We start from the raw sequence: 68,265 nt of genomic DNA, 5'->3' as shown, positions 1-68,265 counted from the left end.
AATCTAAGTTAGTACATAATCACTGGTGATAGTTTTTATTCATTTGCCGATATCTAATACCAGTCAGCTCAAGACTTGGCTCTCGGCTCTCGTATCAATGAGTTCCCTTAGGATGCAAACAAAGCCTTCATAAATCGCCTTTAGCCAGACCACAATAAACTTGAAACCTACGTTTGGAAATTTGAATACAAACATTGACAATTGACAGAGTCCGTCGATGACATTGGGTAGCAACAAATCAATTGCAGCAGCAGCAACATTCTCGTGCATATGGCAGCACACACTTGAAAAAATGTTTTATTCCCAAAGAATAACTCACACATTAAAGTCCCTTCATAATACTCTTTATAACTTTATAAGCATAGGTAAATTGGTTTTGATTCCTGACTTTTGTGTGGTGCTGTTTGCATTTGATAGAACATTTGCAGCATTTGAAAGCCCTTCTTGTTTCTGCGAGTGCCTTTGGTATTCAGATTCCTCAGTGGCTAGGCTACGATCATTGTTTTCCATTCTCCATTCTGGCTGGTGACTACGCATGCATAAATGCCTTTATAATCATTTCGTTGAACAAAATTTAGACGTCACTTGGCTGTCAGTTTGAGCTTGATCGCCTGACGAGCTGGACATGTGGAAGATTTTGCAGGAGCAACAATATGGTTGAAGGAGAGCCAGGGCACCAGATCATGTCCATATTTGCATTTTTGAAATGACACATGGAAATTTTCGATGTTTTGCCTTTTGAAAGCGAGCGGCCAACAGATTGACAGCAGCTGCAACTGATGACAACAGCAACATGAGACACACAGCACAGCAGCAACGCAGCAGCAGCCACAATGGCCTGGAATGGCAAGCGAAAGTCGTGCGCAAATCCGACCAGGCGACAGCATATGGATATGCTGCATATATGCTGGATATATGTGCTGTATGGGTATAGCCGGAGATAATTGCTGTCGCATATTTTCCACGTCCACTTGTTGTCGCCGTCTTAGCTGCAGCAGCAGCAGCAGCAGCAGCAACAGCAACAGCAGCAACATGTGTTGCTCTCGACTTTTGGCCGGCTGCCTTTTTGGGTTACGGCGTCGGCAACATGTTGCAACATGGCCAACCGTCGAGCGTCCGGCTGTGCAAATATTTGGAACTTCCCCCGATAGGAAGCTACTTTGCGGGCCATCATTATCATCATGGCCAGCACATGTGCGTCAAATAGCTCGTGTTTTCAACGCATTTCGCCCCACTGTGCGACCAAGTTCAATGTCTGGCACGGCAGCAGCACCAACAACTACAGCAACATCAGCAATAACAACCCGCGAGAACAAACAGCAAATATGTAAGCGCAAAAGGCGAGTGAAAAGCGTTCCAGAGAGATTTTATAATTATACGGTATAGGCACTTTCTAAATGCTCTGTAAATAACAAAAGTTGTTAAAAAAGTCCCTTTCCTAAAATGAAATGATAAAAAAGGGATATCATGAAATGGAAAGTAAAATCCATATTTTTATAATACAACTTTTACCCATATGGAACATTGTATGCAAATTTTGCAATTCCTAACTGAAAAGCAAGTGCAGTAAACAAAGCCGTTTGGCGGTAATCGGCGTTGAGTACACTGCACCTTTCTCCGAGTTCTCTGAGAGAATTCCAGTCGAGAGCGGCAATTGCATTGAGAGAGAGATAGCACTCACTTCTCTCCTGCGCCAAGGCAGTTTAGAACCGCTTTTTGCTCAGTTCGCCAATAAAGACGCTGCCACATGGACATGCACAGGCTGATCTTCGAGGTGCAGCAGCGGCCGGCTCTCTGGGACTCGAGGCATCCGGACCACGCCAACCGCCCGGAGACGCAGCGCCTCTGGAACGCGGTGGCGGAGGCCGTCGGAATCGATGGTGAGTGCACTGCGCGGAATCGGGGTGTAGCTCGTAGCCATTTCGTTTTAAGGTAGCAGGAACTAACTTGGATTCAGTTAAATATAATGGCCAACATAAGTATTTTATGAATTACCATTTTAGGATCAGCATAATATTATTTAAAAATATTTTTGGATTGCTTATTCCAATGTCAGTATTATTTTAAAGTAATATAATTTTAAGTCATTGTAAAATATACATTTTGTAACTCTAGCATTAACTTTTTTCGGTGTACCTTATAATGAGTGCATTGTTTACGTTCTCTTTTTCGCATTCGCACATTGGCTCTCTGGCATTTCAGTTGAGGTTTGTCGCACCAAGTGGAAAAATCTGCGTTGCAGTTATCGCCGCAGTAACCGGCGAAGTGGCCTCTTGAAGCACCAGCAGACGCCCTCCCAGGGTCACCAGTGGTCATATGCGGAGGCCATGAGTTTCCTGGACGGCCAGCGATTGCTGGGGGAGGAACGTGATAACAGCAACAACGAGGAGGAGGAGATGGAGGGTGCGCTGAAGACTGAAGTTGAGCCCATGCTGTCGACCTTTAAGAGCGAGCAAGTCTCGGCTGCGGATGAAATGGAGGCGGACAACGATGCGCTGATGCGCGAATTCCAGAACGTGTCGACTCCGCAGGCGTTGCGCAGGCTCTCCGAGAACATCTCCTTGGCCAGTGCGGCGGCGGAGGAGCAGGTGCCTCCCACTGCCTCCCAGATGAGTCCGAATTTAAATCAGGGAAGTGCCATTGCGGCCGCAGCAGCCAGCAGTTGCCATTGCGCGAAGAGGGTGGACGAACAGGTCAACTTCCTGGAGAGTCTGGAACGCGAGGAGCAGCAGCTGATGCAGTCCACCAGCCAGGATCTGGCCAGGTGCAAGAGTGTCCTCCATGTGGGCGACTCCGACTACAACTACCTGATCAGCTTTCTGCCGCTGATGAAGCAAATGACGCCCTACCAGAATGTCTACTTCAGGGCCAAAATGGGGGAGCTACTGCTGAAGACAATGCAGCAGCCGCCGGTGCAACAGCAGTCGCAGCAGCGACAGCCGCAGCAGCAGCAGCCGCAGCAGCAGCAGCCCTCGCAAATGTTGTTGAACCAACAGCAAATGGCCTTGGATCAGGCGCAAGTGAGCACAAGCTCCACAAATTGGAGCTGAATCGGGGGATTGGAGCCGAACAAATGAGATATACAATGCCCTTAATGTTAAGTGTTGGAACTGGACAAGAGCGCGAGCCCCACTGTGCGCATGTCCAGTGCACAGTGGTGCAAGTTCGCTGAGATTGAGATTACTTTCGAATTTCATCAATGCACATAAAGAAAATTAATAAAAAATATATTTTTTTTTAAGTTCTCAAATCGAGGGGCTTCTTTGATTTCGTCTTTGCAAACTAAAATCGATTACCTTGTGGTTTACCAGGGCTCCCTTCTTTTTATTATTCTTCTTCTAAGTGGGCTGCTTTTTTGAGTGCCACACTATTGGTTTGACATTTGCTGAACTCAGTCGAAGCGGAAAATTAACTTGACGAGTAAGTAAAAGAAATTGCCGTGTAGGTAAAAAACGAAATACAGCTAATTCCGTTTTGTGTGCTCCCCAATCCAAGGAAAACTTTATTAAGAGATGGCCAAAAAAATTTGGTCAGCGGCAGCCAAAGTAGATGATGTGCAAATCAGTACAGCGATGCAGACCATATGTAGCCTTAGCGTGAATAATCCATCCGCATTCTTAACGCAAATGGTATTGCACCCGCTTCTGATCGCCCTGACAACCCAAGACGAGCAGGCCAAGGCGGAGAAGTTGAATCAGATACTTCAGATGCTGATGGAGGTGAACAATAACTTGAAGAGTCAGCTGCCTGCAGAAGATCAAGCAATGTTCTAAATGATTAAATACAGCGATGTTATATTTATACGATTGTTGCAATTTCGATGTTTCATCCGGAATGCTATGCCACGGATGCATGGCACTATTTTAGTACAATTATTGAGCCCTCTGCCCGCGTGCGTTCAATGCACTTCTGGATCGCTTCCAGCTGCAAAGCAAGCCCAAGATGATAGTGACAATCGTGTGGGCGTCCGAGTGGATTCTGTGGCTTCAACTTCAGCTTTTCAGCTTTGCAGCCAGCTGCAGATGCAAGGGCATCCGACGTAATCTCGCCTCCGGCTGCCCACACATGTCCGCATTGAAGAGGGGAAGGGGAAAGTGGAAAGGGGGGGAACCAGGGATCGCCCCGTCGCCTCAATAAATTACTGCACACTAGAATGAACCCCATCAACGACGGTGGTCCTGCTTTTTCCGTCCGTCTGTGTGTTAAAAGCCAAGTCCAAACTTAACATGACCATAAAAAAGAACGCGGCTTGAAAAGCAAACAGAGGAGGGGAATAGGTCGCTCGAGAAATCAACGCAGCTGCGGATGACGAATCGAAATTGACATTGAACCGAGGCTGGAGCCTCCAGAGGATCGGGGTTACAAAGGGGGAAATCCAGGGGAGAGGCCACGACAATCGACTAGGTTGCTTTGCTTTTGCTTTTGCTTTTGCCTCGGCGACGTCATGTGTTTGAACTTGTTGCAGCCAACTTGGCAGTTGGGGCATGGGCATGGCTATTGGATTCGACTCTTGTAGGTTGCCGTTTGCTGGTTGTTGGCCGTTGGTGCTTGGTGGTTGGCTCTTGGCCTGCCCCATGAATTCCAATTTCAATAGCAGCGATCCACAGAGGTTACCAGTGCACGGTAGAAAAATATTGTAACCTCTTAACCTGCTACTTTATTATCTCAAATGAAGTTACGAATCATTTTTGTTATAGTACAAAGGTTGTAATATGTAAATATTGTTTAATATTTCTTTCTGGATTTATTAGTCATACCTTTATTGTGCTTAATTTTTTGCAGTGAGCATAGCGTTCTGAAAAACAGTTTAAGGTGTGTTCTTGAGCTTGAAAGCCGTCGAGCCCACAGTGGCAGTTACCGATTCCGATTCCGATTTCGATTCCAGTGATTGGAAACAGTTGGGAGCCGGGCAGAAAAGGAGGTGTGGGGGCGCAATTAACGGCGGCCAAAAGAAACATTTGCAAATCGAATGCAAATTGACATTTGTCACTCGAACGTGCCCATGGCCAATGCAATGCATTAAATTCCACGCCGCCGAACATTCCAAATTTAGTTTCCATTCGCTCTTGGCCTCACTGTTAACCGGGCCAGAAAACTGAGCGAAGATAAAGGAAACAATAAAGATACCCGAAAGATCGGTGATTGATTTCGCACGTCTTCTTCGACGTGTTAATGATGCGGATGGCCAAGAAGTGCATTTACCTGTTGGCTTTGTTCTTCGCCGCCGTTACGGCAAATGCAAATTTCCCTCTATTCAGCTTGCGTCAAATATTTGTACAGATTTCCATGAGAGAGTGCATTCTGGCACACAGGTGCTAAGTCTCGCAGGCCATTGTTAATGGCTCATCCTCAGCCTCATCCTCATCCTCATTCCCATTTTCAAGAGCCACCGCTAGCATGTTGCGGAATTTCCAGAATTTGCTTAATTCATCATTCGGAGGTATGAAAGGGTTTCGCATTCCAACTAAAAATCCCAACTCTAACACCTTTTCTGCCTAGTTTCGCATGGCCAACAGGTGCAAAAGCCATTAATGTTGCAGATGTTTCACGGTCTGGTGTGGTAAAAGGGTGGCAAACAAAGGAATTGAGCAATATTTAACCAGAAATTGGTTATGGCCAGGCTGGTCAGCATATTTGCATTCTGTTATCCAGTTCAGGAAGCCAGTTGTTCATTTCCGACCTTGTTTCTAGGAATATTATATTTTGGGATAGTGGGATTAATTCATATCCATTTTTCTCATTCCTTATGCAACTAAGGTATTTAGAAGTATTTTATTTCCATTTATTCCCACATTGCGTGCATTCCCAAGAACCTAACAGTCAGATTGGAAACTCCTATATATAGCCTCATCATTTATTTGGCTTTTGTGCCTGGTCCGAACGTACTGTTACCTTAACCATAATAAATGCCTGTGACACCTCTTAAGAAGATTATGCACATAAGGTTGCACATTATCCTCGCTGGCCAGATGATTTCAATCCCCTGGATGGAGCTGCTTCTTTCGCAGTTGGCTTCTACATTCAATGGGCCGTAATCTCGATCCGTTTGGGCCGCCACAAACCAATCAAAACATGCACTTAACTTTTGGCTGAACCCCGGCCAGGCATACGAGCATCGTTAACACACAAAAAATAAGTGTGTAGATGCTGAGTCACTGGTACCTGGTCCAAAAATGTACCGCCCTCATGAGAGGCCCCCTCTTCAGGTCCCTCGCCGTTCCCCATATGATTTCTATACGTTTTCCACTGTCGGCCGACAAGGCAAGCAATCAAGCGGAGTCAGTGGGGCCTTTGTATTGCCATTGCCTCGGAGCAATCAATGCTGTATGACAGCTAGGTTAACTGCCACCTCCAGCCCCGTCTACGAACCCCTCCACATCTGCGATCCTACGCGCTTCCTCTTGATTTCGTTAAGTAAATCTCCAACTTGGCCAAGCGGCTGGGCAACCTTCACGTGCTCGTCGTCGCTGGCGTCTCACAGCTTGGGTCGCACTAATAGTTTGAGGTAAATAACTAAAGGCTAACTGAAGGCTAACTGATGGCTAAGGAGTTTAAGTGACCCATATTGTTATAAATATGTTTTTTTAAATACTTAACACCCAAAACTATACAGTTATAAGTGATGATTATTTATATAATATTAATTTTTTATATTCAAGTAATTGCAATTCACTACATGTTATGATTTTTAATTTAATTTCAGATTTCATGTCAACTACACCTTGTCATACTTCGAACCTGCTGGCAAAGGTAAGTACCCTTTTTTGGTTATACCATGATTCTTTAAACGAAACCTCTGCGGATGCTTCAAATACCAAGTCTGCAACACTGTGAAGTTCCTAGGCACTTGATCTATTATTTCGCCCCACATTGTAGGTGTTGTTGGCGTCGCCAGCTGTCCGTCCGCGGTTTCCATGGCTCGCAAGTCGCGAGATCATGATCATGGCTTTAACTGGCTCTTGAATCTTGGCGGTTGGCTCTTGGCTCTTGGCATAGTACCAGTACGAGTTCGAGTATTTTTAACTCTCCTATGGACTTGGACGCGGCTGCGTTTATTGTTGTCTCGTTGGGATGCTCGTCCCTCTGCCTTCACCTCGCCACAGCGTCTGTTTTCTTTTTAAACGCTTTTAAACACCTGAGAAACTTGCTTTTTAATGTGCGCACATGTGTGCGGTGCTCGCCACGATGTGGAGATGATGATGATGATGAAGATCGCCTCGCTCCTTCGGGCTCCCCATCCCCATCCCTATACCCATACCCATACCGAACCATTTCCACTTCTACATACTTCCAACTGCGGCTTCAACTGCCTCGTTTGTGGCGCGATGATGAAGCAAATATAACAAATCTCAGAGTTATCAACCGACGAAGAAGACGACCGTCGCACAGCTGAGTAAATCAATTGACGCGCACAATTCTTGGAATTTTTTGTCGCCGCTCTTTGAGAGCTCTTTCTCGGCCCTGATCTTCTATCTGTGCTCCATGGAGCTCCGTGGAGTTCCGCGGAGCTTTTCGGAATTGGATGCATTTACCTTATTTGCATGAAATGGGGGGATAGCTAAACACTATGTTCTGGATCTTACGATATATTTTTAATTATTAGTTACACAATAATAAGTTAAATTTAAATTCAGTTACAGTGTTTATTTAATGTAGAGTCATTTTGTTGGAACTCAATGCTTTGAATTGCTGGAACCTGAAGAGTAATAATATTTGGAGAACAATTAGCGGAACAATTGCCAGCTCCCTGATCTTTCCTCACCAGTGTAAAATTACCGACCGACAAGGACGTTAATGGTCTACTATACGCTGGTGCGAGGGTTACTAGATGGTTTCTGGACTGCGGCCCCACGGGCAAAGCCAGACAAAGACGCGATCGAGATTTATACCTAAATGATTAACCATTTTCCCGCAATCCCCCTGCGCTTGGCCTGCGGATGCATCTGATTCCTCTGCGGCCGTGGCTGTGGGTGCCACTTGGTGTGAATTTGTAATGCGTCTGCCTGCGCTCGGTTTTCTTTTCTTTTCCCGATGGTTTTTATATATCTTCAGTACTTTTCTGAGTTCAGTTCTGTTTTTTTTTTTTTAATGTTGCTGCACTGTGCTGCTGACCATTCTTCGGCCGGCGATTGACACCTGCATGCATTTCTCGTTTCTCAGGTGTGCAGAGCCCCGGAGCTCAGGTGTGTGTGTTCGTTCGGTTCGGTTCGGTTGTTTGGATGTGAGCTGGGCTGTTTCTTTACTTTATTTCACCTCTTCATTGCTGTCTTCTTCGAGGTTGAGTCATCGGCCATTAAAAACACGATATTGCTGGCTGTGATTGTGTGATTGGAAAGGATTTTCATTTCGTCCCAGGTAGTTTGTTGTGATTGTCCCAAAAGGCATGACGTGTCCGGTTGTATGAGTAACCTTAGACCTCAAACCCTAATGCATTTTAATTAGGCAAAATGCTGGAATGCATTTGTTTAGCTGTCGAAGATTAATTGCATAGGCAGGAAGATAGATTGTACACAGCATTTCGAAGCCCCAAACAGTTTTTATCATATTTCTGAGGGCCTTACATTGTTGGCGGGAATCAAGAATCCTGACTTTTGAAATAAATAAATATATAAATAAATCAGAGAACGCTGCTGCAATTTCGCAGCCCAACAGGTATTTCGAAACCACCAGAGACTGTCGCAAAAATTTCGCCAGCTGACAATCTCCACCTTTTTGGCCCAGAAACAAGGTTACGGGCACATAACTGTTACTGCGCCTGTGCGCAGGTGTGCGAAAGCATAAAAATTCCACTTGAAGCCAAGCGAAACAACAAAAAGCCCACAAAAACTCTGCTAAATGGTCGAAAAATTTCACAAAAGCCCACAGCCAGCACATTAAAATGTTGGCCATCATTGCCGCGCAGCTCAGCTCTCTTTCTTGAAGTGGGGGAAAAATTAAGTGACTGCACAAAGTTCAGTCTTCGACTCAGTGCCAAAAAGTCCAGGCATTTGCAGCCTTCTTTGCTTATAAAAAGTTGAACAAAAAAATTCGCACGACACTCAAATCACGACTAAGAGCCGAATCGAAGTCTGCAGTTGCAGAAAATATAGATCTATTACAATTTAAACTTCAAAATATTATTATAAACATATTTTCCAAGAAATAAACAGATTTCAAAGTAAAGAACACTTTTTAGGACTTACGAATTTTATTGTTATCTTAATCTCAAAAAGCTCTTTAGCTATGGATATGAATGTTGCAGACATTACTTCCTCATACTTTCAAAAACCGAAATTATATTTTTGAGTGTGATAAAAATATATGTTTCCTCTTCGTTAAGTTGGCAATTCAGCTTCAAGTTCAGTGAAGTTCAACGCGAAAAACGTGCGGGAGCAAAAGAGCGCCTTGCAAGGAATCGGCTAAGAGGAGGCTAGGACCGCTTCCAATCATTATAACCAGCCAATCAAATTAGTAGGCATCGTTATTGTTGTTGTTTCCCCCGATTCTCCCGATCCCTGCAAAACCTCTGTCATTAATAAGGCAGCCATATCGTGCGGAAGCTGAGGTTCGGATCGAAAATCAGAAATCAGCCATCAGCCATCAGCCGTCAGCCATTGATCTTGCAGGTGTTCGCTCTGCCAAAAAGCTGCGTCATTGATTAGCCACAAAAATCGGACTAGAGCGCAGATATTGTATATATATTGTATATATATAGCAAGCAAAGGAAAGCGTAGGGAGCAACAACACGCGGCTACAAGTTGCTGGACAGTTGTATCGGTTCGTTTTGCAGCTGCCAAAAACATAAGTCACGATTTTCCTTTTTGTTAATTCATCAACGAACAATTTGCATTTTTTCCCAACTCATTTTTTCGGAATACACTTCGGATTTATGGGTACATGCCAACCAATATTTACACCCACTACCTATTGTGTCTTTATCGAGTGCTTTAATAAGATTTATTTTAATATAATACAATTATGTTGTCTTTTGGATATAGAAGTATATGAACATTATATATTAATTGGTTTATAATCATGTAAATATTTAGACATTGTATTAGGGTATTCTTGGGTCAGCTTTTTCAATCACAGATGTGATCAGTTGCTGGTTTCATTTCTTTAACGATTTCTTTGGCTCGTTAATCTTTACTTTGCCTCTTTCTGGACAACCCTTGGCTGTCTTAGCCAAGATGCAGTTGCAGCTCCCACTGACAACAAACCAACTTTAATTAGCATTTTTACGCCAACAACGGCGGCAGCAACAACTGACTGCAATTATCCAACTAGACTGCGGTTGCGGGTGGCTTAGTGCAGCTGGAAAAAGCAGCTGCAACTGGAAATTGCAAGTTAGTTGGCCAAGTCTTAGCATTTCCCATTCCCGTTCCCAGGCTGCAGTGCCAGCCTTCCGTTTGTTGCCCCTCTTCTCGCCAAATGCTTAACGAATTTCAATTAAACGGCCCGTCAAGCGCGATAAGAGCCAAGAAAGAGATCCAACATCCCAAGATCTATCCCATTCGATCCCAACCGTCCGGTAGCCACAGTGACAGCAATGTGTTAACAATTTTCGCGCCACAGCAGCTGCTCCGCATCTGCGGATCGGATCGGATGAGATGGCATGGGATGGGATCGGATCGGATCGGCTCCCCAGTGCCACTCCAAGTAGCCTAATTACGAGTCAAGCTCTGACATAGATTGCACTCGGTGGCAGCAGACGGTAGCCAAGTAGCCAAGAAGCCAGGAAGCCAAAGTGGTCAAAGAGCCAAGTGGCTGGCCAAGTGGCTTCTGCTTCTAGCTCCCAAAAAAAATCATGCCTGGCCTTGACTGCCTGATCGTCAGGGTAAGGCGTTAACCCACCACGGGAAGACATATATATTGAATCGCATTAAAATTCAAAGCCGTATTTACCTGTACGTAGCTCTAATTCCCAAGGAGTTCTAGCTGTGGAGGGGTAATTAAATGTGTAGATCTAATTTCAAATCGATTTAGGCTTTTAAACTTCGTCTACCAATACTTTTTACTCACACCTGTTCCCTTCTGCTCTTCTTATACAAAGTAATTGATGCACCTTTTAATCCTTCACATAATCGTTGGCGTACCTCTTAAGCTGCCTGAATGGGTTAACTGCTGGCTGCCCTGCTATTAGTGGGCTTCGTGTTTAATCCTCATCAGCCACTTTTGGCCACTGAAAGAACACAAAAGTCGGAAAGCCGAAAGACCAAAAGACCAAAAGACCGAAACGACAACAGCAGCCCAAAATGTTAAACACAAATCAAATTAAGCTCTTGTTACAGTCAGCCCCAGTATCGCGGACCATTAAAAGTTTCACCACATGATTCCCGTTAATGTTGCACACACAAAGAGAACATGCAACCCACCAAATCAGCAGAAACACCCATTTATGCACTGCAAGAAAATCTAGGATGCAGATCGCTTTTTCAGGAGTTCTTATATATACTGCTATATAATTTATGACTATATTAAACTATCCAAAGCCCAGAGCGGTCTCAGTTTTACTACATTCAAAGCAATCAACTGGGTGGCACATAGCATATTCCATTTTTTCCAGTGTTGCTGATCCTGCTGAGAAAGCTCGAGTGTCCGTGGCTTAAGATTTCGGTTAAGTGCTTGATCAGGGGCCGCGGGCCACAACACAGCGACATCGATGAGCAGTCAACTCGGCCTGCAACTTCCCTGAATCCCTCGAAGTCCCCCTGAAAAGAAGTTCACGATGTGGCAAAAGAGGTCGCACAGTGCCTGCGATCGAGATTCGCCGCGTAATTACACTTAAGTACCGACAACAAGCAGCAACAACGGAGCCGAATTCAAGCCACAAATTAAATGCCCGAAAGGCGCTTTCGTCCTGGCGCAAAGTGAATTGTAATTGCGATTGGGCCAGAGCTCGGGTTTATTTTTGGGCTGGGGATGCTGGAGCAGACAGCTGCGGATTGAAAACGGAACCGATCGGAACGGAGCTGCAACACTCGAAGCGCGACTAAATGCGCAAAAATGTGGCCAAGACGGTAATTTACAATTGCAGCCAGTTGTTGCATGCCACACCGCGTTGCATGCTCAGCAATTTGGTCACTCGGTTGAGGATGTGGATGTGGATGTGGATGTGGCTGTGCATGTAGCTCTGGCTATAGATACCCTACCCGCAGGGCAGAGATTCTGGATTCGGTATTCTTGTTTCTATAGAATCCTCAGATAATCAAACGTTATCAGCTATAATACTTAAATGAGTATATTATAATTTCCAAGAACACCTATCAATTTTCTAGTAAACCAAAATGACTTGATCATAAGTCTGGCTCCTATTGGAATTTGAATCGTAACAATAAAACTTGTTTTGATAGTCACAAAATATAATATACTACGCTCCCCTCATATTATTTCTTAGTAATTTTCTTAGATAGAATATTCTTTAGCCCTGAAGCCCAACTAAATTAGTTGAACTAATTCGTAGCCCTTCCGAAAACAATCTGCCAAAAGCTACTGTGAGCCCGGCTGACTGGGCTCCTGTTCAATGGCGAAATCGAAAAAGTGTTCTGGACAGGAAATGTGCCCCGTCCCCTCGAAGCGAAAAGAACAAGAGGCGCGACAGAAGCCCAAGAAGAATGCAAACATGAAACACGATAATTGAGCAGCGTGGAAAAATTGCCAAAGACGCGAAATGGACAAATACGAATTACAGTATCCAAATCAGTGTCTTCCTGCCCAGCGGCATTGTGCACACAGTTCCTCCTCAGTCCTCAGTCCTCAAACCCCAAACCTCAGACCCATCCTCAATCGCGAGGCCCCAGCTCCAGTTCCTCTCCTCCGCGAAGCAGGGTGTTTTGTATGGAAGGAGGGGAGCATGGAACCTCTTCCCTGAGCCCGGCCATTTAGTATGTTGCGGCAGCTGCAAAATTCATTTGACAAAAGCACCGAGTGAAATCAAAACAAAAGGGTAGGCACACTTGCAGAAAAATTTCCAAGCTTTACAAAGCAATTAAATAAAGCAGATCGTACTAGGACCACAGAAGTCTTTAAGAAAGAGAACACTGTATTTCGACAGAGATTTTATGCTTGTTGAGCTAGCTGTATGTATTTGGCAATGGAAGTTTTACCATCAAATACTGCAGTTTCAAATGTATTTTAAAAAACTGAAACTTAAAGTTTTGCAACCAAATTTTCTTCAGTGAAGAGTAAAGAGTTGGGGGAGATGCAAAGATCCAGGCAGGAGCAAAACCCAATCTCCGCCTGTCCTGAGCAGTGAAGGGAATTCAAATAACTTGGCGTTTAATTTATGGGAATGCGCGGTAGCCAAAGGAACTGAAGCAGCTCCTGGAGGAGGTGCCAGTGGTGGAGGACCGAGAAGTTGGACAGCAGGAGGCGATAAAAATATTTTGGCCCAAATTGAACTTTCCGTTTGGCGGCACGGCTCCTACTGCATTTTTATTAATCATGCGCGTAATTTATTTGGTCAGACATTGGCAATTTCACCCAAAAATGGAAACTTCCTTTCGGTCCACGATCCGTTGCATCCTCGGATCTTTGAAGTGCCCAATGGATGCCCGAGGGCATCATCAGGGTGCACATAATTTACATATTTTTACCACTCGCCGGCGCGCTAAATTGTCACAGGTGAAACGCATGCCGCAGATGGTGATGCATTTTATAAAGTGCAAGAAATGGAAGTAACATACAGTGCAGCCTCCGTAAGTCATACAATGTGCTGATTTCGTACATCAAATTGGATATGTAACTTACAAATGCGGATTACAAATCCAATAAATGTAATTTACTATTTCTGGAAATACCAAAACTATCTCAGGTTCCTATATTTCCTCTCTTAATCTCCGCTTCGAGTTATGGGAGTCCATCTGTATCTTTCTCCGCTGGCAATTGGGTAGATTGCTAACTGCACTGTCACTCGTCGACGGTCCGTGTAATTTGTCTGCACTCGCTTATCAGGAGACCAAAAGACAGGCCGAAAGGCAAACCCAGCCAACCCAAACTCCGAAAAAGCAAACCAAAACCGAGCCGAAAGCGGGCCCTGTCCAAAGATAATTTCAGCTCGCTATCAAAGTCCCGGCAAACAAACATTTGTCTCTGCCTGGTCAGCAGCAGAGATCCGAGTGGAAGCCAGGAGAAGGTCCCAAGCCCAAGGACCACCGCCGCAGCGGCTTTATCTTATCGGTTGCATTCCCAATTGCAATGCCCCTTCGTCGATGATGACTTGAACGATTGCTCATGGGACACTTGTTCCCAGGGTCTACACATAGTGAGGAGGCCCGAGATAATGGAAGAGGAATGACTGTTAGCTAATTGTCTAGTTACCTCAACGAGGGGAGATCTAAATGTACTAAATGTAAACAGCACAGGACTTTATTTCACTTATAAACATACGTAATTATATTATACTTGAAATTTCCTTACTCCAATAACAATGTCTAGTTCGTTAAATCACCGTTTATTATGAATATATCTTGCATTTCTAAAATACGTCTGCCTAGGCGACCAAAACTATTGAATCCACCCCCGCACTTGTTCCACTATCCGTGCTGCATATGTCTCACATTTGCCAGTGGATTTCTGTATGTGTGCCTCATAATTTCCACTTTGCGTTTTCCTGTTTGCTGCTGGTGTGAAGCATTATCGCAGGTACTGAGAACCCGAAGATTCTGGTACCCCCCCCACTCTCTCCTCAGTGCACCTCCATGTGAGCACAAATGCATCCGTGAGGTTCATGAAGCCCAAAATCCACTTGAGACCATGCCTTTGCACGTGTGCATCGTGTGGAAATCTCTGTTGACATTCCAGGAACCCCGTGACCTTTTGATATTCTGCCGACACAACCAACCGGGATTCGGTTTCGCATTACCCACATATATATACATATGTATATATATATTCGTGGGCAGAACCAAAATCACGTCGGTTCGTTTCCCTTCTTGAGGGATGTATTTTTGTTTGGCTTTAATAAGCGTTAAGTTGCCGGGATCACACAAAACTGATTAAGGACAAATTGTATGCACAAGGCGACTCAATTTTCCCTTTCCCACACAGACGGACAAAGGATGCGGCTCCTGATCCTTGGCTCCCGATTTTACTGCATACATAATGGTGGTGTCTTGATCCCGCCCCGAGGCTCTCGATCGGTTGCAACAAGTGTTCAAATTAATGAGCCACAGATTTGTTAATTTTCGTGGCTCATTTCGGAAAGCGGTGGAATGCACGCACGAGCACTGAAAGAAAGTGGAGTATTTTTACAATTGCTGATATAATAAGATGATTATAGTAGAATATATCCTTTATTTTCTAACTGGTGAGATGAAACAACCTAGCATATGTTTGCTCAAAATGCAAACTAAGCGAAAGGAATTACCTACTTCAGTTGTTCTATTGACTTTTGGTGGGCGGTGGGTTTCCAGTGATTACAAAATCATATAGTGAGTGTAATTTCTCTGAGTGCAACCACGGCTATGGGCGTGCCATGCACGCATCACATTAATCGCCGGGCAGGGCAAACAAACCGCATAATGCCATCGCATCCCGGCTCCATTGCTCATCCTCATCCACACATCAGCCAGGAGGGGCAAATGGACAAGCCTTTGCCTGCGAGCATATTAATGAGTTTTGAGTTTAGATTGAGGAATGCCACGCATATAGCATCCAGGGAGGGGGATCCCAAAACCGGGGCTAGAGGTCGCGGACAAGTGCGGACTGCGCCTGAGATATGGAACTGGAAACTGAAAAGAGGAGATCCCGGCATGTGGTATTTCCCCGGGAATCGGGAATCGGGCATCGGGAATTTGAAATCGGGGATCGCTGGATTGGAGGATTGGTGGTGGGTTTCAGGTTTATCGACGCACCGGAGGGGGCAGATTATCTCGCCACCGATGAGGCATTTAATTATTCCAATTTGGCGTGGCAGGCACTTGTCGATTGTTTGGTATTTCTCCACCTCCATTCCGATATTTTCCTCGAATTCCATTTACATGTTTCTTTGTTGCTGTGGCTCTGGTTCTGGTTCTGGTTGTGGTTCCTTGCAGCCCTTTCAGTTCCTTTCATATCTTTATGTTCTTATGTAACCTGATTAAAAAACGCTGATCGCATGCCCGTTTCAGGGAAATCGCCTTTCCCATTACTTATTATCAGGAGCTGGGGCTTTGGGTTCGCCTCGGAGTTCAGGGCAGTTCACGTTGATGTAATCGCGATGCACTCATCACCTAACCATTTAAAATCGGGGCAAATATTTGGCCTGCATTTGGTCATCGTGGGCTGATAAAAAACATGAAGCAAAAGCAAGCACAAATATTGGGTTCCCAACTTTTGACTCAAGTGCAGCGCGTGAGTTGAGCAAACATGCACTCAAGCCGAACGAAAGTCGAACCTCAAGTCAGTTTATTCAAAGACCAAGACGTTTCGGTTGTCACAGGAAATGGGAATGCATTCATGCCATAAGTCTGGGGTCGTCGTATTTTAGTACAGCGAAAGTCACTGATAAGAAATGTAATTCATGGTAATAGCTGTGGCAGCAAATATTCCAAGGAGTGGCACAGTGGGATCAGAAGGTTGCTTTTAAAGAGGAACAAAGGAATCTGCTCTTCGGCTCACTTAAAATTCCTTTAAAGCTGCGAAGACTTGAATTTTTATATAAACGCGAATTCTCCAGCTTCCCAAACTTCTGACTACGATTCGCTAAAGAAGTGGATTTATTACATTTTATAATTCAAAAGAATAATCGTATTTTTCATAAAGTAAATGCAGTGTGCCTGCGCACTCCACACTGATTCAACATCAACAAGTGGATCCACGCACAGAGTTTAAGTTGGACAAAGGTACATACTGGTATATGGTATATATAAATTGAAACTGCTGTTTGTACACTAGTCTGTTTGCCTTCGGTCGGGCGAATTATGAAGTGTCATGTTTGTCAAGACCGAATCCATGTCCATGGCAATATGAAGTATCGTATTACGTCCACAAGACTGTGCACTGTCTTTGGGTCTTTAAGGTTTCGGAATCGCCTCGGCTTGTTTCTTTTTCCCAGGCCGCAGAACTTTCGAGTGAAAGAAACGAAAGATAGATTGTGGTGGACCCGGAGAAGTCACGTCGTGACCCCCAGTCGGGTAGCATTATGTTTTATGAACCTGAACCCGATGTCTGTGACAGTTTTATGGTGCATTTCGATTGGGATTCCGATACCGATTCCGATTCCGTCGGGCTCCATTTTAACACTTTACGAAATTCAATACAAGCCACATTCATATGCATAATGTAATTCGAGATTTATTGTACGAGTATTGAGAACAGAACACCGCACTCCGAATTTAAATGCTGCTGAGCCCACATAAATGCCAACGGTTCGGTGTGTCCAATTTTCGGTGCGATTAACGCTCCAAAACCCCCGAACTTCGCCCCTCCATTCGTCCATCCAAGAAATTCAGAGCTTAATTGGATCGGCTTTGCTGGTATTATGTTGAGTGTGAGCGAGTGCGTATAATAGACTGGAAATTATGTTTTTATTGAAATAAATTAAGTGCACGTGCGCCTATGTGGGCCGTCTGTAAAAGACCAGCTGTTCTGTTCACTCGATCAATTGGCCATTCGCAAGACCCGGCGATGATAAGATGACAATTGCCATTGCTGGAGGGACAGGGAGGCTGGTAGAAGCGGAAATGAATACTTCTTCATGCCCCTATGGCAGTGCAAATGTTAATCTAATCAAGTCTATTCCTCTATTCCTCCCTCAACAAAGAGCTCTGAAATTCATAGAAAGACTCCTAAACGATGAGTCAAATTCAAAAGATAACACTGCAGGCGCCTGAGAAAATAAATAAATTACCTTACAACAAATAAACTGCAATAATGCAGAAAATAAAGGTACGCAAATAAAACTGTTTGCTCATAGATATGTTTCAGTACTCTTTAGCTTTAGCTGTCTTGCCAAGAAAACTTAATCTAATTTAAAAATAAATCAATTTTAACTCAAGATCAAACTGCATTCAACTTCAGATTGAAAGTACAAAGGCAATATATCAATCTTCAACCAATTTCAAATCCATGCTAATGTATGCCATGTATGCCTCATGTTTCGCATTCGCAATCGCTCTTTCAAAATATTATTACCAACCCACATGTAAAACAGATCGGGTCAGCACAGCACAGCACAGCACACCTTCCCCACAGGCGAAATGGCAGGAAAAAATGTCCGACACGAAATTTATTAAATAATATAAACAAAATGTGCGCCAAATTGCGTAGCCAAGCAGCCGTGTTGTTGCGGTGGGTGTCTTGTGTGTTGTCTGTGAGCAATAGTAATGCCAATATCCCACCTTAACGGTGGCCAAAATGGCAAAACGGCCAATGCAGTTTGCCTAGTTGGACATTAACAGGTCGTAAACCTTTTGGCACGACCAAACAAAAGACAGGCGCTGAAACCACTTGGCACCACTTCGTACTCACCCACTCCTCGGGGATCCGAAATCCCAGAGCAACGATACCCAATCCGAATCCCGAAATCTGAGCCAAGCTCACCATGGCCATAACAATAACCAAACGCCGGCTCTGTCAAATAAGTCCCAAAATAGCAACGCAAATTTGACCAGAGACATAAATAAGTTTTATTGTTGCCACTCGGCCACCGAAGTCATTTTGTCTTTTTCTTCATTTTTGCCAGTTGGGTGCGGGAGGTGGCCAAAACACATGGCCAACGGGCGCCAACGAAGTAGCAGGGGAGTAGTGTTTCACTTCTTTAAAGGGGGTAGTGTACTATTCTATCGGAAATACTAAACTGGAGTTCCTTTCGGAACCCCTTTTTTCTTTCTTGGCCTAAGCCTAAAATGTACCCCCTTTTTACCCCCCTCTGTTTGGAGTTGGTCTGCAGCTTAGTTGCTGGACCAAGTCGGCCGCGTGCTTTATTATTATTAAATATTACGTACGTTTGCTGTCCGTACATTTGTTTATTGGCTTGCTGCGGCGATCGCGCCTAAAAGCAATCGTCATAATTGAATTCCAGCGGCGGGCGTTACTCCAGCCAGTTACCGCTAGTCGATCGCCCAGCCCTCTTTACGATATATATAAATATGCATCCATATACACTCATATATATTGATCTTCGGCGGTTGCGTGTTGCGGCGGCGCTGAGAATTTGATCGATTCGTTCGATTAGTTTGCGGAACATGCAATCGACACGCAGCATTCTCCTTCAATTGCTCGCCTCGGTTTCGGTTTCGATATCAAAAGCACAGAAAAAAAAATGGGCTTGATATCAATTTAAAACTCTGTCAGCAATATACTTAAAGTTCTTGTATGGCTTTGGCATAAAAATATTACTTAATGTTGGCCAAATAAGCTGCTAAAAGAAAAAATTAAGTTCAAATCCCATATAGATTTCGTTTTCTTTAAACTTTTTTGCTTAGTGTGCCTGGGCTGTGGCTGAGCTGGGATCGTAATAGATAGATCGATCGCTGCTCCGGGTGCTGCTGATTCAATTTACTCCATTGCAGTTGGGCAATTGAAAATTGTCTTATTCGAACGCCGGACAGCTCGGCTTGGGTCAAATGACAACTCGTAATGTCGGACAATTAATATCGCCGCATGTACAGAGCAAGGTGTGACCAGTTAGGGTCAGGCTGCTTGATTACTAGGAAATGCTTAGTGTCGCAAAGTAAAGTGATGTTATGACATCAGCAATACAAGAAATAAATAGTATAAATATTATTTTAACATAGCTCTGAGATGGTCGTGAACTTGCCACAGCAAAGAGTGATCGCAACTAAGTTCAAGTCCCGCTTTCTTCTTTTGAGTGACTTACAATCCAACATAAGAAGAAGTCAGACCCCTTTTCTCCTCCGGAACCCAGTGCCAAACAATGGAGGAGCCTAAATTACAATACCCCAGGCTGAATCTGCAGCCCACACACACGACACAAGTCACAAGACGACCTCTTTGAGACCGGCAACTGGAGCAACTGCAGCAGCCCATCAGCTTTTCCGCCTGACACCGACATGCACAGAGCTCGAGCTGGGGGTCACTGCCTCGTTTTACAAGGCATTCAAAAGGAGATTTGAATATTTTAGGAGGCACACGGCGACATTTCAATGGACAACAAGTGCCACGCAGCCGCATGACGACAAATGGCAGAGAACCAAGATGCTACACCAGGCGAAACAAATGGAACTGGGTTTAAAAAGGGAATAAGTTAACTTTAATCAACACAAGGGAAACTATTATATTACTCCACATAACATCAGTGATAGTACTATCTATATTATCGATATTTTACGAGCTATTTAAATTGTATTTCAAACACTTTATTCTTGGTGTAATCCCGATCCCCGGGCTCTAACGCTGAATCTCCAGTTGGGGGTCTCTTGGTGGGGCGACCCGGTCTGCAGGTGGTCGTCGTACAACTCTATTTTTTATTTTGTCGCGCTCGCCGAAGTCGCTTTGCAGCGGTGGTCGCTCGTTTATTAGGCTGGCTCTCTTTGGCTGCTGACTTTCTGGCTTGCTGGCTTACTGGCTGACTGGCCAGTGGCTACCAGGCGTCCAAGACCTGGACCTCCTAACTCCGAAGCGAGGCACCGGCGTCTCGGCTTTGCATCGACATCGTGCATAGAATGCATCGCATACTTGCAGATACAGATGGCAGGCGGCGTATTGTATCTGTATCTGGATCGGAGATCGTCTGCCGGTTGGCTGGTGGCTGCATTTTATGCACCTTTTGGTATGTTCATTGTGAATTTATTGGACTCGATTTTATCGCCCAAACAAATGTTGCATTTTACAAGTGGTTCAAGTGCCTGCCAACGTTAGCCTAAAGACGGCGCTTATTAATGAGCCAGGAGTTGGGAGTTGGAAGTTGGGAGTTGAGCTGCTAGTGTATCTGGTATCTGGAACTTGGGGAGCGTGCCCGAGATCTGCAAACTGAAAACTGGCGCTCGTTGCCAGCGGGAGTTTTTTTGTTGGAAAAGAACGGGTTAAGAGGGGAGTGCCGCGGTATCGCTTATTCCCGATAAGTCGGGCCCACATTCGTGGGCTTTTGGCCAAGTTGCGCCAAACAAATTGCGGCCATCAGTCAGGGGTAGTCAGTCAGTCAGGCCGCACAATTAATATCGAATTAGGCCGCCGGGCAAAAAAATTAGGCAAATCGCCGTTGAGCCGCAAAAGCAGGAAATCCAACCAGATTCGCCAACAAATATAGTATAAAGTGTTTTAGAAATTAAAGCAATCACTATAATATCAATTAAATTAGGTAATCACCAAATCAAATTGCCTCGTAAATTATTAGACGTTTGAAGCGCATGTGGGATATAAAATTTTACAATTTTGTTCAATCTTTTTTCCCAATTACCTCAACACTGGCTGTATAACAGGAAAAGTAACTAAAATACCTAAAGCCCATCAAATTGCCTTAAGTGCTCGTTAGATTTCTCGTTAGACCTTTGCTTTCTGCTACCAAATTACACCTATCAATCAATTTGAACATGGCATTACTATCGAATTAACCCGCAATCGAAAGAAAATCAATAGCGATTCGATTCTCGCTTTTCCATTTCGGTGCACTCACGCAATGAACCATTGAACCAGGACACAATAAGGAGCACCTGCGATGATTAGGGGCAATCACAAGTGTTTAACACAAAAACCGCGACTACACTGGCCAAAATGAATCATCAAATAATACGGTTTGGGGATAATTCTAAAAGCAAGATCAATCTAAAGTTTTTTTATTCACAAAATGTATTACTTGATCTTTAGGCATATATTTCCTTAAAACTTGTGTGTAGTTTTTCCATTGATAAACCTAGCCCTAAGCTTTGTTTAGTGCTTCCAATCGATATTCGTAATAAGTTTCCTGTGTTTGCGGACCCAAAACATCAATCAAGTCAAATCGATTGGTCAATGGGTCATCATACGACGCACTCGAGGCGGGTTCACTTGTCACTCGCAAGTGCCTCGAATGTCACCTAAAAAGGGGCGGTATGCCCCACGAATACACATTGGGGGCGTGGTGCGGTGCAGGCAAATTGCTGTCACAAGCGCCAAATTATGTGTACTCGCCCAGTTGCTTGGACTTAATCGAAGACGAACATCTAATTGACATAAAGCCGACATGCTAAACGACATCGACATCGGCCTCCGCTGGAGCTTATGTATGTAGCTAATGATGACTCTGTTGGTGCTGCTGCTGCAATGTTGCTGCTGTTGCTGCTGCTTTTGCTGTTGCTGCTGTTGCGTACCAAGACGACGACGTCGCGTATCTCACATCTTTTGCCGATATTTATGGGCCCGGGTCGAAAGTTCAAATGCTGCCAACAACGAGCTGGAAGGAAAGAGGAAGACAGAGAGCTCGGTTTAATCAAGGCCCCTGCAAAGTCGATTAATTAGCGGCTCACGAGGTACGGAGGTGCATCCAACTGGCATCCAAAAACGTACACAGGTGCGAACCTGCGGATTCTCTGGACTCGAGTGAAAGGTGCCTAGAAGCTTTGGAGTCGGCTTCGGCCTTTTTGGCCCTCGGCCATGTCAAACCGGACAGACACCCATCAAGCGAACTGAAAAGAGGAAAAAGGAGAAGGAAAATAGCACCTGACAGCCAAGCCGCAGCCGTCAACAATATCCATCTGAAAGAGGTCATAAAGCAAACAGTTTAAGGTGAAAGGTGCTCCGCGAACATGCAACATGCAACTCTGCCAGGTTACCAAAAAAAATGCAGAGGATAAAGGTTAATTTCCGACATCGAAGGTGGAAATACCCTTGCATTTACATTTACAAGAATCCTAGAAAAAGTCAATGCCATCGCCAACCTCAGCCTGACTTAATGAAATTGTAATTTGCTATTATCACACCATTATTTATTACTCTTTTTCGCAGAGTTGACCAATAAGAGTATCTTACGCAGAAGTGCTTCCATCTAAGAAGTTTGAACCCTTCTGCAAAACTGCCATACCCTCTGAGGGGCTATAAAAATCGCCGCGAAAGAAATACGTCTGAAAATGGCTTGGCTATAATTAATTTGCTGAGCTGGCTGTGTTGGTGTATTGCTGTTATTGCTGCTGGCAGACAAAATCAAAAAAGTCACTTATGACTGACACTTTGCATATGAGGCGGTAAAGTTACCCCTCCCACCCCCCTGCACACTCTCCCACGCCCCTCAACCACCTGTGGAGCGGACTGCAGATGAAGATGACTACCCAGACATGCAGTGACTTATGATTTTTCAGTGGAATCTTCGCTCTTTTTTCGCCAGCCCCTTCGATGATTTACAGAAAAAGTTACGAGCGTTTGATTTACGATCGAGGGAGAGGCTCCGCCGCAGCTCCAAGAGTTTCGGGGCGTACGGCCGCTGATGGATTTGTCAAGTTTGTGGGTCAAGAGTTGCTACTTTGCTGCCGGGGCGCTGCATTGTGGATTTCCGCCAGCCGATGATTACTCAAAATCGCAGCTCTGGCGAAAATTCGCAGCCGCCGTGAACAGAGGCGGCAACTAATTGCGACAACTGCCGCAGCCAGCAGCTGACAAAGCTGGAAAAAAAGGTTTAGCATTCTTGGCGAAGGAAAAACCAGTTGTATGGCTGCAAAAGCCAGACGCAGCCGCTGATTGACTGTCAGATGACCTAATGACCCCCGCTGTAAAATAAATTCACGGGTGTGACAAGGTGTCGATTCGGTGAAATAGGTGCAGAAGCCATATGTCTTGAAAGTGATTGGAGTGACTAGACTAGTTTGGTAATCGAACTACGATCGATCAAGAAGTATCACATAACAGCAACAAGACACAATTTATTCATACAGACTGTGTCTATGCAGGCATTTTGATATTTTATAAGGTCCTATAAACTTTCTAAATAAAAACATCAACTGTCTTGGGCATTTAGAAAAAGTTGTCTACACGTTGCCGTGTAAACTGTTTGGCAACGACATCATTCATGCAGCTTGAATGTCACCGGCAGGCAATTAAAATATTTCAACATTGTTTTCCATTTGTTTATCTGTGTCGCCCTATGACCGAAGACAAGAATGTTGCCCGCATGTTGGCCAGAGTTGCGAGCCAACAACACCCCACCTGTGTGTTTTCCATTTAAGCGTTTTGTTTTCCTACATACATATGTATGTATTTTCTGCACTTTGCTGGCTGCCTTTTGGCATGCGACCTGATGCCGAGAAGCTGGCTCTCTAGAGAGCCCGTAAATCATTCGCCGGCCACAACGGACAACAACTTGTCATCGGCTTATGGAGTATGGAATACGGGGAGTATGGTACTGGGACTGCGATTCGGATTCGGATTCGGATTCAGATTCGGATTTGGAGTGGGGTCTCGAGTGGATCGAGTGGCGATCGGGAGTTCGAGAGGCGGCTGCATTCGCGATTTTGGACCAGTTATGGCTCAGGTTGCATATAAATGGAGCTTAATGAGCTCGTGCCAAATAGAATTGTCAGCGGGCTAACTCCAAGCAGAGAGAAAAATATTGCCATCAGTCTGTCAATAAAACTATTAATAAATAAAACGTTATCTAGAAATGCTATTAAAGTGACATCCTGTACAGTCTCCCATTTCATTAAATAGGTCTTGTGCCCTTACTCCTTGCCTCAAAAACACTTCTATTTAAACTGGCACTTTTTTTCCTTGTGCATGTTCGTGTTGCACTCGAATTGCTGTTAGAATTCCGCAATTTAGCGGTTTTATGGCCGCGCTTTTGATTCGATCACGAACCCATAAAGTAAATACATATTTTTGCCGAAACCAAACATGGTGAAACGCAGATTTCTTCTAAAAAAGGGGCGCGGCAGGTGGAGATTTTTATTTTGGCTTTCCCACGCGCCTAGAGGCGATTTTTGCCAATGAGGAGGAATATCGGAGGGGCTATTGTTTTGTGTGCAATCTGCCATCTTGGCAGTTGGTCCACACTAACAAGCTGCCGAACGGTCCGCAGTTGCACCTTTATTATTTTTAATTGGACTGATTTCCTGCTACAGATACATTTGTATCTGCGCGTGCGCAGCGTTGACATATGGCATCCACTCCGCAGTCCATCCAGCTCCCATCCAATCATCCTAGGCCATCACCCATCGACGTTCGCCAAACAAGACGCGACTGTACGGCTGCAACTGGCGGCAGCTGGGATCACAGAGCCCAGGATCAGGATCGAAGTCATCTTGACCAGCTGTGTGGCTCCTTGCGTCGCGACCAGGAGGCCAAGGGTTGTCGTTTGCGATCTGGGTTGTCAGGGTTGTGCCGCGAACTTTTCCCACGATTGCGTCAGCATCAGCTGCACTTTTGCGCTCTGTTTTCATCGACTACAGTGAGGGAAATATTTCTTAGAAATATGTTTAACCAAAATAAAAATTTAAGGGAATTGAGAAATGAATATTCCACTGGAGTCACTTGTAATCATCACCCCAAAAAATTTAACAGAGCTAAAAATTAAACATATTTTGTTGCATACTTATATACCTTTACAATTGCTTTCAAAATAAATTCCCGTTTGCTCTGGAAACACTTGGATTTAAATGTGTTGTTTATACATTAAATTGTTCCATTTTTGCCAGTGTACGCTATTTGATTTCTTTTTTTTCGCGATTGTTTTTTGCGCCGCCCGTCGAGTCCTGGCTAGCGTCCTTGGGGTAGAAGAAGATGGAGAGCCGTCGACAGGGACTGTGGCAAGAGCGGCGACCTCAATTAGGGGTTGTCATCTGGCCGGATCAGGATAAAGCAGCCGCTGACATACTGCGACATTGTGACGTCACAATGTGAATCACCGCATTGTTATTCCCAGATATTTGCATTCACCCGAGGCCCAGGTGTTTAGAGGCAGGACTCGACGCCTTCCAGTCAGCGAACGCCTTTGTCCTCCGCTTGACTTCCCATGAAGGATCCCTGCTCATCGACGGGAAACGCCCCGAAATGGGTGTGCTATTTTACCCTGTGGGTAAAAGCCATGGTTTAGACCTCGATTATGTGGGCTTATTGTTATTATTGACTGCTGGCGGGGATCGCCAAAAAATAAAATAATATATGAAACGATTAAGCTTATTAAGATCCATGGGAATCCGCTTCTAAATAATGTGCTTCTATAAAAGGGCAGTCAGATATACATATAACGTAAATGTTTTATATTAGGTTTAAAAGATTATTAAATGTATTTTATAAATAATTCAGCTTAAGTTCAAACTTTAAACGAAAAATCCCCAGTAGCTTTCTTACTGCCATCAATCAGCGTTAAATTTCTAATGCAATTTTAATTTCACATATCATCTGCATTATTCAATGGCTGCAATGGCTTTGGTAAATAGATTAATTTATGGCCATCCGTCAGGCCGAAGATCAGCCAAAACTGTCATCGATCTTTCTCCGATTTTCTCCGCGAAAAAAACTGTCAAACGGCAGCTCCACTGCCGAGTTGTTAATCAGCCGAATCAAAAGTGTGCCAGCCATTTAAACATTGTAGTCGGCTCAAGGATTTTGACAGCTAAGCTGACATGCAGAAAAGCGAGGGGCCAGCAAGAAACAAATCCATAAGTCAGCCGTAGATGGAGATGGAGATGGAGATGGAGATGGAGATGCAGGGAACACATGTCGGGTGTCTAGGAGTTCCACGAGTTTCTCGAGTATTTTGTATGACTGACTGGCAACCAGGTGAATATGGCAAGCTCAAGCCCAGTGCTCAAAATGCAATGAAACAATCAATCAAAGCGCTGAAAGAGGCTTGTCGAGCAGATCGGAGCACGGAGTATATGACTATGGGAGCCGGAGCCGGAGCCACGAGATCCATGTGAGCTATAGCAATGGGCCTGGCCGACCGTCTAACGGTGGAACTGCGCACAAAAGGCACAAAATCAAATTACCGGCAATGATTAATCAATCAGCACGGGCACTGTGCTTTTCTGCGATACAGCACACGAATATCAATCTCAAACATCCCATTCCAATGTATGCACATATGCTGGCTATACACTTTTGTCAAACATTTATTGGATACCCTTGAATATTACTCTTATACAACGCTCTTATTATTTAAATAGGTTTCCTTGCCCATTGGGGAAATGTCCATTAATCAATGATTTTGAAACGGGTCACAGCAAACTCAGCATTTGTATACCCCCTATTTTCTCGGTGTGGTCATAAAGCCACCGCATGAACACGATCTTTGCCGCTGGCCTCGTCTGGACCCGCTGATTGTGGGTGTGTGTGTGCGGGTGAGTGTGCGAGTGTGTGTGCTGGCCAAGTGGGTGCGTTCTCGCAGCTGGATACCCAACGTCCAAGTCCAAATCCAAATCCAAGTCAGAGCCGAACTGCCAGCAATCACGATCCAAGCCAAGCCACAGATACAGCAGCACACACCTGCGAACTCTCACTGCCCGCGTTCCCCTTGCCACTCCCCCCAACACATGCCACAGCTCCAGCACCATCCCATGCTCCATAGAGTATGGTACATACCCATACTCATTCCGTATCCACGTGTGCGTTCTGGTCCCCTTCTGGCAATTGGCAGTACCAATACCCAATACCCAATACCCAATACCCAATACCCAATACCGAATACCCAATAACCAATAACCAATACCAAAAGCAAATGCAACTCCAAATCAATGCTCCTTGTGGCGGCGGCTTCTTCCCAAAAAGGTTTGAGCTCAGCGATCGTGCCAAAAATGGGTTTGCAACTGGAATTCGCTTTTAGCCAAGCAACATACTCGAACGTGTGGGGACCAGGTCCAGCATCTCAGATCCTGCTCCGGCACCAACTGATGCACTCACAGAAAATATGACATTCTTAGCTCTAATATTACTATAATGCAGAGCAAGTGAAGCCACATGGGTACTCTCTGATTCTTCGAGTGTAAGACCTCTGGCAGATCTGCCAAACTCCCAAGTGCAGGTGGCGATTGGCCAAGACCAAAACGTAGATCGAGAGACCAGCTGGTGTGAACAGCTAGAAAGTTTTAGTGCCTTACCCCTCATCTATCTATAATCCAATCATTTGCTCCTGAGATCGTGAGAATCGGTGCGGCACCGCAAAATTTATTTGTGTGCTGACCAAAAACAAATGCGGCGTGATTTCAATTTATAGCCATCTAATGAAAATTTGACAAATAGCAAATGGGTAGGCCGGGATTTGGGGCCAATAACATACATCATGATCGTTTCGCTGGCGAAAAAGGCACTTCCGTCAATTGATTGAAATGCCCGAGTCCAGATGCATACACTCCTGATCTCGATCCGGGTCCCAATCTAAATCCAAAGGAAATCGCAGATCTCGAACAGTCTGTCAAAGTCCCCGCATCAAGTTGTTGGCTGCTCCGATTTATGTCTGCTCGATGGAGGCAAAGTCGTGACCCGCGAGCATTGAACTCCCAGTGAACCGATCTCGCCTACTGTGGACCTCAGATAATTTGGAATTCGCCCAGGTCTTCCACACAGAAAAAATAATACCCTGAAAGTAGTTCATATTCCACAGCAATATCGGCCCTTTTCCCTCTATTCCGATTGTTGTAGGAACAATTTTCAGTGCTTGGGTGAGCCATAAAAGAACAGCTCACTAGTCAATTGTTTAACGATCTCACCTTGGCTTCCACGGTGCAACTAACTGCGGGACTGGGCGACTTTGGGCCCAAAGGCAGCGCCACACATTTAAGCGAAATGAATTTGAAGTCCGCCTGCACGAAGTGCAATTTTCAAGCAGTCAGCCCGAAACTGTGGGCCTTATTACTGTGGGAGCTGTTCAACATAATGAAGCCATTGCCATGGGCAGACCGTCAAAAAAATATATAATATATAGAGTCCTAAAAGAGGCCCCGAAACATTGTCAATCATATTCGAGAGTCTATTTTCCCACATTGTTTGCTCCAGTGGTCGCGTTTTGGTCCAACTCCTCATGGGAAAATCAGTGAGTTGGCTTCGCCTAGTTGCGCAACAATTATTTGGCTCTGGTTTCGGGCCCTTTATTTGTGAGGGCCTGTAGGGTCCACACACCTTTTACAAGGTTGCGCTTCGCTGAACCCCCTACCAAAATATTATTGAAAGTCACATTCTGGGGTTGCAACTACTGACTGGCTGCTTTACGTACTACTGAGTTAGCCCTTCACGGTTATTATCTAGGCCCAAACGGAAGTGCGCTTCTTGAGATATTCTAACCAAGTTTTTCACACATTCACCTCGCTGCGCAGGTGTTTCTAGGAAAATGTGCCAAAACATTCTGACCCATTATGCATACGTAAATTTCCATTTTATTTGTAGCGGAAATTAAATTTAGGATACGCTCCATTGGGTTGATATGGGAAAATGGGCATAAATTCCACCAAAGACTTATAGATTAGTTTATAATAGTGTAATAAAAAGGGTGATGAAATGACATTTAGTTCAAACGTTTAAAGTATCTAGGAAAAATAGCTTTCGAAATTTACTAATGTGAAATTTAAGATACTTTACTTTAAGATACTTTTGTATGTATGTATACTCAAGTGATATCCACTTATTTTACATGTTTGCAACAGCGAGCTGTTTTTATGCGACACCTAGCGTCTGCAAATGGAAGTGACGTTGCCGATAGATGGCAGCACAGTTATAGTTTATGTGTTCATTTGTAGGGTATTCCACGCCCATACCAATATATATCCTCTATAATTAGGTAGTAGAAGGCCTAAAGCTGAAACTACGTTCCCAGTGAATCCTTACTGGGAGATTTTTAAATTAAAAAGAACATTATTTTCGAAAAAAACTTGCCAGGAACCCGCTTTAAAAGGTGTGAAGGTTATTTATCAAGTAAATATAAAATAGAGAGTACTTATCTCCGGAAGTGTGTATAAGCCAAATATAACTTAAATGCATCTTCAAAAAACAAAATTACCGTTCCCATCTTTGTTTCGTGCAACCTTTTCGATAGTTATCGATAGAGAAAAAACAAAACACAGCTGCTTGGATCATGATACCTTTACCACGCCGCCAGAAAAAAATCGCAGCCTAGGAAAGACAATTCTTTCGTCATCCAACTGAGTTGCTATTTATAGCAATGGATTTCAAGTGTAAGTAAAGTACGCCAATGCAAAAGGAAAACTAATAGAAAACTTACAATAACCCAGATGACGAAAAGAAGTGGTGTGCGTCCAACACCCGACTTTTACTGTCCCTTTACAATGAACGCCAAGCTGATTTTCGGGATCCGAGAAGAAAAATCAAGGACATTTGGGGGGAAATGGTCGTTGTCCTTGAGAGCCAGGGAATGACAGACATCAATGCCGTTCAGCTGGATCGCAAATTTAGGAACCTGAAGAAGACCTACTACTGCATAAGGAGCAAGCACCTGGCGAAGGGGCCGCACTACCATCCAAACTGGCTGTATTACGACGAGATGGCCGAGATTCTGAAGGACGAGCCTCTCCCACAGCCGCGGGAACTTACCATCAGTGATTACGATGAAACGGTGGTCAGTGGGGACACCGGTATCCCGAAAGGCAGGATGTTGTCCATGGGCACCACTGTCAGCACAGTTATTTCCCGGCAGATTCGTCCGTATCGGAAACGAAAGTTGCCATTTGAGGATGTCGATACCGAGATCAAGAATGACTACGAGATGCAAACGGATCGGACGCAGGAAGAGGACCACATCACAGTCTTTAATGCCGCCGGTCCCAATGTTAATGATTCGTCAGAACCCGCGGACGAGATCTCCATAAGCAACGCGGAGGAGGCAATGAGACACCTAAGAGCGCTCCAAGAGTACGCCATGTTCCAGGATAATTTCCGAGCCATTGGACTGCTTATGCAGGCGGAGAGCGCCATTCAATATCCAGCCAAGAGCAAAGACTTCGAGGTGGATCAAACGTAGGGTCCGCACAAAAAAAAAACTCAAATTACTAAAAAAAAAAAATAATACTTTTAAACGATTTATTTATTAAAGCACATTCCTAATTGATACCTCTGGTTATAAGTTTTCCTTTACATTTATAAATAAATCTATTTGCTTTACTTTAATTTAATATGGTTTATGCATTTGCTAACATCACTGAACCACGAATCTGGTTCTGAACAAATGTGGCTTAGGTATTGGCTAAAATCTTGCGTTCTGGCCATACCGTTGTTGTATACATAAAGAAAGGTCTACCTTGATGAATTTTTAAAGAAAAAACCAACGGTTCTGAACACTTTTTACATATTTAAGAGTAATAAAGTGCATCCACGCAAACGGTAATCTTGGAGCAATTGGGGTTTAAGAATTAGCTAAACCAGTCTGGCAACACCATAATCACAATCGGGGTATAAGAAATTAAGTTCATTTGCACGTAATAGAAAATGAAAAAATGTTTATAAAGAAATAAACAAGAAATCTTAAAAATATGTAAAATAAATAATAGTTTGTAATATTATGCAATCTTGATCAATTGGAGCAAGACTTTATCGATAAATACGATCTGGCAACCCCAACTGAATCACTTGGGCAATATCATTCCGCAGCCACAAACTCTGTGGAAGTCTTCTATTTTTGCTAAAGTGATGGAGAGGAAATCCATTTTACCGGACAACCTGCAGTCCCGGGTATTTGCCCTGGGTCCTGCCCCGCCAGGATTTCGTGCCCCGAATGCTGCCGAGTTTGCATCTGCGGAGTCGAATCTTCGTAGGGCCAGCCGCTACCTTAAGAATACCTATAACAAGCTCGATCAGTTGCGCACCGTCCTCCAGAAGGAGAAGAATTACGCGAAGATTACGGACTACAGGGAACAATCCATGGCGCTAGCCAAGCAAGTGATTCGCTCCAAGGCACTTATTGGCAAGTACAGGAGCATGCTGATTGACCTGCAGGATGCCGAAATCTTCAAGGTCAAGCGGCACATAGAGCAAATGGAGGAGATGCTCTCCGAGGTGAACAGCCGCCTGGTCTCCCTGAGGATTAAAATCCAAGCGGAGACCGATCCCACAAAGCGCGAGATCCACGTGGGCAGCTCCTTCTACCTGGTGCAGGAACAGCACAAGACCAAGGGACTCTGCGAGCGGTGGCGGGATCGCCTAGACCAGTTGACGAAGGCCAGGATGGACAAGACTGAACAGCTTACTGAGAAGCCGATGCTGATCAATGTAAGGACCTATACAAATGCACTTCCATTATCGGAGTAAGGGGTATCTGATAGTCGCCTATAGCGCTATCTTTTGTTTAATTTTATTTCCTTATCTATCCATGTTTTTGAATTCTGGTCGATTTTGAACTGAATTAGATTTACATTTTTAGAAACATAAAAAACAGTTGAGTGCTGAAACCCAAAAGTTAAAGGAAGCCATTAACTTGGTGAGTATAGTTAGTGAACCAATTGAAGGCTAAGTTAAATGCTACTTCATATAAAACTAATCTTAGAAACAAATCGGCCTAAATAAAAGTGGTTGCAAGAGGTGTGCATACCTAAGAAAGGTGACTAGAAATCCATCCAAGCTTTGCAAAGTGTGTAAAAAATGGGCTGATGATAAAAAGGCTAGAGCGGCAGTAAATAAGGAAACCAGCATATCGCCACAAATGGTAGAACACAAATAAAAAGTCACAACATCAATTAATACTATTATTGCAGACGAAGCCGAAGGAACTAGAAATACGAGTACGTACGGATTCGACCTCAGAAGAATCTACCATCAAATTAGAGATAGAGGTGGGTTATTTCTAGCAGATCATCAGAAAATTATTAGTACTTATTATGAACTCCTTAGCCTATTGAAATTAACGAGGTAGAGGAAATGAGGTCGTTGGAAAGGGAAACTAGCTCAAAAGAAAACCTACATCAGGTTAGTTCCTCTTTGAAAATGCAAAATCTGTTTAATTTTCGAAAGCTTTTTCTAGTCCTCCCAGTTGTTTCCCATTATCGTTGCTGTTAAATCTCAAGCAACGACAGTAGTTAAGGTGAGTAAACAGATACTTTGGTTATTATAGAAATAACCTAAAGATGAATTCCTGAAAAGCAGGAGGAAAATGAGCCTAGTAATGATGAAGTGGACCCTGCAGTAGTCGCTTCCTTACAAAAACAGGAGGAAGATGAGCCTAGTAGTGATGAAGTGGACCCTGCAGTAGTCGCCACCTTACAAAATTCGCTGAAATCCATCGACAGTAAAAATATGGCCTTGGCCTACGTAAAGGTTTTACAAGAGTACGCCATGATGAGTGACAACTTTCGGGCCATTGGACTGCTAACTGAAGTTGAAAAATCGGTCGTAAATCCGCCACAGAACGAGGATTTCGATCTTTGATCCGATCTGCGCTTAGTTTTTACCTCTAAACTACATTTAGAATGAGAGTTGAGACCCAAATTAAGTAAATAATTATAAAAATAAAATATATTATATGGTGAACGTTAGGCTCCCACTTCAGAGTTTTGATGTTCACCAGGTAAATAAACGTTAAATGAAGCACTAGATATAAATTGAGCAGAAATAGCTTATATATACAAATCAAACCAGTTTTCGCTCCGATTAGGTGGTAATGCGATTTGTGTATTTCGGCATGTTAAACCAGTTATAGGTGCTTTAGCAAGAGATTATTTACTCTCGATCCGAAAATAAATCCCATACCACAAACAAATACCGCAGACTTGTAGCTGCGTTCGGATTGTGGGAAGTCGGTTTAGATCGCGAGAGAAAGAGCGGAATGTCTCTCGCAAAGATCCGGTTTTTCGCGCTCCGTAAAACGGAAGAGAGTCCAGATCTCTGCACTGTTCGGTCCTCATGTTCAGTCTTCGATTTGCACTCGCTCTGGAAACTGTGGAAACGTGCGCCCGCACATTTAGTGAGTTTCATGTGCCTAAAAAACTGCTGCACATTTGTGGCAAAGTGTGTTCTATGCTCTAAGCTGTGCGACTAAGAGGTATGTATACAAGATAACCATCACTTGTCTCTATAATAACTATTTCGTATTACCCATTACCTTCATTGTGAACTGAGCAGAACTTTATCGGTCACGAGGGAGAGCAGAGAGCACGCTAAGAGAGAGTGGATAACCTGAACGTGAAAGCGTGAGAGTGGGAGTGGGAGTGGAAATGTACTCTGACGTAAGTACTTTCGTAGTGAGTAAGAGTGAGAGTGCAATGCTTCCATTTAGTTAAGTCTTTTGAAATTGTTATCTCTCAGCTGAAATGTGCGGAGAGCCTTTTGAGAATCAGTCGAGGACATGTGCGTTATTATATATACATATATGTACATAAAAGCGTATAGCGTGATATATCCGGACACAGATACAGTCACTAGCATATGCCAACACAACAATTGAGTTAAAAACAAAAATGACAGTTCCTACAATATTTATTTAACGTAAAGTTTATAGTTTCGCATGTAATGCACTCTTAGCTTCATAACTTAGCCTATAAATCTGACTTTAAAAAGAAGTAAACCATGATGTCATTACAGAATTACGACGCCCACGAGAATTCAAATGGATCGCAGCGCATCCGCAACGTGCTGACTCTGGAGGAGCGGGTGGCCGCCATCCGACAGTACGACATTGTGCCCATGTACAGCAAGATCGCGCGGAACTTCAACTGCAGCTGGGAGCAAATCAAGAGCATAGTGTCCAATCGGGAGGCCATCCTGGAGTTCCACGAGGCCACCAATCGGCTGAGCCAGCCGGCCAACAAGGATGCCGAGCTGCGCCGGCGCAAGCTGAACTTTCTGGGCCACTGCCTGTACGAGTACATCCAGAGGGCCCAATTCTACCTCCACAGCGATGTCAACGAGGAGATGATTCGCAACCGTGCGATCGAGTTCCGGGACCTCATGCGACTTGAAGGTTTCGTGCCGAACAAACCGTGGATCAATCACTTCAAGGCCGCCTACAACATAACCCTGTCGAATCGTCAGATCACGATAACCCGCCGGCCACCACGATCCATGGACCTGAGGGACATAATGTCGTACTGTGGACGACACACCTCGATGGCTTGCAGCCTGGCGCCCAGATCGCCGGAACCTACTCTCACGAGCAGTGACCAAAGGGCCATCGATCGTCCTCTGTATCGAACTAAGACATTGGTCACAACCTCCTGCCAAAACCAAGCCACCTCGGATGAAGTGCACCTGCGTCGCAAGAGAAAGATAGCGTTTCTGGAAAAGTGCGTTTATGAGTACATCCAGCGATCACAGTTGGTTCGCCAGGGTCGTCTTGACCTGGACAATTTACGCTCTGTGGCCATTAGTTTGAGGGACATCCTGAAGATAGACTCATTCTTTCCCGACAAAGTGTGGTTCAAGCACTTCAAAAGTCGCTACAACTTTACTTTTTCGGTGGGAGTTCAGGTGACCAATCGCCGCGTGCCGCTTTCCCTGGACCTCCGGGATATAGTTAGTTATTGCGGCCGGAATGAACACAAGATCACCCTGGCCCACAAGAAGTCGCAGGAGGAACTGGAATCTGGCTTGGTCCATTTCCCACAGGTGGATCCAAAACCCGAAGAATTGGAGCCCGAAGACGACGATGATTGCGTGGCCATTGAGGTGCCACCTGAACTCATAGAAATCAAGGATGACGAGGATAATGATGATGAGCATAACGATGACTTGCCAGCCAGGGCAACTAAACGAAAATCAGAAGAGAACGGCGGTCCAATGACCTGTGGTTTAAAGATTCAGAAGATTCAATCGCTCAGTGAGCAATTGCCTGAAGATACGGAATTACTGCCAGCCAATAGTCCCGGTCATTATTCAGAGACCAGCGATGAGGCGAATCTGCCGCGTTGCGTGGAAAGCTACAAGGATGCACTGCGTCTACTGAAGCCCCTGGAGGAATTCGCCCTGATGGAGGAGAACTATCGAGCCATTGGCCTGCTCACGCAGCTGGAGAAGATCTTTGAGACCGCTGCGAAAAAAAATGAGGAAAAGGACAAATCCTTAGAATAGGAACCCAACCAAAAACGTGTGCCTTAGGTTATAAGTATATATAGATCTTTGAGTACCCTCTGCAGGGTAAAAGATAGTCTCAATGAAAACAGCGTTAATTTTACTCTAATTTACTGAAAATGTTGATTAAACTATAAACAAATAAGCAAGCGTATACCAACCATTTGTATATCATATGGAACTTTCAAACAAGCATATAAAATTAATATAATTACTTGGTATTTCCTCCTCAACTACATGTTTCAAAAGCAATTATAAGCCATAATTTTGTTTGCAAGGTAATCAGAATTGACATTGTCAAGGTGATGCTCCTTTATAGTTGTTCTTAAAACGTTTTCGGGCTGGGTATCTGGTTCTTTGACCAGGTTACCAAGCTATAAGACAACTTTCCACCCGCCCCAGCGAGACGAACAATCAACGCTAAAACTTTACGTTCGTCCTCGAAAACTTTACGCGATGTGGAATGTGACTGAACGAGTCCGAATGACCTGCAGCGAAGTTGAAGTTGAACGTGCGTGGCACAGAAGCTCCGGAAGTGGGCAGATGGAGAGGGAAAGGGAGCACCGTAGGTGCTACATCAATTCTAGATGGGAGTACAGCCGGGGGTGGGGCGGCGAAGGGCGAAGTCCGAAGGACTCAGGACGAAATGTGGGGGAAGCGGATGCCAGCAGTGCAGCATCCCGGTGAGGGACCTTGCGGTGCCAGAAGGTGGACACTCACAATCACACTCGCACCTACAGATTGCAGAGCATATAAGTGCACTGAAAGAAACATATTCACCTATTGGTTTTCTTATATTGTAATTGAGTTAAAGCAAAATACCTATTAGCTACATTATAAGTTATGAAGTTGCTTAGTCAAGACTGCAGGAAATATATAGAAAAGGTATTTAGTTGCCAATGTCGCAGTGTCGATTAAGGGCGCTACGATTACACAACCGGGTCTATGGAGCGTTGGATACGCCACATCGCCATTGCTACATCGCTAGCCGTTCCGGTTGCGGCAAAGTTTCGCCATACGATGGCAACCCTCCTGGGTTGGCAGCTGAAGCTGAAGCAGGAGCTTCAGGACTTTCGTTTCAAGGATTTCCGACCGACGTCGTCAGACTCGACTGACGGCAACGACGACGGCGACGGCTTGAATATAGCACTCTTACAGGCGGAAAACCTACGAGTGTAGGGTTAGGTGCTCGAGGGCTCCCCGATAAAGGTAGAACGCGAAGAAGAGGCAACATCAATGCAAACACAACAACTTTGGCTCAGGTTACTGCCACACGGCTGCGCCCCAAAGCAAAATTGAAACCCCAGCGCGTTAAGAGCTCTGACATAAAACCCTGAAAGCGGAATTGCCGTTGAGGGATATACGACGAGCATGAGGACAGACTATATATACTACCTTTAGCTCTTCAGTTCGCTCAACCTCATCCTCATCTTCGTCCTCGTACTTTTGTGCCGCTTCTTCTTTTTCCCTCGAGTGTAGCTGGGGTTCGGCATATATAGACGGTCTAGTACATATGCCAATCGCAGGACTGAGAGGATGTGAAGCCGAAGGGCATGTAAAAATGTCCAATTGGGTGCTGTTGACGTGGGTTTTGCCGGTCAGGAACTTTTTGTGATCGGTGGATGCACAGAAATATAAGGGAAGGGATGTGTGTATCACGCTAACCACCAAGTAAATCACGATCTAAATTTTAGCCATATCCAGGGTACTATAAATACAGACAATATGGGCCAAAAAAATATTTCATCTTAGATATGCGGGGTATATATTTCTTTTTATGAAACTTCGTTGCTAACCATAATTTCAATTGGATGTTGCATTAAATTTGAGTTCGCTTTTATTCTCTTGTCCTTAGAAGAAAATCGTAGTACGTCGCCTTTTATTGGGATTATAAATGTTAGAGCTCTGGGGCCTATTCTATTTATGACATTTATATAGCGCGTCTGGGTGTAACTTTTTTATTGTGTCGGAATCATCGAGTCCCACTGGTTCCACGCGCTTTTCTCACCCACAAGGGTGGCTCATTGGACCTGGCGTGTCTAACTGCCATGCAGTGCTCCCCAAACTTTATGAAGGTAATTTTATCTGGTATATGTATATAGAAAACTTTTTCATTGTTACAGCTAGGAAAGCAGGGGATGCGGATTTTTTGTAAATTTTTAAACTGTGCATAATACCCTCTATTTCTAAATAAGGTAATCTTTATTTGAATTTTAATGTTTCATTAGAAATGTGATGAAATTAAATCGGTGATTAGCCTGGACTGGATTTTTATTTGTCTCTTAACTCGATGAGTAATCTAGTTATTTAAAGATCATTCTATAACCGATGATATTTTCATGGGAAGAACCAAAGGCAATTACCTGGTTCATCATCATCGCCCCGCAACCATTAGCATGCTGTAAATGTATGCCATTTCATTTATTTACTTTGGCTGGCGGTTAGTTGCGTATATAGTATTGATTCTTTCACCATACCAGACCCAGACTCAGCCAATCGACCCCTTTAATCGCTAAACATACATACGATGCCATAATCGTTTCCATTGTATGCCAAATACGAATGGCTCGCCAAAACTGTAGACCCCGGCTCAAGAGCGACTCTACGAATACCCGTTCATCTAGAGTGCAGATATACTCGCATGTAGCTATATATATTCGTTCCGAGCGGAAAACGTGAGAACCGACTGCAGCTGATGGCGATGGCGGTGATGGCGAAACAAGTCTGGTGCTCTAGTCTCTGGTTCTGCTACTCAGCTTTATACCCCGTACTTCTTATTTGGGTTGTCGGTGCGGCATAAGCCTCTTGGGTTTTTGGAGGCTGCTGCAGACGATGACGATGACGACGATGAGGATGAGGATGATAATAATGATGATGATGATGGCCCTTGAGCCGAGACTCTGGAGGTTCTGACGATAATGACGATGGGCCCTCAGCTTTCTGTCATGCGCCGCTCCAACATTGCGAGTTCGTTTCTTGTGCTCGCACAACGCCTTTCCTCGCTTCCTTGCCACACAGCCTGCGATAGATGGCTATCTATCTATCTGTATTGTGCCAGAGATGACGAGCGGATTCGCACTAGGGTACCAAAGAGGGTATCTTTTCTGACGCCCTTTCCCTGCGAACATCCGAATACATCCTGCGACATGTATTGGATTTCATTTGGGTTAGCTTTTGGGTTGAACAAATCGATTTGCCATTTTCTTATATTTTTTTAAGTGAATTGTTCAGTTTTTGTGCATGTTTGCCTTGCAAGAGATGACGAGCCCCAGGGATTAACTACAATTTCATATGCCCCTCTTCCTAATCGGTTTTGTGGCTACATTAATTACAACCGTGTATTTCGGTAAAATTCGAATAACTACTGTTAATATCAACATAGAATATAGACACAAATTAATTAATTTTATAGCCTTTAACTTTTCCAAACTGATTTTTCCAATATCCAGTTCCCACCACCACAGTGCAAATAGAGCGATATTACACCACCATGTAGTTCAGGGCATAACACGAGATGTTAAGCCCCGCGATATGGAAATGACAATAAACTCGTAGTAGCGACGGCAATGAGCTCACATCATATGGACGGCGAGGGGGATCGGATTCGGAATCGGGATTGGGATTACCAACAGCAGAGTCGACTTCGCTAACAAGGGGGCAGTGGCACGGAATCGAGAATCGAGCGAGGGAAGCGGGCAAGGGAACTAGCAACTGGCAACTGCCAACTGGAGTGGCAGAAGGCACAAAGAAAATTACTAGGAAAAATTCAGGTCCCTATGGTGCTTTTGGGTGCGACAGTCGTCGCATAGATACTTGCAAATATACACACAGGGCTATATAGCAAAAGATAATCAGGGAAGCCCACTGAACGACCGACGGACGCTGCAGGCGGACATCACATATAGATTATAGTGCGCACAATGGGGAACGAGCGGAAGATGGGGCGATACCAGTGGAGATATGCACATACCTTCGGTCGAGGGACCACAACGGAGCACTGAGACCCAACTGAACTGAACCTCAAACTGGCATAGCATCGGAATCCAGCGAGGAAGAGGGGCCAAGGCCCGGGACCTAATCAAAAAAGGTAATGGAAAATACTATCTCGGGTCGTGGCAGCGATTTCACAATGCTCGCTCTGTCCCCAGGGATGAGGAGCTAGGTTCAATATAATACATAACCATAATAAATTCCAGGGCTAAATCCCCGCATCTCTTCAGAAAAAGGTCATAATAGATGAGCTTAGTGGAGCTCTGGGCGGGAGGGCGGTCCTCCCCCTTACAGTGGAACCAAACTACTTGAAACGTAACATAAAAGAAATGTTTTAGAAAAGTTTTCTATTTTGAACACGAGTTTTCTATTACACGAGTAGCAGATTTGAAAATCATAAATTTTTGTAATGGATACTACTTTAAAAAGAATTTATAATTTTAAGACCACGTAAAGGAATTATTGTTAAATATTGTTCATATAGGTTTTATTTTTGTATTAAAAGTTTAAAACACTTTTATTATTTGCATATAAAACAAGAGAGAACGCTAAAGTCGAGTTCCCCGACTATCTGATACCCGTTACTCAGCTAGTGGAAGTGCGGGAGAGAGTTTTCAACACTGACAGTTTTTGGCGGTTTGTGGGCGTGGCAAAAAGTTAGAAATCGATGCAAATCTATAGAAATTTAGAAGACCAATACAAAAATGAAAAAATATTAAAACATATTTCAAAAATGTGGGCTTGGCAGCTTTGGGTGGTTTGACGGACCGACGGACGGACAGACGGACATGGCCAGATCGACTCGTCTATTGATCCTGATCAAGAATATATATACTTTATATGGTCGGAAACGCTTCCTTCTGCCTGTTACATACTTTTCAACGAATCTAGTATACCCTTTTACTCTACGAGTAACGGGTATAAGGAATACTTTAAGGTGCCAAACTGATCCTAAATATTTAACACTATTGACCCCCAACTTTGCTCGAGTTTAAGAACATTCCACTAGCGATTTATGGATGTTCGACTGCTTATATGTACATACATATATCGTTTATATGTATATCGCTGTGCAATTCGAAGCGTGTGAGCTTGAGGGTGTGTGCTTGTAGGGTTCCTGGCTCATCGCAATCACTTCGGACTCGTATTCGGAGTCATGAAATGGCAAAAGGAAAGGTCATTTTCTTCGATGCTCCAGCTCGTTTTGTAAAGGTTGCCAAGGGCTTTTACCCCCTGCGACAGCCACCCACACCACCGCCCTTCATCTCCACCGCAAAAAGCGTTTGTAGAAAAGTTTCCTTGGCTGGTCAGCAGCGGATAGCTGCTGGAATATACTATAATAGAGTCGAGTCATCGTCAAGCATCCGAGCATCCGAGAAAGCGAAAACCCGGAGTCCCCAAGCGACAGGCCACCCAGAACCCACCCATTAGCACCACCCGCCGCAGAGGTTGATGCTGTGGTTTTATACCTTTTCCAATACTTTTCCATATATACGTACATTGTACACACACCTAATATATACCAGCTACCAGATATATGCTTTGTGTGCGATTTCCCACCACCGAAACAAAATCGCATCGAGATGGAAGGGAACCGACCGAAAAATACGAACCCAAACTGAGCGTTATCCATTTATATCTTCGAATTGTATTAAGTCTAATCCATCAAACGCTTTCGTCCAAATGGTTTCATCTCTGCCGACTTCGCTGCCGACGCCCAAGCTATTTAGTCCCAATCCCAAAACCAAACCCAATCACCTGCCAAACCGGGCAGCGATACTTCAAGTTACAGCTATATGTACAAGATACAGATACACATGGCCACGGCATCTCGGCTTCCCAGCATCTCAAAGATATGTGTGTGTTTTGGCCTGGAATGGATTTTCTGTACGTTCGCCTAAACTTTTATATATATATATTGCAGTTGCCATGGCCCCCTGCTAGCGGATGTGAGTCTGCAATGCCTATAGTAAATGTCCCAAGAACCCGATTCCGACTTCGAACCAAGCAGCTCAGCATCTCGACTCGCTTATATGGAGTATCCATAGGAAAACTTGTTTCAATTGGCCCGATGCCAAACGAAAACTAAATCTTACAAGACCCGCAATTTGAGTGGACCAACATACATAGTTGGTTGGTTGACAGTTCCATAACCCGAGATTCAGGGATCTAATAGTTAGGAATTTGGAAATGTTAGTATATCTATTCGTAACCTAAAGCTCAAGTTACTGGAGAAAATATTTTGGAAGAGATCAAAAGGATCGATCACAAGAATGTTTTGGGTCCACCCCACTTTTTGGGCATATAGAATCGAAAAAGTCGATAATAATAACCAAATATAGGTATAATTACCATCGTCTGTGTGCGGCCATCCATCCCCACGATAGATATATCTGCCCCAGGCATATAGATACCGGAATTCCAAGCGAGTTTCGTCAGACCCCAAAACCAAAACCACTCATTTACCTCAAAAGAGATACAGATACATACGAACACGGCGGGATGGACGAGTTTGAGTAACAGGGAGGCAGTTTCCATGGCGAGCTCTACGTAAGCCCGAAAACTCGAAAAACCCATCACAGAGCTATATACAGAAGCCGTAAACGCACCCCAAAGGTAGGACGAGATGACAGGTTGGGCTTCGGATTGGGATTTCGATTCGAATGCGGGTTCGGCTGTTGGGTTCGGGCTGGATTTCGAGTTCGGGTCTTCGGGCATATATCGCCGACGGCGGACGGACTAGACGCCCAACAACTGACACCACCCCCGTTCAGTCTGGCGATTCCACGTTCAGTCGCCTGGTATTTGCCACTTTTGTTGTTGTGGCTGTTGCTCTGCCTGTTTGTTTTTCACGTCTTGCGCCAACGCCAACGCCAGCGTCGACTGCGACGCCCCTTGCGGAGCAGAGCTGACATTCTGGCTAGTTTCGGGCTAATTCCTGAAGGGTAGACTTCTCTGTTTTAAGCCAAAAGGCTGTTAATCTGTAATGCCAACGCATATCAATATTTATATCTAGTAGTCTAGTTCCAAGAACAATAATGTTTGACTTACTTTTTCCTCACTGCATTTGGTCTCCAGAAAGTATGCTAGGATTTAAAAAAACTTGTATTTCTTTTGTTTAACGATTATATGGATAAAAAATTATATGATTATTATGGGATTTCATTGTGGAAATTAAGGTATATATTGAGCACTTGTTTCCTGGCGGATTTTACGCATTTACCACAACAATAAAGATATCTCTATTAAGCGGACACGGATATTTGCGGACAACATGAATTGCGTTTTTAATGCTATTAGACTTTCCCCGGAACGCATGTGGGTTTTTAACACTGGGGAGCAATTAGAGCATCCCTATTGAGACGAAATGACGAGCATTTTATTTGCCTTAGAGGATTCAGCTAGCTGCACAGCATAGTTGGCATCTCAGCTCGAGGGGTTCTTGGCATCGAGCCGTCCTTGCCGCCGTTTCTTTGCTTCTTCGGCAGCAGTCGCTGCGCTGCCTCTGCCTCTGCCGCTTCGCTGCCAGCGCCTTAGGTTTTTGGTTTGGCATGGCTTGTTTGGGATTAAATATTTCCTATAGATGGGAAAAACGAGTCGGTCGGGGTCGTTCGTCGCGTCGTGGCTGTTGGCTGTAGCTGTAGCTGTAGCTGTAGCTGTAGCTGTAGCGATGATGATGTCGCTAGTTTCAGTTTCGTACACTCTGTGTTGAACGTTCGTTGGCGGCGGTTCACGCATCGCGTCCGCAGGTTTTTGCCGAGTTCCCGAGTGGTTCGAAATACCATAGTCCATAGAGACCTGGCTGGATTTTTAGACTCTGATTTGTGGATATATCTGAACGCATTTGCGTTACTCGGAGACACTGGATGTGAGTAGAGTCCACTGTGCGGATGAGTGATATATTTATGATTTAAGTAACTGCGATGTGTGTTTCGCTGATGTAAACAAACGGGGTCTTGAGATTCTGTCGCGTCGCTGCCAACGCCTCTTTGTTATTGTTTTGGTGTATTTGCAATTAAAAAAGCCGCATTTGCATGCGTGTTTGTGTTTGTTGTTGTGTGCGTGCCTTTGAAAAAACCCGCTTTTGTTTTTATTTGAGTTCCTTAGACCGCGCGGCGTCAGTGGGGTTTGTTTTGGTTTTGGTTTTGCATTTGCATTTGCCTATTTGTTTTCGCAGCCTTTTGTGTGGGTGTGATAAGAGTACATTGCCCGCTGATTTGGCGCCAATTGAATGAACGTGCTCCTCGGGGAGAGAGTCCTTGAATCGGCCAAGGACAATTGGAAATCGGAGTGGGCGTGTGCTGGTGGTCGGAAGTGGGTGCTCTTGGTGTAAATGGGGCATGACTAATAAGTAGGGCTGCTCACTGAAAGCTATTTTATTGGATTAGCAGTAGTCCTGTAAATAAATTATGCTTATTCGGATAAACGATGTGTTTGAGATGGAGTGGGCATTACCAATAGCTCTCAGCTAAAGTAAACAACGTAATAAAGGCTATATGTTCAGAATTTGATAATAATGTTTTAAATAAACATGCATATAAAACAAATATAAATTGTAGAACAACAGCAAACCCAATCTCTTTCACTTGGCAACTTAAATTGAACTACAATCTATTGTATTATTCTGCCAGGCATTTGCCATCCATATCTCACATTAATGACCTCATAGACATGAAATCGAGATACAAACACACAGCATAGACATAGTCTGTTTCTTTATTCCCATGAGTATATCTTCCCCCTCAAATCTGTAGGAACTCACAAACACAGACACACAGAAATCCGAAATTCGAATCATGGCATGCCATGCCATGCCATATAACATCCCATCCATTTATGCGCTGCTGCTAACCTAAAGCAGCCCAAAAAGGTCCGACCAAACCAAACCACCTTGAGATATAAGATAAATAAGTAAACTCATGCCAGGCCGAAGCCCAAGAAAGACGAAAACCAATCGCAAAATTACCTGACATCGTGAACCGAACCGAGTGAAACCCAAAACTACCAGCTTAATCCCCAGTGCGGCGGAATTCGGGACGGGGAAATACTTACTTTTATATATAGAGTATACTTTGCTATAGAGCATGGCCGAAAGGGCGCGAGGCAGAAGGAAGGCATGTAGGTAGAACGTCTAAACGAACCAACCGAGCCAAAAAACCGAACCGAAAACCAACAAACTTCCTAGGCGAACAATGGCTGGAGATACTGCGATACCGAGATACAAAAGATATGTGGCCAACAAAGGGAACCTGGGTTCGGTTTGGGAACTGGAACTGCAATTGGGATTGGGACTCTGACGCAGACTCAGACTCAGACACAGACCCAAAACCGAGACCCGGAATGGAGCATCATCTTGATGGCTCCGATGATAATGACGCTGCACGAAATTTCACGAAGAACCCAGGAGCTAAGGCAGCCCAGTCGACATAGGCAGCCATTAGGGTGAATCTGTGGGAGGTGAGGGGCGTCCGAATCGGAATCTGCAGAATGGGGGGAAGATGCAGGAGGACCTGCACGGGGAATCCCCCCGGGGACTGGCGAGGGACAACTCTCGAGGCGATTAAGATAAAGTGCCAATCGATATAAGGGAAAGAAAGGCAAGAACTGAACGGGCGAACTGAACTGAGCGAGCTGAGATGTCGAGATACTCGTACTTGGAGCTACATCCACGTCCAACGTCCGCATTCGATGCTCTGTATATATGCACAGGCTACGCCACAAAAATAGTAGCGGTAAAAGATTGTCGATACTCTAAAAACTATTTCCAAACCTATTTAATCACAATAATTATATATAATACATATATATTTTATTAGTTTTGTAAAGAAACAGACATGAACTGAGCTCTTGACAAGCATAAAGCTACCACAGTGTAATCTAAATTTATCACTTTTCAAAACCCACTGCTATTGCCTTGGCCGCTGCTGTGGATATATAGCCATACTCAACGTCTGAGCCATAGCAATAGCCATAGCCATAGCTTGGGCCATAGAGAGCGACATAAAAGGAAATATAAAACCATTTATAAAGCGAGTCAGTCAGGGGAGATTTGAATTGGAATTGATGGTGTAGTGCACTCGACTACGCCGTGGTGTGCGTGCGGATGTACACACAGATACGCACACACACACACACAAGCCCAAGGCATAGACGAAGCGCAGTCGCGTTGTGTGTGTGTCAAGGTGCGAGTACAAGATATATCTTCAAGATGGAGCAGTGGAAGGGTTCTTGGGTTTGGGTTCCTCCGGTTCGACTGAGTTTGGGTTTCTCGGGCAGCGAAACTTTGACGCTGGCAGCGCTGCTGCCAAGAAGTTTCCGGCACAAAAACTTTGCTCGAGCAGAGCGAACAGCTGCCCGAGGCACGAAAAAGGGACGGGAATCGAGTTGGAATCTGTCAGATAGAGCTATGGCACAGTGAGCAACCCCTAAACTGGCCGAGAGATACGGCTCGATTCCGTAAATCCATGTCAACAACTAGGACAATGCTTGGATGCTGGCTAACCACCACACGTAACCTCGAATCCATCCCTTGGGACTAACAAGAGCAACAATTGAACGTTTTATATTATTAGCAAATCCAAGTTGATCCTCAGCTTAATCAGCCCAAACTGTGCCATCAGTATTTAGATATTCAATTTGATTCAACCCCCATAACAATGTCATATAAACCTACTTTATCTTTATATTTAAGTTCCCTGGGCATTTTTCTGAGGAATATACAAATTTCTTCAAAAATACAACTTGAAACTTTAAAAGCACACATCTCGTTTTTAATTAGCAAGTTAGTAACAACTAAATTAACGTATTTTTGTAAAATTACCCCTCCCTTTTGTTATTATCATATTGTATATAGCTTTTAATTTAAATAACTCTTTAGATACTTACACAAATTTCTCTGAAAAGAACAGAAATCTGTCTATTTTGACCCGGTTTTTGAGTCACGAGAAATGAAACGGACATGCTGTTGGGATTAAGTCATCTCAAATCCCCCGAGCTCTGTTATAATCTGAGTCAGGCAGGTGCGTTCCGTTTCGTGACTCAGTCGAGCTATACAGGTCTATCTCTACTTCGGTACTCTGGAGGCGTACGAAAAGGGGGCGCGGCTAAAGTCGTTCGTAATAGCCAGGCATCTCTGTGAATCTCCAGCGGTGTGTATCTGAGCGATACAAAATACAAGTCACAAGTGGGTGTGTGTTTGCTCCGATATGGTTTTCTGGGGGTATGGCTTTGGTTCTGGTTTTTCGGTGGCTTTATTGATTTCCGAAGGCGTAAGCAGAGTTTTCAACTATGAGCACTTTTATAACGTTCGTTAATGTGTGTATACATATGTATCTTTATCTTTTTGTGCCGTCTCTGTATCTTTAAATTCTCTAGAGTGGTCGTGCTATTGGCAGATGCTATTTCGAGGTTTCGAGCTTGTGTTCTTATATAGATAGATATACTGTGATATACATTTTTATGATTATGTATTTGGGCTGCCATTATTTCGATGACTCATGCTAGAGCTCAATCTGTAAGAGATAGACACTAGATTGTTCGTCGAATTCATTATATGTATAATGGTTGTCCTTCTAGAGTTGCTGATTCATTGGCTTGTTGTTAATATCTGTGTTCTGGGAAAACACGATCAATCGGGGAATTCACTATTAATTTGTTGTTTTCTGTCTTATGCATGTACCTTTAAACCTGAAATATATGTATATATAAAACTCCAATTGCTTTGCTCTATGGAAATATTTGGCTCAGTTGCATTAGGATAATTTAAAAGCAGACACCTGTTGCAAAGTGCGCCAAGAAATAAAGGGTTAAAGGATGCCAGACCTGATGTCCTAGCCCAAGCCTTGCCAGACCGCGTAAAATCTGACGGTACATTTTGAACGCGGGCGAAACGAAACATACAAAAAATCGCAGATACTTAAATTGAAGTTAAATTACCAACTTAATAATGTGTGCAAACACTCTTTTGCAGATTCCAGTGGATTTGTTTTAATATTATTTTCATTCCGTTGCCTGGCGAAGCGTGAGCAACGCCAGCACACCAGCATTTAAGATTCGGGGCCAACAGCAATTCCATCCGCATCCGCAGGTCGAGATGCCGACCATCCGGCGGTGCTGCATCATCGGATGTCTGTCCAATTCGCGCCAGCACCCGAGCATGCAGTTCTTTGCGTTTCCCCGCCCGGAGAACCCCTTCCACAAGCTTTGGAAAGAGGCGTGCCACGCCTCCCTGAGGCGTATAGTGCCCTTCAAGAAGCCGGTGGTGTGTGCCCTGCACTTTGACCCCAGTGTCCTGGGGGGCAGGAGGCTGCAGTCGAATGCGCTGCCCACCCTGCGCCTGGAGGTGCCCTCCAACCTGGAGGCCGTGGAGCAGCAGGCCATGGTGGAGGAGATCGAGAGGAGCCGAAAGTGCGCCTACATCAATGCAGTGGTATATGAATGGCTAGTGAGAGCCAACATCAATCCCCAGCTGCGAGGCAGCATAACCCACGGAATGATCAAGGACAAGGCGGAGAATGCCCGCCAAGTCATTGGGAGCACATCCTTTATAGCGGACAATCGCTGGTTGAACCGTTTCCGGGAGACTCATCTCCAAGGATTCGCCCAAAAACTAGCCAGCAATCAGTTGAAGCCTCTAGGATCCTCCCTCTGGATCCCGGACATCGTCCAGGATCTGGCCCATCTCTTTCCGCCCGCCAGCGCCGAAAGAGTGGCCAAACTGGAGGAGATGCCCGAGCAGTACATGAGCTACATGCAGCAGTACGGGGAATACGAAGAGGATGATGACAGTATGGATGTGAAGGAGCAGAGCTATCAGGAGCAACAGCAGCAGCAACAGCAGCACTTCGCTCTCCAGCAGCAACACATGCAACAGCAGCAGCATCAAATGGCCCACCCATGGCCACCGTTTCCTGGTCATCCCGGACATCCTACTCCGCATCCCGGGTTCGCCAGCTTCAACGACTTTTACTTTGAGCGGCATCAGCAGCAAATGCAACAGCAACTCCAGCAGCAGCAGCAGCAGCAGCAGATGCAACAGTTTCCACCCACTATGCCACCTCAAAGGGAGCCCTTTCAGCCCCAATTGCCGCCAAATGTTCCTTCGCAGCGGGCCAGTCCCTTCCAGCCCGTTCAGTTGGCCAAGAGACCCAAAATGGAGTCACCCGATGACGACGAAGTGCAGGAGATCAACTCTGCGATGACTTCACCACCACATCCGCTAGCAGAATCCACTTTAACCAGCAAGCACAGTCGAAGTTCCAGTCCCAACGAGCAGAACAACAACAACAGCGGGGGAAGGGACAGTGCCAGCAGCAAGGAGAACGCCCCCAAGGGAGGCGGAGCTAGTGGCAAATCCACGCCCGCCCTCTCCTCCAAGGGAAAGGACTCGCCTGCACCAGCGCGAGCTGCGTCCACCAAACCCACCTCCGCTCCCGCCTCACCGAAGAAGATTCCCAATGGATCCAGCTCCGGGGGCAGCCAAACCAATGGACACACATCCCCAGACCACGAGGATAAGAAGGCTTTGTCCATGCTGAAGGAGTTGGAGAGCTACCACCAGGCCTTGGAGTACCTCAAACCGCTGGAGGACTTTGTGCTCTTCAAGGAGAACTTTCGAGCTATTGGGCTGCTCTCCCAGTTGGAACTGGTGCTCCGAAAAGGGGACAAGGCCACACTGGTCGAGGGCTAAGAGTTTCCTTCATCGCGGATCAGAAATGCACAAAACACAAATGTGATGAACAGTGTACATATGTATCAAGTAGTATTATTGAATCGTACTACAGCCAAAACCGTTGCTTAGGTTAACAAAGAATCTCCACTCGCATAAAGCTGAACCTAATTAACTAATTTATTAATTACTATAAGTACAATAAAATAAAATTTATAAAGTAATAAACAAGTATTTCTACGTTGTTTTCATTACTTGTTTAATACAGAAGATGGTTATTGATTCATAATTCCACACTTTTTAAATCGGACTTAAAAATATCTTATCAGATCAAAAATCGTAATCCTTGAAACCGGCCGTTACTAATACATGAGTATGGCAACGTTGCCTCGAAATCAGAGTGACCACATCCTGCAAAAATTTATGGATTGCTACTCACTTCGTGAGTTGGTCACACTTTATCAATGTTTACTTCTTTTCTACGAAAAATCAGGGAAAATTCGCGAACTAAAACAAAGCAAATATCATAAGCAACTGGATAAGAAGGAATACCAACCGCACAAATGTCGCTTCTAGGGCAATACGAACAACAGTACGCCTCGTTGATAGCAGAAATAACTGCCCATATTGGACGTCTGCAGCAGCAAAACAACAATAGTGAGTGGGATGATTGTCCAAGGATTGTCCCTTATGGTAATTACCATTTGCAAATTTACTCCAGGCGAGCGTCATGATTTGTGCAGCAAGATCGACTCCAGTTTGCCCGAGGCCCAGGAGTTGCTGGAGCAGATGGGCCTGGAGGTGAGGGAGCTGAATCCTGGACAGCGGAGCAGTTTCAATGGAAAGCTGCAGGTGGCCCAGGCGGAACTGAAACGCCTGCAGGCGGAGTACAGGATGACCAAGGACAAACAGCGCTCCCAAGCCAACGCATTCACCACTCTGGACTTGGGTGACAGCTATGAGGATGTGTCCATAAGCACAGATCAACGCCAACGCCTCCTGGACAACTCGGAAAGGATTGAACGAACGGGAAACCGGCTAACCGAAGGATACAGAGTGGCTGTGGAGACGGAGCAACTGGGCGCCCAAGTCCTAAACGATCTACACCACCAAAGGGAAACTCTACAGGGCGCCAGGGCACGACTTCGAGAAACCAACGCCGAGCTGGGCAGAGCTTCCCGCACCCTGAACACCATGATGCTAAGAGCGCTGCGTGAGAAGGTGGTGCTGTATGGAGTGGGTGTCTGCTTTGTGGTAGCCGTGGGCGTCAGTCTCTACTTGACCTTCGCACCCAGTTCCAGCAGCTCCGTCACCTCGTAGTTATTTTAGCTAGCAAACCAAAAACCACTGATCTTAGCCCAAATTCAAATGGCGTAGCAGCCTGTCCATTCCAGTTTCGTGAGTTGATTATTTATTGTTTAGCATATGTTACTTTTACGAGATATTCTGTGGAAGAAAGCTGCAGACTACGCACTAATCTATATACGATAGGATGGGGTAATTGCAATAAGAGTCGACGCTCAGTGTAGATATCTGCTGATCGTTTGAGTAATGAGTTATCAATGTCTATATATGTTGCTGTCCTTTAACCTTTAAGATTATTTTGACTTTGTTGTTAAGCGAAAGAATTCTTATTACTTCCTAGTTCTTTGTTGTTATACCCGAGATCTTTCCACAGATTACTAACCTATCCTACGAGTGAACCCCATCCTAGTTTACGTGTACAAAGTTTAAATGGTTAATGTTTGGCGCCTGGTTAATATAAACTAAATCTACTCTATGACTCGTGTTCGCATTCGGGACGTATTTTTCGTAAAAATTCGAAATGAACATGTATCTAAAAATCATAACATAGCCGTGAGCTGTCAATAAATAAAGGAAACAGTAAAAATGCATCTCTGCATAAGCATTGAGCCCGGTGGCGTTGGGGGTGCCTAGCCGAACTCAATGTTCCCCAACTGCTAGCAGCCGCAGGAGGAGGCGTCCTCCTCGTTGGTCGCCGCACCGCTGCTCGCAGTGTCCACCTGGAAGCTCTTGTGCTCCAAGGCCTGCAGTTCCATCTTGGAGCGATTGGCGTGGACCAGCTGCCTTGAGATGTCCCGGAACATCTCCTCCACACCGGCGCCACTGCGACAGGAGGTCTTGTACGTGGCGCTAATCAGTGAGTGGCACTGCTCGCAGAAGGCCTCCACTTCCTCGTCGCTCACCTCCGGCTCCCTGCCCTCCAGATCGCTCTTATTGCCGCAGATGAAGATCTTGGCGTTCTCAGCATAGGTCACAATGTCCAGCAAGTGCTGCGACAGCGAGTGGAACGAGGCGGCGTTGTCCAAGGCGAAGACCAGGATGGCGCCCTCGGCGAACTTGTAGTAAGAGGATGTGACCGAAGCCACGCGCTCCATGCCACCGGTGTCCCAGAGTTGGAGCTGCCAAAGAAGGCGATATATACATGAGTGTCTGGCCACACAATATGTTGCATTCCTAAACAATTTGGCTTTTGTCTAGACAAGACAATTGTTTACAACATTTATCAAAATAGTTGAATGATTATGGTAATCAATTTGACCATTCAACTGAAGCCTAGTAAAGGTTCCGGAACGCACCTTGATCTGCTTTTCATTCACACTGTACTCCCTATCGATGTGGTCCAATCCCAAAGTGGATTTCCTGTCCGTATCCGTGACAAAGGTGTTGGTGGCAAAGCGCCGGAACAGGGAGCTCTTGCCCACTCCGTAGTCGCCGCACAGGATCACCTTCTGCTTGGGTATGCGCATCGTGGCCATGGCTGTGATTGCTCGATTAAACCCGAATTAATCCAATTATTATATTACTTTGCACCTGCAGACACAAAGGCGACAACAACAGTGAGAGAACAGCTGTTTCTGCCAAAAACAATCAGCTTCGCAGCGTTGCCAGCCTTTTGAACGTTGTCGATGACCGATAATTCGAATTCTCTCATCGAATTCAAATGGTCTTATCAGTTGTGATCTATTTTCAGATTTTGTTTTGGTGTAACAATATCACCCATTAATATATATTGTCATTCAGTCTCAAAAGAGGGTTTAATACAAGTATCTCTTAGTTTCACCAGTTGTCTGTGGTTAGTGCAAGTACTCTGTACTTATGATTTTAACATTAGTTGTAGCTACTTAAGAAACCGGGAATCGCAAAAACGGTTATAAATAATAGACAAAAATAAATAAAAAAAACGATCAGATCGATAGAAGTTATCATCTTTGAAAAACTATTATCTGGTGTCAACTTCTGCTGATAGAGCTGTACCCGTTAAATAAGCCCGTGAGCTTCAGTATCACGCCCAGTTGAAAATGTCGATCTGGCTGGTAGCATTCCTGGCGTTGTTCGCCGCCTTGGCGCACGGTAAGAATCGTAAATCAGGCGCTATCTCCGAAAGGAAAAACTGTAATCTTTAAACGAACAAATGGAAAATCCTAGGTAAACCCGGATACGGGCCTGGAGAGCAGGACTGGGGCTATGTAGACGTGCGTCCCGGTGCTCACATGTTCTACTGGCTGTACTACACCACTGCTAATGTTTCGAGCTATACCGAGAGACCTCTGGCCATTTGGCTGCAAGGAGGTCCTGGTGCCTCTTCGACGGGATATGGAAACTTCGAGGAACTCGGTCCCGTCGACTTGTACGGCGATTGGCGCAGCTGGACCTGGGTGAAGGACATGAATGTCCTTTTCATTGACAACCCCGTAGGCAGTGGTTTTAGCTACGTGGACAACACGGCCTTCTACACGGCCACCAACAAGGAAATCGCTCTGGACTTGGTTGAGCTGATGAAGGGATTTTATACCCTGCACCCGGAGTTCGAGGAGGTGCCGCTCCATATCTTCTGCGAGAGTTACGGCGGAAAGATGGCTCCAGAGTTTGCCCTCGAACTGTACTACGCCAAGGAGCGCGGTGAAGTCAAGAGCAACCTGACTTCGGTGGCTTTGGGAGATCCATGGACCTCGCCCATCGACTCGGTGCTCGCATGGGGTCCTTTCCTTCGGGAAATGGGAATCGTGGACCACGCGGGATACAATGCCATTCAGGAGGCGGCTAACCTCACGGCTCAGCTGGTGGAGGAGGAGCGATGGATTCAGTCCACCTATCAGTGGGGCAACACCCAGTGGGAGGTGATGAAGGCCTCTAAGGGCGTGGACTTCTACAACGTGCTGAAGGAGACGAAGGGTGGTCTCTACCAGAGAGCAAAGGCCTTGACCTCCGAAGGTGAACCTGACGTTTCGATATTAAACGACCTTTTTTTAAGCCCTGATACTTTCCTGCAGAACGTCTCTATCGCACCATGGTGAAATACGATATTGACGAGGATCGAACCCAGTTACTGGAGGAACTGATGCGGGGCCCGGTTGCAGAAACCCTGGAAATACCCTCGAATGTCGTCTGGGGATCGCAGAGTGGGACCACCTTTGACATCCACAGAACCGACTTCATGAAGCCGGTCATCCACATTGGTAGGGAAATTACTTCTTACATAACGAAAACATCTGACATCTATTGAATGATAGTGAACAAACTGCTGGAGAAGACTCCTCTGAAGGTCGGCGTATTCTCGGGTGGCCTGGATTTGATTTGTGCCACACCGGGCACCGTGAACTGGATCGCCAAGCTGGACTGGAGCCGAAAGGACGAGTACCTGGCCGCTCCGCGCAACGCCATCACCGTGGACCGCATCTTGGAGGGCTATCAGAAGACGGGCGGCAACTTCACCATGTTCTGGATCAACCGAAGTGGTCACATGGCTCCGGCGGACAACCCAGCGGCTATGAGTCACGTGCTTCGGGAGTTTACTTCATTTGGGTAAATTCTCTTAATGAGACTATAATAAACTCAGTATGCAAGCCAGTTGGTCTAAAAATAGAGGAGTGTTTTACTATAGGAAAAATGCTAATTGTAATGGGTTTTTGCTGATGGAAACTTTGAAACTTATCTTCTTAGTTATTTCGAAAAATGTGTGAAGTTTGTAGGTGTCGCTGTCTACTTTTAGAAAAGCATTAGCCAGGTTTTTTAAATGGGAATGCAAAGAATTAATGAATATATGATTCTTTGAGCAACCAATGATGAAATTATTTTTACTCAATATAAAAGTATGTTGATGATTTAAGATGAGCTTTTAGGAGACACTTTAGTTATCTTCCACGCGTGTCACGTGGGATGAACTGCAACTCAAAGCGAAAAACAAAAAGAAAAGCCTTCGGAAAACCCAGTCAAGATAGCGGAGTGCAATCTATGCGATGATTTCGAGGCTTCATAGGCTCTATCTGAATATATGACACAAAGATTCGCCAAATCGAACGAGTGTCAAGCACAGATTGACCGAAAAAGCCGCGTCACCGTCCGGGGAAGGGCCATAAATACTCTGCAAACAGAACTCCCCCGTCCGCAGATTACGAATTCCAGGTGTGTCAGGTGCTGTGGCTATTTTACCTTCGATGTCTGGGAGCAACCAGCGATCAATTGGCGGTGGAACTGCCAAGTGTGCGGTTGTGTCTTGATCGGAGTCTCTTGAAATTGAACTTGGAATTGGAACTGAAACTGGTGCACCATGAGTGGACGCGCTATCATCGCTCTTTTGGCCCTACTGGGAATTGCCGGCTTGGGTTCTGTTGACGGTGAGAAGCGTGATTTGTATTCCAATCAGGGGTGCTAATCAGCGAGAAAGTGTTCCACAACAAACGGTTCTTTACGACTTGTAGAACAGGTCAACAGAACTATCAGTTGCATACTTTGCCTAATTTTATATCCGTAAAAACTTATGTCTCGAATTGGGACAAACCAAATTACCTTTGTTAAACGATTTAGTGACAAACCGCCTATCGATTTAATTGCCATGAGATGGCAAGTGCTTTTGTAAGACAATGCAATCAACTATCTACAATATCTTCATCAATTAATCTTATCTAAGTGGCTACTCGTGCAGCCGTTTAATTTACTTAAAGGCTAGATTACTCAAGTGTTCCACAGAAATCAGGGCCTATCATGAAAGTCCGTTTATGCGTTCATAAATTACAAAGTCAAAGTAAATCAAACTATTTAATGTTAATTGGTAAACAAAAAGTGTGGCATAGTGAAAACAGCTAAAAACCGAGAGTGATAAAATCGAAAATGTATGCGAACTATACTTCAATTTATTCCCAGCTCGCAAGGGCTATGGATCTGGAGAGCAGGACTGGGGATTTGTGGATGTCAGGACTGGCGCCCACATGTTCTACTGGCTGTTCTACACCACCGCCAATGTCACTAGTTACACGGAGCGTCCACTGGCTATTTGGCTCCAAGGAGGTCCAGGTGCCTCCTCCACGGGATACGGAAACTTTGAGGAGCTGGGTCCCCTGAAGCTCGACGGCAGCTACCGCGACTGGACTTGGGTCAAGGACATGAACGTGATGTTCATCGACAACCCCGTGGGCAGTGGCTTCAGCTACGTGGACGGATCTTCCTACTACACGACCACCAACAAGCAGATCGCCCTGGATCTCGTGGAGCTAATGAAGGGCTTTTACACAAAGCACCCGGAATTTAAGACCGTGCCGCTGCACATCTTCTGCGAGAGTTACGGCGGAAAAATGGCCCCGGAGTTCGCCTTGGAGCTGGAGTACGCCATCCAGCGGGGAGAGATCGAGAGCAACTTTGTTTCGGTGGCGTTGGGAGATCCCTGGACCTCCCCCATCGACTCTGTGCTCTCATGGGCACCCTTCCTGCTGCAGTTGGGAATCGTGGATCAGGATGGCCACGACAAGATTGAAGCTTCGGCCCTGAAGACTAAGGACTACGTGGACCGCGAGAGGTGGACCCAAGCCACTCTGCAGTGGAGCTCCACCCAGTCGGTGGTGCTGCGCGAGACCAAGGGAGTGGACTTCTATAATGTGGAGACTCCAACCCTGGGCGATCAGTATAGGTTAATGTCCCGAGCTGCCATGACTCCGGAGGGTAAGATGCGTCGAGTTACATACTGAGCTGATTATCATAAACCACCCATCAACCACATATCCAGAGGTCATGTACCGCACCCTCGTGAAATTCGATGTGGATGAGGACCGCGACAAGTTGCTGGAGGATCTAATGCTTGGACCTGTCACCGAGGCCCTTGGAATCGACACCGGAGTCAAGTGGGGCGCCCAGAGCGGAACTACCTTCACCAAGCTGATGGGCGATTTCATGAAGCCAGCTGTGGATATTGGTATGTGCCAACGGTCTGGATGCTACCTCAAGTTATATCCCTTTGACATTTTTAGTGGGTGAGCTGCTGAGCAACACCACCGTAAAGGTGGGCGTGTTCTCCGGAGGACTTGACCTGATCTGCGCCACTCCGGGAGCCGTCAATTGGATCGAAGCCATGGAGTGGACCCACAAATCCTCTTACCAGGCCTCTCCCCGCGTGGGAATCACCGTAGACCGAGTTCTGGAGGGTTACGAGAAGACCTATGGCAACTTCAGCATGTTCTGGGTAAACAGGGCTGGTCACATGGTTCCTGCCGATAATCCCGCGGCCATGTCGCACATCCTGCAACACTTTACCAAATTCGGTTAATCGAATTGCTAGGGGACAAGCCTAAAATAAAGATTATATTCGAAAAGTATTGTCATTCTAAATGGGTGGGATTGTATTGCTTCGATTAAGTTTCAAATTAGAAGTGGAAATAATTGTAATAAATGTCAATGAAATATTTGTTATAATTTGCAAAAACTGTATTATAACATTGTACAGTTGATTTAGCTTGGGTGTTTTAAGTGTTCGTGAAATCAATGCATTATGAAACTGAAAACTAGAAATGTTCCCTTTAATCTCACGCCACTTAAAAAGCGATCGCCTGCAGCGTTGCCACATGGCGGGAGTAACAGTAAAGTTGTCGCATGCGCAGTTGCACCCTCTCAGCAGCTCACACGCACACACACCAGTCGGCCACGTTGCGCATGCTACTGAGAGGAGAGCGAGAGAGCGGTAGAGGGGCGAACAGAACATGAAAAACTGCGCGAGATAACGCGGCAGCTATTTTTGTATGGGTCGTCGTCTAGTTCGCACGGACATCGGAAAATACGCAAGGTGCAGTACACGGCCAGTTGGAAAATCACTAACAGCGGACAAATCGGTTGCCCAGAAAGTCACAACAAAAGCGAATAAAGCCAAAGTACACGGAAAGGCCAAGGAAAAGCGAGAAAAGCAATGACGAAATGATTTGAATTCGCTTGGCAGTCAACGCGCATAATCGTAGCCATCGCACACACACAGCCGCACGGACACACACACACAAGGCACACGGCGGGTGGGAGTGTGAGTGAGAGAGCGCGAAAGGGTGCAAGGGGGCGGGCGAAATTGAGTGGGCGCAGCAGCAGCAACAACAAAAGAAAACAAGACGAAAACAAACGGCAATTGCCGTGTAAATTGCACGGAGAACACAAACAATGCGGATACGCGAGAAACGCAAGTTGCAGAGGGAGATGAGGGAGGAGAAGCGCGGGGAGCGGGAGAAGAAGGAGCACAAGGAGTCCGCCAAGACGCAGGACAACAACAACAAGGCGAAGGTGAGTGGCCACAGTCAAGCCTGGCAAAGTGTTTCCACCCCATATTTACTCCTCAAAGAACGCACAAGTGCAAGTGACTTGATCTAGGAGTTTTATATCCTAAAGGATTGAAGGACTCTTTTGTTTTTAAACTCATTACTAAGGTTGTTTTAAAGTATCGGAAAATGCAACGTTGATCCCTTGAAACTCTTACTTTTTCAAAGTTTTTTTCTAAAGATTGTAACATAATATATAACAATAATACTGTCTAGCAGTAATTCGAAATCCAACAATTTAGTCCTTCGATGGCTTCAACCACATTATTCATGTTCAGAGGGAGCACTGTACGCGTACATTCATGGTGGCATTACTATGCACGATTTCAACTGTTACCACAATAATGCCCGGTAATGACAGCACTCTTTTTTCCCTCGTCGTTAGGACACTGACACGGAGGTTCCCACACCAGCTCCTGCGCCTGCGCCTGCTCCACCAGCAGCACCCACTTCGACTGCATCGCCCACATCCACACCCACACCCACTGGCACGCACACCCCCAGCCTGCCGGCCGCCGAGAAGGTGGCCTTCGACAATCGCATCAAGCGCAAGAATGTCCTTGCCCTCAACGAAAAGGTGGCTGCACTGCGGGAATACGATCGCCTACCGGTTTACAAGCACGTGGGCCGGCTGTTCAACTGCAGTCCAGATCAGATCAAGCGGATCGTGCAGCAGCGCCCGGAGATTCTGAACGCGTGGGATCAGCGAACGCGCAGGAGCCAGGACGCCAAGACCATGGAGACGAAGACAGTCAAGGTATCGATGCTGGGCAAGGCCGTATATGATTGGATACGCCGCATGATGTACTACAAGGACTTCAGCATCTCCGACGGACTCATTCAGAAGATGGCGCTGCAGTTCAAGAGCTCCATGGGCCTGGCCCAATTCTTTCCGCACCAGGAGTGGTGCGACAAGTTCCGACGCACCTACAGCATCCAACACAGCGACACCAGACTGCTGAAGATCGGCTACACGCAGGGCTACTCGGTGCAGATCAAAGACATCGTCAAGGATGTTATGTCCGAAACCATGCCAGAAAGTGGGCCGCGGAACGGAGAGGAGGACGACGAAGAGGTCAGCTTGGGCAGCCCACTGAGCAGCCATCCTCGCAGCTGTGCTGAAGACGAGGACGACGAGGTGGATGTGGACGGTGGCGGTGTCAGCGGCGAGGATGATATGGAGGAGGAGCCTGATGTTAAGCCCTCGTTGAGCGAACTTAATCTGGCCAGGGCTCTAAAGCCCTTGCCGCCGCTGGTTAGACTGCCACTGCAAGCCAACACACCGCCGGGCACCTCCCAAAAAGTACTCCTGGCCACACCCATTGTTCCGACGCAAGCGGGCGGACAGCCCATGACCATGACCATCATACCACTGGCCACTCTGGCTCAGAGCATCACCAAGGTGCCTGCCTCACACCCGCAGGACAAAGGACCAGTGGTGCCGCCACCCAAACTGGAGATCAAGCAGGAAAAGGACATCAAGGTGGAGCCCAAGGATTCGGAAGAGTTTCCGGCGGATCAGCCGGAGGCGGAGCTGCAGGAGAACGAAGTTCGAACACCAACGGAAAAGGAGCTTGAACTTCCACCCACTGTGCAAATCAAAGTGGAGCCAGAGGCGGAGTTGGAATCGGAAATGGACCAGGACCAGGACCCAGCGGATCTCGATGAAGACGCGAACAATGGTCGTTCCAGTGTCACTTCGCTGGCCGAGGTTCTGGCAGCCAATGTGGAGGACGAGATGGAGTACATCGAGCAGATGCGGCAGCGCAAGATGAGTTCGCCTGCGGCAGTCGAAAAGTCACTGAATCCTCGCCAGGGCACCAAACGTCGCCATGAGTCCGCCCAGGATGATAACAACAATGGCGGGGAATCTGGCCAAGGAAGTGGGTCAAGAGTCATCAGCTGCGCCGATGCACGCAAGTACCTAAAGCTCCTCGAGGAGTTTGCTCTGTACAAGGAGAACTACCGGCTGATTGGCCTGATCACACGAGCCGATGAGGTGATGCGGGAAATGGATGACAATGTGCCGTAGAATGCTCCAAACTATGAGTGCACCATGGAGTGGGGAGAGGAGGAGGAATAGCTGCAGCCAAAGAGCATACGCTACGCAAACTGATGCATCTAGAAGATGCACGTCGGTATCGGTCGGATGCAATCAATCATTAGAGCTAAGGCGGACATAATTTGTATTTGAACCAAATAAACGCAATCAAACCAAGTTCTTAGTGAGTGCATTTCCACTGGGGGTGTTTTTTAATGATATTCATTTGGGGAATATTTTATCTATATAACGTACTTCTTGCCTGGGAGCTATTGTCTTTGCCTCTGGTGTGAGTGGGCACGACGGTAGCCCCATTATCTTGACCTACGCTGTATGCTATTACAGCTACCTATTTCCACACATTTACGCCACAACAAAAAGTCGGCTAAATATACGCGCTAGATTGCCTTTTTTGCGAAGTGCGCATGTCTGCCCTTAGTTGAGCTTCTTCTTCTTATTTCTCGCCGGGCGGGAGGTCGCCCACTACCGCCCTTACACACACACACACATACACAATCAAGCCAAAAGGGAGAGAGAGAAAGAGCGCACGAAAATGAAAATAATGGAACAAAGAGGTCAATCATTGTATTCAATCTTACTAAAGAGCGAATTTCCCATGTTTAGAGTGAACTCTAGACATTTTCCGGATCTGTGTGTAGTTCCGAAGAACGAGTTAAAAATAAATTCAGATTTAGCCGATTTCCTCATGCCGACAATCTTGATTGGCGCTAAATTGGGCAAGTGCGCAGGTCTGCCCTTAGTTGAAGTCTGATTATCTGTTGTTTTCCGCTCTCTGCGCTCCCTCTTTCGCACACACGTGCATCGAAACGGAAATTGCGGGGGAGCTGTGGCTCGTTGTTTGTAAATACGCGACTGCAGGATGTCTTATATAAATTCAAAATTAAAACTAATATAACAAATAGATAACGAACAAAATTCGGATTCAGCTACGTTCTTGTTTGCCACAAATATACGGGAATTACATGATTTATTGCGCATTTCCACACGCACACATGTACGCGCTCCTCACGTCAGTCGACTAATCAATCACTCAATCGAGACACACGCACACACACACACACACACCCGCCCATTTCGGTTCTACATCAATTCAGTTTGTGATTGTCGCTTGAGGAGAGCATAACGCCGGTCGTCTGACTCGCCAGGTGGTGGAAATAAGTTAATACATATATATGCACGTCCAGATCCAGAGCAACTACAACAATCGGTGGGAGCATGTGAGGTGTTTGCCAACACTGCACGCTCCAAGTGGCAACTCTGGCGAACTGTAAACAACAACAGCTGCTTGACTCGAAACAACAAAAAAGGTAAATATTTATGTTTACAATGTAGTTGAGCTTACAATGAACAGTGTTGGCTGGCAGATGGCAACTGCTCTTCCAGATCGCTTTAGTGCGGGCAAACGGCAGTTCTGGCGCGAGTTTCTGGCCCTATATCAGGGCATGCCGGAGCTGTGGGACGTCCACCATGTCAATTATAGAAACAAGGAGCTGCGGAACCGAGCCTACGAGCTGCTGGAGAGGAAACTACGCGAGATCCAGCCGAATGCCACGCGCACCGAAGTGGGGAGGCGCATCAACATATTCCGTACCAATTACAGACGCGAGCAGATGCGAATCCTCAAGCAAAAGGAGCTGGGTCTGCACTCCGACCTCTGCAAACCGACTCTCTGGTTCTACGACTACATGGGTTTCCTCCTGACCCAGGAGACCTTCCAGCACAGGACCCGAAAAGGTCGTGGCGGCAGACAAAAGCCCGAGTTTGGCAGGGAAAAGAACGTAAGACAGCGGTTTTTAATGTTTGCATGATTTTTCAACAAATGAAATATGTAAATCGCTTAGGACAAATACAACTCGAAGAACACAGATCTCAACACGGACAGCGTTTGTGATTGGCCGACGAGAGATGACAACGCTTTCAACTACCAGTCCGAACCCACGGCGCCACAATCCGAAGAGGGTTCCCTGCTGAGTCCAAAAGTGGAGATCATAGAGCCGGAAGAAGGGCACTGTGATGTCAAACAGGAAACGTGTTTGGAAACTTCATTGGACCCGAAGGAACCCACATCCTCGATCCAAACAGATCCCGAAAATGAGCGAGGAACTGCACCCATGAAACTCAGCGAGTCCTCCGAAGCACTGGCCAGATCCTGGGCCATCCAGTACGAGGAAATGTCGCCCACGCAACGGATTCTGGCCCGAAAGGCCATCGCGGACATCCTGTTCGAGGGATGCATGGGCAACCTGCGAATAAACCGTGGTGAACAGCAGAGCACCGTGGGAAATCACTTCTGAATTCTATATTAACACTACCAAGTCATTGGATATTCCTGCATTTGTTACTCTACGACATTTGAAGCATTTCATATAACTATCACAATTGAAGTTTTCGAAAACTCAGAACTAAGCACTAAAGGCTCTAAAGAGAGTTCGAAACCACTCAGGCCATAATAACGATGAAGGAGGCATTGCAAACTAGAGGGTAATATAGGTACAACAAATACATTTAAGATTTAAAAGTGAATACAGCTTAAATATATCAACCAAACAGAATTAATATGTTTCTGTACAAAAGATATTATCCATGCATTTAAATTTCGCGCCTAAACACTACAGTGTTGGAAAACGGCGTACAGCTAAACGAAGCCATATAATTTAGAGATGCGTCTTCAGTTCTGCGAACGAAGAGAGTAAAATTTAATGGGCGGGTTCCAGGATTTCGCCCATAAAATGTCCTTGCAGATAATTCTTTTGTGTTATTTGAGAGGTGTTTGTTTGAGTTTTATATCGTCGGTAGTTTTTTACCTGTTTTATCTGGGGAGCAGTGTCACACAGTCACGCACACATCCCTCTTTAGATATTGTTTTGCTATCGTATCTGACTGAACAGGATAAAATAAGCGAAAGTGTTTCGGCGTTACCTGAAATTGTTGAAGTGCTGCGCAAGCGCCGGTCCTTTAAAACCACTTGCGCATCGATTTCGCAGGAGTAAACACCATTGGTAAGAAGCTAATGCGATCTGTGGTAAGTGGCTTGTCTATATTTCATATGAATTAGCATTTAACAGATGACTTTCGCAGGTACAGCAATCGTTTTCGAGGCTACATTCCAGGCATTCTGCAAAAGGATTCCTCCACTTCGACTTATTCGAGTCAATTGACTTCTTAACGACGGCCACTGAAACTCTGTGAGCCTTCTTAGGTTCCCAATACTTTCTGTATAGTTTGATTTGTTAATTCTTGGCAAAATTGCTATAACTTCAACGTCTGCGATGCAGCAAACGGCAGTAGAGTTTAAATTGCACATTTGCCGCCTTTCCTGAGCTGCCAAAAACTGTCAATGATGCAAAGGTGCAGTGAACTGGGCAAGAAATCCGCGTGAGTATGTGCACCTCCTATGCAAAACAAATCATCAACTCAATGCAATCGCAGGACCTGGCAGCTCCTAGTGCGCTTCGATCGCAACAACCTGAAGGTGAAGAAGGGCCCAAACGGTCACTATTTGGAGAGCAGTTGTCGGGATGAGTTGCGCAAGACGCTACCTGCCAAGTCGTTCGAGGAACTGATGACCTGGGTGGCTAAGTGGCTAAAGCGACTTGACGACTTGAACGGCATGGTGAGCCCTGGAGCGAGATCCCAGCAGGACAGCGACAAGGAATCCGAGTTACTCGCTGAGAAAAGAGTGAAAGAGGAAATATTAGCCAACCCATCAGTTGTGGACCTTTGCAGCGACGAGGAAGATGAGGAGTCAGTTCTTCGCTTTTCTGATAAGGAAACCCTGGACGCCGAATCAGTTATCTCCACGTCCTCGATTGTGGTCCTTGACGATGAGCTGGGCGAGGTCAACCTGAAGGACTATGCTGATCACGTCGATGGAAAACTGGATGAAGCCTCTTTAAGAAAGCGAAATCGCCGCGAGGAGGATAACACATCGTTTAACGCCAATAAGCAGACCTCGATAAAGGAGTTCTTGACTCCCAAAAAAACACAGAAAGAGAAAACTCCATCGCCTGTCTTCCGTCGCGCTTTGAAAACGTATGTCAGACGACCAAAGCTACCTGCAAGTGGCGAAGCAGGTGGCCAGGTACTGCGAGAACTGAACATCAAAGATGGCACCACATCCAACACCTCCTTCAAGGAAGATAAGTCATCCGACCTCATGGTTATTGAGGATATAAATCGAGAAGCTGCGAGCCATGAAACTAGCCAAGAACCAAAAACCCCAACGGATAAGGAGCCCAACCAAAGTGATATCAAGAAAGAGGTGCCAAATTGCAACGACTTGATCGAGAAAGAAACCTCAGCCAGCCAAGATATTAAACCAAAGTCTGATGTCCTGCGAAGCGTCTCAATTAAGTCGGACCCTGAAGTGCATTTGGCAATGAATGGAGAAGCAAAAGAAAATAATGAACCCAACGCAAAAAGCAAAAGTGAAAGTGAAAAGCCTGATATCAGGTTGATCGAGCAACCAAAGCAAGTAGAAGCAAAAGGCATACCGCTGGTGAAGGACTTACTTTCCACCGACTCAGAGGCTCATATAGAAGATACCCCCAATTCGAATGTAACTCCAGAAGTTCCCCCCCAATTCCCTATACATACGATTCGAATTCGTAGTGACCTGGTTTCCTCACCGGTGGATACGATTCGGGTTCGCACAGATCTGTTGCAGAAGCAATCGGATCAGCCACCATCACGTGCACCTGTTGACCCGTCCGAACCATACAAAGCACCGGGAACAGCTGAAAAGCGAAGATTGACACCGGAACAGTCAGGAAATCATTGCGATTCGACTGGCAATGGCTTGCACGGCCAGCCGAAGAGGTCAGCCGTGGATAGCTATAATCCCAAATCAGTGGCCACCTCGAATGTTTCAGCATATACCTCCAGCTACCAAGTAAATGGTCCATTACCAACCGCTCCATCTACCACGTCCACTTATCCGGCGACTGTTCTCCTTCCTGCTTCTCTAGTTTCCACGCTCAGTCGCCAACCAGTAGTTCCCCCATCCCCACTAGCCATATCCACTCAATCCTCTGCTGTGGCCCCCACACCAGTATTCAACGCGACATATCCACGGCCTCTCTCCGTGGTTGCTCCCACTGTAATCAACTCCAGCTATCCAGTGGATCCGGGACGAGCCAACTCGTTTTGGTACCCTCCACCGAATCAGCGTCCAGCTATTCCGGTGGTTACTCGGCCCAGTACCAGGCCCAATTACCAGCCACCTCCACCCCCTGCTCCGTGCACCAGCTCCAGTTACCAAAGACCAAACCCTGTGCCTGCTGTACGGCCTGGTGCTTTAAGCTATAAACCAATATTGCAAAGACCAGGAACTACACCAAGATATCCCGCACAGAACTCTTTGGCTCATGCGCCCGCTACATCCACCTGCTACCAACCACATATTCCGGCGGCTCCTGCTCCTGCTCCAGTCCCAGGAGCATCTAATAATGCGCATCCCACAGGATGCAATCGTTCCACCGACTTGACCAACATCATGGGCATGCTGACTCAGGTGGAGTTCTTCGCCTACGGCCAAAAGAATCAGGAGGCTTTCGATCTCGTCCGTCAGCTACGCCAAAGTCTTCAGAAGGGAGCGACCAGTAACCGCATTGCAAACTAGAAGGCTTACTCTCGAGGATTGCTTTCCTCGCTAGCTGTTAGGATTTGTTAAATACGCAATTATTTTTTGATAGTATATATCAAATAAAATTATTGTAATACAATACTAGGAATTCTGACAGCTGTACAGTTTACTGTATTATGTTATGTTATTAATTATATTAAAACATATATAGGTTTTTGACTTGATGTGTTGTTTTGGTCTTACTTTTAATGCTGAGGAAAGTGACTTGTAAATGGGTCAAGTCTCTGTGCTTAGTAGTGCTGCATCTGCAGACCTTTGCATTCAGCAGATGAGCTTACTTCTTACTATGAACCTTTCTGACTAAAACCTCAATAAAATGTATGTACAATGTACATTCATAAAGGAATTCATTAAATGTAACTGTTACCTAACTACAAGTAACAGGATTGATTCTACAACTTGCTGATAAGAATTAGCCACTATATCGCTGACCGCTGCTGTAGGGCCGCAATTAAGCTAGAAAAGGACAGGGAAAAATTCAAATCACTGGGAGGGAGATGCCGATTGGGGCTGGTTCCGATGGTTCTGCTGAGCTGTTGTAGCACTTTGCACCTGTCGTCCGCCCAACGCAAGTGAAAAATCAAGCGCAGCTTTAATTGATACAACAACCGCAGTGGAAACCCAGTTCTGGGTGAGATGAAGTTGATGGGGTGATGTTGCTGGCATTCTGAGATTCTGGGACTGTGGGACTCTGGGCAGCAGTTGCAGTTGCAGTTGCACGTGTTGCCCGCAAACTAGTCGCGGCAAAAATGCTGTAAGAAATGCAAGGCAGCTGCCGCTAAAAAGCGGGGGGCTCATGGGCCCCGATGCTTGGGACCCCACAATCGGCAGAATCAGGAGGGAAAAGCGCCCTTCGAGGGGCCGAGTCCTAAATGGGCATTGAAATTAAATGCAGCTGCTTTATTGACGCAGCAACTCGGTTCGGCTTCATCATCTATATAGAGATGACTACCTGGCCATTTCCAGATTTATCTATGATTTATGCATATAAACTATACTACTTTACTTACTTTTTATGTAAATGTTGAATTATTTAATAATATAAAGAAGAGGAATGCGTCTTAGGCACATAAAAGGCGATTATTGTTGACGGAACATTTTAGCTTAGCTTTAAATATGGTTAACTTATTGATTATTTACATATATATTAAGTAAACTCAAACTTTAATTTATTTAGAATATTGTTTCTGCATTTGAGTCATCTCTGAATGCATAGGATACGATGGGCTGTCGGGAGGAGAGCGTTGGGGAAGGCCTAGCCAAATCCGTGAATATGCCACAAACGCTGCTCCAGTGGGCGTGCGGTGGGCGTGGCAGTGCAGAAACGGAGTGAAATACCCGCGGTGGTCGCCGTTTTCCTCCACTTGGTGGGCGCCAGCAATCTGCAACAGCAGCGATCTGCGGCAAAAACATCAACGGCAACAATCTGCAGCAGCAACAGCAGCAACAGCAAAAGCAACAGCAACACAAACAATCTGCAACACGGCGCCTTTGCCTTTTTGGGACATTTAATGGGAGTTGCCGTTGCCTTTTTTGGTGCAACGAAATCAAGCAACAAAAATCATTTTATCGCTCGGTGCTTCTCTGCTTTTCCCCTTCGGTTGATGATGATATCGCTTGTTTGTTTGTTTGTTGCCCGTTTGTTGGTTTATTCGCCAGCCAATGCAGTTGCATTAAAGTAAACGCTTTTTGAAGTGCCTATCTGGGCGAAAGGAGCCGCATTTGGGCCTTAACAGCGGCTCAAATGATCGCAATTTGGCCAAAAAGCAGAGCCCAGCCCTCTGGAAATGATGCGATTATGAATTCGTTTGGATCAAGATAATCGGTGCATATATAAACTTCATCATGCCATGGATAGCTATCAGTAGTTGGTCAGCTCAGACCAAAAAAGACTTGAATATATGCCTAGTATTTCCAAATTAGTCGTGCCTATTTAATCTGTATTTGCAGACAGCCTTTTGTCGAGCTCGTATGTGAGTAAACAGTTGAACAATAACCAATTGCATTTCCCACACACAGCGGCACGCGTCGGGCACGAAAACCACCCCGAAATCAGAGGCGCATCCAGCGGATCGCAGGTGCGGATTCAGTGCGGGCGAGGTGGTGGTCACATAGGGGTGGGAACTCCATTCGATCCGGGCTCTGGACAGTCAGTTGCTTCTCAGCGCGTCGCGACGCGAGTATCGGGAATCCGGAGAGTCACACGAGAACCGAAACAGTTGCTCATGTTGGGAATGGAAGTGGGAATGGGAATGGGAATGGGAATACCCAATCCGAGGGAAATCGCTGCCAGAGTGAGGGTGGGATACTTGTGTCGTGTGAACTTTGGCGAGGAATTATTTGCCAACTAACCAGAGGTACCAGATACTCCAGAGCATAGGAACCAAATTCAAATTGAGTTGGAGCACATATTCTCAGGAGGTGTGTCTGACTTAATGTGGGAAACGATCCAGAATGCAAGTGGGTATGTGGGTATGAGAAGAATTCCTCCGAT

The 68,265-nt window shown here is 45.5% G+C and overlaps 12 protein-coding genes across 14 annotated transcripts; 11 read left to right on the top strand and 1 right to left on the bottom strand.

Moving 5' to 3' along the window:
* Positions 1-1,710: 1,710 nt before the first annotated feature.
* LOC120449815 lies at positions 1,711-3,803 on the top strand. Its single transcript, XM_039632462.2, has 3 exons — positions 1,711-1,880; positions 2,203-3,420; positions 3,496-3,803. Exons 1-2 carry the CDS (start codon positions 1,748-1,750, stop codon positions 3,048-3,050), a joined length of 981 nt encoding a protein of 326 aa, XP_039488396.1. The 5' UTR covers positions 1,711-1,747; the 3' UTR covers positions 3,051-3,420; positions 3,496-3,803.
* Positions 3,804-29,834: 26,031 nt separating this feature from the next.
* Positions 29,835-30,936, top strand: LOC120449818. The gene is made up of 2 exons (XM_039632466.2): positions 29,835-29,987; positions 30,045-30,936. Exons 1-2 carry the CDS (start codon positions 29,975-29,977, stop codon positions 30,788-30,790), a joined length of 759 nt encoding a protein of 252 aa, XP_039488400.1. The 5' UTR covers positions 29,835-29,974; the 3' UTR covers positions 30,791-30,936.
* Positions 30,937-31,403: 467 nt separating this feature from the next.
* LOC120449812 lies at positions 31,404-33,359 on the top strand. Of its 3 annotated transcripts, none has more exons than XM_039632460.1 (7): positions 31,404-32,034; positions 32,186-32,242; positions 32,309-32,467; positions 32,523-32,594; positions 32,653-32,727; positions 32,783-32,842; positions 32,902-33,359. In XM_039632460.1, the coding sequence occupies exons 1-7, from the start codon at positions 31,456-31,458 to the stop codon at positions 33,184-33,186; spliced, it is 1,287 nt and encodes a 428-aa protein (XP_039488394.1). In that variant the 5' UTR covers positions 31,404-31,455; the 3' UTR covers positions 33,187-33,359. The 3 variants fall into 3 exon arrangements, with proteins under 3 accessions (XP_039488394.1, XP_039488393.1, XP_039488392.1); XM_039632459.1 differs by having other exon boundaries at positions 32,517-32,594; positions 32,905-33,359; XM_039632458.1 differs by having other exon boundaries at positions 32,517-32,594.
* Positions 33,360-33,655: 296 nt separating this feature from the next.
* Positions 33,656-35,977, top strand: LOC120449809. The gene is made up of 3 exons (XM_039632455.1): positions 33,656-33,799; positions 33,880-33,983; positions 34,339-35,977. Exons 2-3 carry the CDS (start codon positions 33,972-33,974, stop codon positions 35,821-35,823), a joined length of 1,497 nt encoding a protein of 498 aa, XP_039488389.1. The 5' UTR covers positions 33,656-33,799; positions 33,880-33,971; the 3' UTR covers positions 35,824-35,977.
* A 7,479-nt stretch (positions 35,978-43,456) lies between these two features.
* Positions 43,457-49,672, top strand: LOC120449808 (DNA N6-methyl adenine demethylase). Its single transcript, XM_039632453.2, has 2 exons — positions 43,457-43,681; positions 47,783-49,672. Exon 2 carries the CDS (start codon positions 47,906-47,908, stop codon positions 49,499-49,501), a length of 1,596 nt encoding a protein of 531 aa, XP_039488387.1. The 5' UTR covers positions 43,457-43,681; positions 47,783-47,905; the 3' UTR covers positions 49,502-49,672.
* A 267-nt stretch (positions 49,673-49,939) lies between these two features.
* LOC120449819 (vesicle transport through interaction with t-SNAREs homolog 1A) lies at positions 49,940-51,260 on the top strand. The gene is made up of 2 exons (XM_039632467.2): positions 49,940-50,137; positions 50,202-51,260. Exons 1-2 carry the CDS (start codon positions 50,044-50,046, stop codon positions 50,798-50,800), a joined length of 693 nt encoding a protein of 230 aa, XP_039488401.1. The 5' UTR covers positions 49,940-50,043; the 3' UTR covers positions 50,801-51,260.
* On the bottom strand, positions 50,869-52,348 carry LOC120449820 (ras-related protein Rab-14). Its single transcript, XM_039632468.1, has 2 exons — positions 52,081-52,348; positions 50,869-51,903 (listed from the first exon to the last, which is right to left on the bottom strand). The coding sequence occupies exons 1-2, from the start codon at positions 52,258-52,260 to the stop codon at positions 51,442-51,444; spliced, it is 642 nt and encodes a 213-aa protein (XP_039488402.1). The 5' UTR covers positions 52,261-52,348; the 3' UTR covers positions 50,869-51,441.
* Positions 52,349-52,710: 362 nt separating this feature from the next.
* Positions 52,711-54,367, top strand: LOC120449811 (retinoid-inducible serine carboxypeptidase). Its single transcript, XM_039632457.1, has 4 exons — positions 52,711-52,855; positions 52,931-53,716; positions 53,776-53,961; positions 54,016-54,367. Exons 1-4 carry the CDS (start codon positions 52,804-52,806, stop codon positions 54,309-54,311), a joined length of 1,320 nt encoding a protein of 439 aa, XP_039488391.1. The 5' UTR covers positions 52,711-52,803; the 3' UTR covers positions 54,312-54,367.
* Positions 54,368-54,962: 595 nt separating this feature from the next.
* Positions 54,963-57,084, top strand: LOC120449810 (retinoid-inducible serine carboxypeptidase). Its single transcript, XM_039632456.1, has 4 exons — positions 54,963-55,119; positions 55,646-56,437; positions 56,502-56,687; positions 56,743-57,084. Exons 1-4 carry the CDS (start codon positions 55,053-55,055, stop codon positions 57,036-57,038), a joined length of 1,341 nt encoding a protein of 446 aa, XP_039488390.1. The 5' UTR covers positions 54,963-55,052; the 3' UTR covers positions 57,039-57,084.
* Positions 57,085-57,433: 349 nt separating this feature from the next.
* Positions 57,434-60,283, top strand: LOC120449807. Its single transcript, XM_039632452.2, has 2 exons — positions 57,434-58,030; positions 58,451-60,283. The coding sequence occupies exons 1-2, from the start codon at positions 57,911-57,913 to the stop codon at positions 60,095-60,097; spliced, it is 1,767 nt and encodes a 588-aa protein (XP_039488386.1). The 5' UTR covers positions 57,434-57,910; the 3' UTR covers positions 60,098-60,283.
* Positions 60,284-61,023: 740 nt separating this feature from the next.
* Positions 61,024-62,702, top strand: LOC120449817. The gene is made up of 3 exons (XM_039632464.2): positions 61,024-61,434; positions 61,492-61,905; positions 61,969-62,702. Exons 2-3 carry the CDS (start codon positions 61,492-61,494, stop codon positions 62,419-62,421), a joined length of 867 nt encoding a protein of 288 aa, XP_039488398.1. The 5' UTR covers positions 61,024-61,434; the 3' UTR covers positions 62,422-62,702.
* Positions 62,703-62,951: 249 nt separating this feature from the next.
* On the top strand, positions 62,952-65,930 carry LOC120449806 (pollen-specific leucine-rich repeat extensin-like protein 1). The gene is made up of 3 exons (XM_039632451.2): positions 62,952-63,149; positions 63,206-63,502; positions 63,557-65,930. Exons 2-3 carry the CDS (start codon positions 63,465-63,467, stop codon positions 65,745-65,747), a joined length of 2,229 nt encoding a protein of 742 aa, XP_039488385.1. The 5' UTR covers positions 62,952-63,149; positions 63,206-63,464; the 3' UTR covers positions 65,748-65,930.
* The last annotated feature ends 2,335 nt before the right edge of the window (positions 65,931-68,265 follow it).

The sequence above is a fragment of the Drosophila santomea genome, chromosome 3L, assembly GCF_016746245.2.
Source record: "Drosophila santomea strain STO CAGO 1482 chromosome 3L, Prin_Dsan_1.1, whole genome shotgun sequence".
Classification (NCBI taxonomy): domain Eukaryota; kingdom Metazoa; phylum Arthropoda; class Insecta; order Diptera; family Drosophilidae; genus Drosophila; species Drosophila santomea.
This window is presented reverse-complemented; position numbering and strand designations above follow the sequence as displayed.

Coding starts and splice junctions, on each gene's coding strand:
- LOC120449815 (XM_039632462.2), top strand. CDS start 1,748: ATGGACATGCACAGGCTGATCTTCGAGGTGCAGCAGCGGCCGGCTCTC. Junction 1,881..2,202: donor GGAGGCCGTCGGAATCGATG/GTGAGTGCACTG, acceptor CTGGCATTTCAG/TTGAGGTTTGTCGCACCAAG.
- LOC120449812 (XM_039632458.1), top strand. CDS start 31,456: ATGGAGAGGAAATCCATTTTACCGGACAACCTGCAGTCCCGGGTATTT. Junction 32,035..32,185: donor AGAAGCCGATGCTGATCAAT/GTAAGGACCTAT, acceptor TTACATTTTTAG/AAACATAAAAAACAGTTGAG. Junction 32,728..32,782: donor CAAAAGAAAACCTACATCAG/GTTAGTTCCTCT, acceptor AGCTTTTTCTAG/TCCTCCCAGTTGTTTCCCAT.
- LOC120449808 (XM_039632453.2), top strand. CDS start 47,906: ATGCCGACCATCCGGCGGTGCTGCATCATCGGATGTCTGTCCAATTCG.
- LOC120449819 (XM_039632467.2), top strand. CDS start 50,044: ATGTCGCTTCTAGGGCAATACGAACAACAGTACGCCTCGTTGATAGCA. Junction 50,138..50,201: donor GCAGCAGCAAAACAACAATA/GTGAGTGGGATG, acceptor AATTTACTCCAG/GCGAGCGTCATGATTTGTGC.
- LOC120449820 (XM_039632468.1), bottom strand. CDS start 52,260: ATGGCCACGATGCGCATACCCAAGCAGAAGGTGATCCTGTGCGGCGAC. Junction 51,904..52,080: donor TGAATGAAAAGCAGATCAAG/GTGCGTTCCGGA, acceptor CTTCTTTGGCAG/CTCCAACTCTGGGACACCGG.
- LOC120449811 (XM_039632457.1), top strand. CDS start 52,804: ATGTCGATCTGGCTGGTAGCATTCCTGGCGTTGTTCGCCGCCTTGGCG. Junction 52,856..52,930: donor GTTCGCCGCCTTGGCGCACG/GTAAGAATCGTA, acceptor GGAAAATCCTAG/GTAAACCCGGATACGGGCCT. Junction 53,717..53,775: donor AAAGGCCTTGACCTCCGAAG/GTGAACCTGACG, acceptor ACTTTCCTGCAG/AACGTCTCTATCGCACCATG.
- LOC120449810 (XM_039632456.1), top strand. CDS start 55,053: ATGAGTGGACGCGCTATCATCGCTCTTTTGGCCCTACTGGGAATTGCC. Junction 55,120..55,645: donor CGGCTTGGGTTCTGTTGACG/GTGAGAAGCGTG, acceptor ATTTATTCCCAG/CTCGCAAGGGCTATGGATCT. Junction 56,438..56,501: donor AGCTGCCATGACTCCGGAGG/GTAAGATGCGTC, acceptor CCACATATCCAG/AGGTCATGTACCGCACCCTC.
- LOC120449807 (XM_039632452.2), top strand. CDS start 57,911: ATGCGGATACGCGAGAAACGCAAGTTGCAGAGGGAGATGAGGGAGGAG. Junction 58,031..58,450: donor ACAACAACAACAAGGCGAAG/GTGAGTGGCCAC, acceptor CCTCGTCGTTAG/GACACTGACACGGAGGTTCC.
- LOC120449817 (XM_039632464.2), top strand. CDS start 61,492: ATGGCAACTGCTCTTCCAGATCGCTTTAGTGCGGGCAAACGGCAGTTC. Junction 61,906..61,968: donor AGTTTGGCAGGGAAAAGAAC/GTAAGACAGCGG, acceptor TAAATCGCTTAG/GACAAATACAACTCGAAGAA.
- LOC120449806 (XM_039632451.2), top strand. CDS start 63,465: ATGATGCAAAGGTGCAGTGAACTGGGCAAGAAATCCGC. Junction 63,503..63,556: donor GAACTGGGCAAGAAATCCGC/GTGAGTATGTGC, acceptor ATGCAATCGCAG/GACCTGGCAGCTCCTAGTGC.